Genomic DNA, 70,965 nt, shown 5'->3' on the forward strand with positions numbered 1-70,965 from the left:
ATTTTCTCCATGATTGTAGGGCGGGGGAGTGGCAGGGCTGGTGGCAGGGTCCAGATTCCAGGCCGGGGTACTTTCCACAGCAGAGGAGCCCAGCCCACCTTTATCAACCCCCACCCCATGCCCCAAGTGGCCCAACGCCCCTCTCCCAGCCCTTCTGTGCCTGGAGAGAACTGGTCCACCTGTCCAGTCCTTCCTTCAACCCTCTTGTGTCTCGAGGGGCAGATTTACTGCTGGAGATTCCAGAAGAAGCCCTTGGGCCCCCTCTGTGTGCATCTGTTTAGAACTGTAAATTCCTTTTTCCATGATAAGCTTACAGCCAGTTGATCCTGGGGGTCTCATTTAGGTCATAGACCAGGGCCTTCAAGGAAGAAGATTGTTAAGGTTCCGTCGAACTCCCAAATTCCTGCGATTGGATGACATCAGGATTGTGAATAATCAGGCTGGCCCTAAGCCAGGTCGGGCTGTGCTGCTTCCATCAGAAACTTCCTCCCCCTCTTTACAAAAACAGGCCCGCCCTGTTGGGCTCCCTCCTGGCCCTGTCCACTGGGCATCCTCCTGCTGCAGAGAAACCCGCCCACCCAGGGCCACTGACCCCACCCCCTGCCTTGAAATTTAAAGCAGGCCAGAGCCGTGCAGGGAGATTGGAGCTGAGGTCCTGCAAGAGCCCAGGGCTGAAGAGAAAGCTGTCTCGGAGGGAGGGAAGGAAGGAAGGCAAGCAGGGGCGGTAAGTTGAATTCTGCGCCTCTCTGTCTGTCCAAGTCCTCCTGCCTCTCTTAAAAATCTTTCTGGCAAACGGCGCCAATAGAAGAATGCCTTAATGAGGGACTGACTTTGTAATTCAGGCAAAAAGCGGATTAGCAAGAATCCGAGTCCCAAGGGAGCCTGCTTTTTGTAGCTGCATTTCATTGGGATGGGCTGAAGGCTTTTGGAGGGCTTTCGGGGAAGAGAGAATAGGAGGGATTATTTCTTGGAGAAAAATCTCAGCAGAGTAAAGGAGAAAGTACAAAGAATTAGGGACAAATGCTCTGAAGAGACGATAGGATCCCCTCATGAATAATGGGCAAAAAAAGTGCCATCCGCTGCCTTCGGGACTTGTGGCTAGCAGAGCCTGGAGGGTCCGCGGTGTCTGGCTGCCGACCCCCCTCCTCGGTGAGGCTGTTAAGAAGCTGAGGCTGGGAATGGGGGAGTGAGGCACAGGACTGCCTCAGAGCAGAATTAAGTAGGTGGAAAGTGTTGGGAAAGAGAAGGCCTCTGCTCTCCCTCCGCACATCCCCAGCCTCCATCTCCACTGGTCAGTTTTGGCCCAATGTGCAAGTGTGCGGTCCTCTTTAAGGACTTTGCAATTACGGCGGGGAGAATAAAATGAATGGTTTTGCTTCCTAAGGTGCTCTGCGCGATGCCTATCAGGGCTTTCCAGATTTTCGCTGTTATTATCTTTATTTTCTTAACCTCCCTGGGAGGGAGGGCGGGAGGGAGCCAGAGAAGTAGGAGAACACTCTGAGCTCCCAGGTAACTAGCGACAAACTCAAATGCAAAGAAGTGTGGAAAGGATTTACCTGGTGGTCAGGTCGGATTAATAACGGTGGTCAGGTCGGATTAATAACGGTGATCTCTTGCAGAGGAAAATTGTGTGTGTGTGTGTGTGTGTGTGTGCATTTGCAATTACATGAAGAAATATTGCAAATACAACTAGTAAGCAGAGTCCCTTGAAGGTGACTTCCTCAGCAGTTCCTGCCCATGGGCAAGAAGACACATTCTGGGATGTAGACGCTGACTTGTCCAGAATCAATATATGACGGTCAGCCCGAGGGCTTCCTGTGAGAGCAGAGCCAGGCTCGGGAACCAGCAGGGATTTATGAATGTTGAAATAGAAAGAGCCCCATGCCACCCATTACTTTATTCTACCTAAAGTGTTCTCAGAGATGCTGACCTCAAACCTGGATCTCATCAAGAGTAAAGGGTAGCTCCCCTCTGCCCAGTGGCTTAGTCTCTGTCCAGACTCCCCAGGACCAGCTCAGTTTATTTTGGGATGCCTCCTATTAGATACTCCTGGAGTCTGGGCTACTCTTCAGTGGCTTCCTCCTGCAGAGGGACAGCAGCCAGGGGGTAGCTGAGGGACAGTAGTGACTTGGGTTACAGTAGAACCATGCTCAGTACAGTTCAGACTATAGTAACCAGCGGCCCGGCCGTACTCAGTGACCATACCCATCTAATGCTTTTGTAAATGACTGGCTGGGACCACAGAGCATCGGGGGGAAACTTTCTGTCCAGGGGAGCCCTGGTACTAATCTGCAAACAGCACCTTTTCTGGTTAGGGGGTTTTATAGCAACGGAAGGGGCCCTTTGACTAAGATCATTGTTTAGAAGGAGCAGCATTTCCAAAGCTTCTAAAATGTGTGCCGGTTCTTTTTGATCGGACAGGTAAGGGGGCAACATGGTTCCCAAGAATGGTGGTGAACTTAGCTCCAATCCAAACTCAAAGTCCATGCACTTCTTTGAAATACTGAGTGCCGCTGCTGAGGAAGAATTTAGGTGTTGACGTGGAATGTTCAATCTCACTTGATTATTTGGCACCGTGTGTCTGTGGTTTTAGAGTAAAATGTCTACTTTCTGTGAGGGAATTTCAGCTCTGCTCTGATAAGGTGGCTAAGAGGGACAATGAGTGGCCAGAATATTCTCTTCATTTATTCTTTGGGTCATTAGCTTTGCACGGAGAAAAATTCTGTACAGAGTTTCAGGCTATAAGCCAATAAGCTCACAAAACTGGTAGTCTCAAATCAAACCAGATAAAAGAATGAGGACAATTTAGACTCACGGGAAGTCAGAGCCAGAAAAAATCTTAGCAATCCTTCACTCTGGTCCAACCCCAGGTCCATCCACATGGTCTCCCAATACTGGCTTCGTTGTCTACTTACACATAAGAATAGCCTATTTTTTTGACGATCTTTTGTCCATTCTCCTCCTTGAGAAATTGACTTCTGCGGAAGAGGGTAGAGTGACAGACAAGGCTCTCGATCGCCTGAAAAGTAACATGAGTGCCAGAAGGGAAAATGAACAAGGTGTTAGCCACACAACAGGCATTTCATAAACATTTTTAAAAGGGATGACTTGGGCAAGTTTGAGTGCCTATTACCATTATCCAAGAAATACCAACTAGCTGTTCTGCCTATAAAACTTAATGCAATTGCATGTTCTTCGCAGCTACCCAGCACCATTTGTGTCAACAGTCACAGTCTTCAGGGTGACTCTTGGCTAGTGGGCCTATGCGCAGGTGAGCACGGCTTGCCATCAGCGGCTTGGAGAGGTTGTCTGGGGCCTGATCTAGAAAACCTGATTCTACCTTGAGCCTCTGAAGTAACCCACTTCAAGGTCAGGCTGAACCTAGACACTGGGATACCTTCATATGCCAAGCCTTTTCTGTTTATTACATGGTCACAGATAGTCCATTAATTTGTAACCAGACGTTAGGGAATCGACACCGAACTCAGGCCACAAAGGCTCCTGCATCCTTAGAACTCTCGGGCTTTCCAAACCATACTTCCTCCTAGGAAAGCCCTCGAAGGGAGAGCCTGGTATGTGTGAATCGAATTCCTTTGTCCAGTGGAAGGTGTTTGCTGAAGAGGAAGGGGCTCTGGCTGCTGGCTGCTATTACCCAGACCACAAGGCTTTGTAAACGACTGATCATTTACAAAATGACCAGTTTACAGCATTTATTGACCATTTACAGCAACGGTCACCTCTTGGCCCTATGCTCTGAGGAGCACTTCTTTATTTTGTTTAACCAGCGGCTTATATAATAATATCAATTCCAGGAAACCTACCTTGACCAGCTCCTCACCTCACCAAGAGGAAGTAGATCTCGCTCCTCTACGTTCTACTAAGACCCCTTCTTCCTCTGCATTTCCGCCTTCTACCCCGACCTCCCTGCGTATACCGCAGCGCTGATCTCACTGTACTATGAGGACCTAATTACCTGTCTGTCCCATGCCTAAGCTATGAGTTTTTGCGGACAGAGCATATATGTCCTTATACCATGGAGCCTGTGCATGGGCCGTGGTGGGTGCTCTGCAAACATTTGATGGTGAATACATAGAGGTGTTAGATCTTTGCCCATGAATCCAAGAAAGGAGGAAATTAGACTGAGCTGGGGCTTGAAGGAGAGGGGCTGGGGTCACGGATCTGACAGATGTCGCCCAAGGAGGACACGCAAAGCGGCCCTAGAGCCCCTTCGAGAAAGAGAGCATTGCATGAACAGCTTGATGTCAGCTGAAGCCTCTGCAGGTAGGGGACAGGACAGTCAGCAGGGAAGCTGAGCCCAGTAACCTGCTATGAGTAATCTAAAAGGGAAAGGCTGCCCGCTGGTCAGCTGGATTCCTGCTGGCTTTTCATATTTTGTCCTGTTCATAGAAAAGAGAAACTTGCTTTAGTTTGCCTCATCGGAGCAAGAGCCAGTGTCTGCCCCCTGGGCTGCAGAGAGAAAGGGAAGTTTTTTTTTCTTCTTCTTTTTCTGGGAAGCTCCGATTTCCTTATTTTTCTAGCCTCCTGTCTCTGGTTTTTAAACATCCATGTGGTCTGCTTCGGACGGGCCTTATCAGTAGCAGCAGCCTGATTTCCCAGTGGTCTCAGGCACTAATTCCAGTTTCCTCGGAGAGTCCGGCATAATCCTGATGTAAATAGGTCCCGGAGAGGCAAATTAAAAAAAGAAAGAAAGAAAGAAAGAAAACATTAAAAATGAGGTGAAAGACACCACCTCATATATCCAGAAAATAATGATTCCTGTTCATGTAGATGAAAGGCACGAACTTTTAGATCAGTTGTGAAGAATCTGGTTGCGGGTTATCACAAGATGTCCACATGATCGAGGAAGGAGCATTTGGGTATTAATGCTTGACCACAGTGGGGAACCCCGTAGATGTTAGCATCTTTCTGTCTTGGTAGCTTTAGGTTGTTTTTCCAGGGAGAAGCTGTTCATGCCGGTGCCCCTGTTATTGAAGGACGCTCGTGACTGCCAGTACGGTTGACCTTACCGTGCACTGGCCATTGTGTCATAGGGCCTTTGCCTGCTTCTTCTCTAATTCAGCAAGGTGGGAGTGATTGGCCCATTAAAAAATCCAGGAAACCATACACAACCTGTGTGTCATGGTTGTGTCATGGAACTTGAACTTAAGACTATGCCCCTTGCACTGTAACATGCTGTCCTTCCCAAATAGCAACTCTGAGTGCATGGAAAACATAACGGTCTAGCATCGGGACGCAGGAAGGAGGGTTGGAAACCGTGTCGGTTTGAGTCTTGACACCACCTCTCACCACGTATCTCGCCTTAGGGCCAAGGTCCTGATGCTTTTTGGAAGTTTGATTCTCTCATTCGTAAAAACAAGAGAATACTATTATTCTATTATATATTATAGAGTGCTATTCTATAGTATTACATATATTATATATATATTAAGGTTCTGTAGACTCTGCCTGGCGAGTGGTAGGTGCTCCAATGCCCATGGAGCAAGGGGCATTAACCCACACACAGTTCTTGCAAACACATCGTAACATTGCTTTCCTATGAGCCCAAGAAAAACGTGTACGCATTCAGTAACGATACAAGGAAAGCTTCTGATCAGTTTTCTGACTCATGGGTGTTGAAATCTGGAGGTAAACTAAAGAATTACCAAAGGATTGTGTATTTCATTGCTTTGCAATGATGTTGACTTTAGGGAGTGGGAGGATCATGAGGAACTACCTTCATGCTTAAGATGAGACATTGTTTTACATCAACCTCAGATTGAGGGGTTTGTTTAAATTCAGACTTTGGGATTAACATTTTATCGCACTAATTGCATTAGCATTTGTCAGCTAAACCTTGTTTTTTCTTCTCCGGGTAAAAAGTTTATTAGGAAAGGGTTTCTTTTGTTTTTATCCTAAAAGGAGGCAGGATGGACTTCTGGTTTCCTAGACCCACAAAGAGCTCTCCCCTACTTCCTCCAAGCAACCAGCGTTACCTGGCAAACTATGGACAGCGAGTAGACGACAGAGCTCAGTGCCAAGATTTGGAGTAGCCTGGTCAGTTTCACATAACTCAAGTCACAAGTCATCCCCCCGCCTATGGTTTGAAGATGTTTTGGAGAGAATTCTGCCCTGAGTAACTCATGAGATGGGTGGGAGCTAGCAGAGGATTCTGTTCTATTCACCTCATTGGAATGGATCATATTAGATAAGAAACAGGCTCTTCCTCTCTTGTCCGTTATGAAACAGGCTCTTCAAGAAGAGAGAAAATAAACTTTGACACACAGAAAGTTAAGGATTGAGAAGTTAAGAATTGTTCACATGATGGCAGTTTTTGAAAATGGTTTTTATTCTGAGAGCACAGCCTCTATAAAAAGCGGGACCTGTGTAAGTGAGACGGGGCTGCGAGGCTAGTGTGGCTCCCGTCTCGTGTTCCATCTGGAACCTGCAAAGGTGAGCTTTTTTGGTGGGGGAGTCCCCGCATATGGGGGCAGGACTCCTCTTGCCCTCTCACCCCCTCTGTTGTCCCAGTGAGATGCCTTTGCTACTCCAAGGAGTTCTTCCTTGGGCCATTTCTTTTCTAATTTGTTGGCATCCATTCTGGGCCATGGTGGTTGGGGGGGTGGAAGGAAGGTGTTGTTTGTTTTAAAGCTATGAGTCACTTTAAAGTATTGGTATTCTTGGAGACTGACTTTTTCTTACTCAGATTTCCAGAGAGAAGCTTTGCAAAGCAGTAATAATCTGAGAATCTCCTTTACCAAAGATTAAGCTAGCAAACCTTGCACACGGTGTAAAATTTGATCATAGTATCAACTTACTTTTGTCTTTCCCTTGCAATTTCCCTGCTCCTCTAGCTCACTCATATTGCTGTCTTCTTCCTGCTGGCAAGAGTGAAAACAGTCCCTGAGTTCTATACCAGCAGGGGCATTTGCATTGTTTGTACCTAGAACCACAGAACTTGGTCGAGTGACTGTATTTGCACAGTTCTTCTATTGCAGATCAATTTCACACATGTGGTCATGTTTAAATAAAATAAAAAAACACATTTTTAAGTGTTTCACAGTTTATACCCATTATATCATTTCTTCTCATAATAGCAGAAACCACAGTGTGCCAACCCTGGAGGAAACCTCAAGAGTCCATCCAACTTGGTTTTGCATCCCTGGGAGCTGATTTTTTTTTTTTTTTTTAAGATTTTATTTATTTATTTAAGAGACAGAGATCACAAGCAGGCAGAGAAGCAGGCAGAGAGAGGAGAGAGCAGGCTCCCCACTGAGCAGAGAGCCCGATTCAGGGCTCGATCGCAGGACCCCGGGATCATGACCTGAGCCGAAGGCAAGAGGCTTTAACCCACTGAGCCACCCAAGTGCCCCTGGGAGCTGATTTTTGTGCCTCAAAATATAGATACTTTTGGGAAGGGCGGTGTATCAACTTTTACTGTCAATGTAACCTATGTGAATGAACATACCAGTCCCTTTCTGGAAGGCAGATTTTTAAGGGGGAAGATGGAGAGAAAAGGCCAATCAATGCAAAGGGACACGAGGGGCCCCTGGGTGGCTCAGTCAGTTAAGTGTCTGCCTCCTGACTGCAGTTCGGGTCATTGTCTTAGTTCATTATCTCAGGGTCATGAGATTGAGCCCCTGTCTGGGCTCCATGGGGCATTTGCTTGAGATCCTCTCCCTCTGCCCCTCCCTCATCACTACTCCCCCACCACCTGGGCATGTGCTCTCTCTCTCAAATGAATAGATCTATTAAAAAAAAAAAAAAAAAAAAAAAAAAAAAGGACATGTAAAGGCACTGAGGACAACAGTTCATCTACTTTTTCCCAGGATTTCTAGCTGTCCTGCCGCTGTTCCAGCGGCCTCACCCAATGCAGACCCAACACCTATGAATGGGCGCCCATCAGGCAGCCTTGCCTCATGTTACCGCTGCCAAAATAAATCCCGAGTTCTGGCTAGCGTGACCACTGACTTCTCAGGCACAAGGGCACACTTCCTTGGCTCTGGCAGAGTAACCCCCTCCCTGGTTACCAGTCCATTGTTCCCGTTTTTCCCCTAGAACAGTCATCACTCATGGTTGTTCAGAGGGACCAGGGAACGGAGTCACTGTATTGCTGTTGCCAGCAAGACCCAGCGCAGCTTCCAGACAGAAGGTCAGAGCAGCTCTGGAAGCAGATGAGGCTTTCGCATGCAGACATGCAGACTGTGTCCCTCACCAGGATTTCTGCCCGTGTCTCCTTGAAATCCAGGCCATGCTTAATTTGCCAGGCCCGTATCCTGGGTTTTGTTTTGGTTTTTGTCTTTTTTTGTTTGCTTGCTTTTTGTTTTGTTTTAGTTTTAGTTTTTTTGGTTTTTTTTTTTTTTTGCACAGAGTCTTTGTCCATTTGCCAAGCTCTGTGCCTGCTGAATTCCATCCACCAGAGAGGGTGTCTTTTGCAAATCTGCAGAAATCAATTCACGTGCTAACATGGACCTGACAGGCCTGGGGCCCTGGGACCTTGGGGTCCCCAGGCCTTATGCCATTGCAGAATCCATTACTCTCACACGACGATGTCTTCAGTGATTCAGGGATTTCAGTCTAACAAAAGTGAGACCTCCTGGTGGTTTTCTTTCTCCCTACCTCCCACTCCATCCATTCATTCTTCCTTCTTTCTCTTACTTCCTTGCTTTTTTAGTTCTCTGACTCTGGGAAACTATGAAATAGGCAAAAGGAAGAGAACACGGGAAAAAAAAAAAATAACAAGTCGTCTTTGTATTTGTAAAATGAGCCCAGAAGGATTTCTCACACTTACTCCATACATCTCGCCCCCCACCCTCCTCACCACGAACACAGGGCACTCCAGCCTCTGGGGGCAGCCCCTGTTCACAGTGTAGAAGCCTGTCCTGGCGCTGGCTGGCCCCGTGGTCCCAGAGTCTGAGTCCCTGTTTCTGGTATTCACTTTGTTTTTTGTCCAGGCACTGCCCCCAGACCTCTACACCCACCTCTTTAATGAAGGCAAAACAAGGACACATTTTTTTCCTCCCCTCTTCCTTCTCCCTTGTCTTTGGACAACACTGCTTGTCTGCTGGTGGGATGACTCACTTCTTTGTCATCCCTCACCCCATTCAGCCCGTCCAGATGCTCTCATTGCCTCTGTGCAACGAGATGGAGCTAGTGTCTTGTTTGAGATTATCACTGGATCGGCTCAAGGCCTAGCAAGGTCCCCCCAAAGTGAGGGAAGATAAGGACTGACAGAACAGAGACTGTCTCAGACACTGCCCGGAGCAGAAGGCAAAAATAGACTCCTTGGCCCCTTATGCCCCTGAGTTGTCAAGGGTTTTCCCATGATGCAGCTGTGTGGGAGCCACAATGGAAGTCATACTAAATCATGCTCCGCCTCCCCATCTGGTCCCCCTCCCCCATTTGTCCAGAGAATGCAAATGTGTCAATACTGCACTTCTCACTTGGCAATTTTCCAACATCTAGTTATGTTCCAGTTAGAAGGACCCAGATGTCTTTTTTTTTTTTTTTTTTTTAAAGACCCCGAATTCTTGAAATAATAAAACTGTCTTGGTGGGCATCCAGAGGAAAAAATGAAAATAACCCTCTGGGAAAGGGCTGGTTGGTTTGACAGGCAGTGCTAACGAGGGTTAAGTTCCTTGTTGATGCATGGCTCATGTACTCATTCATTGCTTCAGAATTTCTTCATAAAGCCAAGATAATAAAGGATGAGACAATCTATATGCGTCTGTGAAACAGGATTAACATCCGGAAGAGAGAGAGGGGATGCATTTAACAAGGTCTATTTTTAAAAGTTAATAAGAAATGGGATAAAGGGGTGCCTGGGGGGCTCAGTGGGTTAAGCCTCTGCCTTCGCCTCAGGTCATGATCTTGGGGTCCTAGGATCGAGCCCCGCATCGGGCTCTCTGCTCAGTGGGGAGCCTGCTTCCCTATCTCTTTCTACCTACCTTTCTGCCTACTTGTGATCTCTCTCTCTCTGTCAAATAAATAAATAAAATCTTAAAAAAAGAAAAGAAAAGGGATAAAATTAAGAAGGGAAATTTCCTCTTTCTTATCAAGAAAGAGGAAAGCCAGAGCAGGTCCCATGGCCAGAATCAGAAGATTCCACCAAGGGCTCTTGTTGCCCATGGGCTCAACTCCCTACTGTTCTCTTCTGAAACTCTGAGAAGCCGGTAGTAGTAAGCTTCCTTCTCCCAAGGAGAAAAGGCCCTCAAAGAGCACATCCTATGAGGAGGATCCTTGGCCCTCCAAATTAGAACTAAGGCAGATTAGATCCTGCCTTCTTTCTGTTTCCTTCACCATGGAGGAGGGGGAGGGGGCGGGGGCGGGGGCGGGGGCGGACTTGGTTGGTGAGCCAGGCCTCTGAGCCTCGCCTGCATTTGCTCCTTGGAATCCTGTTGACCAGCCCCCCCCCCCACCCCCGTTGCTCCCTCCCCTCATCCCTGTCCCGGCTCCCTTTGTCCTCCTCTGCCTGTCCCCAGCAGCCCCAGAAGAAGCATTGGGGCATAAAGAATCCTCCCCCCCACCCCCTCTTTTTACCCTTGCTCTGAAGGGGGCCTGTGGCCAGTGAGGGAACGGACACTTCCAACAGGGAAGTTCTTTGCAAAGAAACAAAGGAGCCAGAGACAGACCCGGATGAAAAAGTCTTGGAAGCCTCTGATCTAACAGGGCCCTGAGGATCCTGGCGATGGGGGAGGGGTGGGACCGAAAGTTGTTGTGACTGAAGGGAAAGGAGTCAAGGAAGAAATGCCTGATTTAATTCTTGTGGACAAAGGAGTGAGTGGGCCTGCCAGACCACAAAATAACACCCCGACCAACTAACCTAGTTTAAGCTGTGGAGGGCATGATCACTGGGGAAAGACACATGGAAACTGGGAATTTGGGGTCTAGGAGGATCTGAGTCTTATGACCAAAGGCCAGATGGCTCGGTTCCTTTCTGCCTATCTGTACTTTGCCGGGCCTGCCTGTAAAATAAGAGACAGACCTTCCAAGGGAGCAGCGGGGAGGGCAAGAACCAGAGCAGAAGAGCATTTCTTGTGCTGGGCAAGGAGTTCTAAGTGTGAGAACCGAGGTAATGGGGGTAGGTTGGCTCTGTGAGGTGCTGGCCGTAGAGTCCCTATGGTGTCCTCAGAAAAGGTTTCAGAGCGGACATTTCTATGTTCCACCTAGTTGACCCCAGGGCAGGAATTCACTTTGAGGACACCAAACCGGGACACTATTGCCAGGAAGCGCCAGGTGTGGTCTCACTATTCAGCCAGCCCACAGAGATCTCTGGGCAAGACAATCTCCTAGCCACCTGTGCCCGTTGACGGATGAATGGATAAGCAAGATGTGGTCTATACAGACAACAGAATCTTCCTCGGCTTTAAAAAGGGAGGAGAGTTGGGAGCACCTGGGTAGCTCAATCAGTTCAGTATCCGACTCTTGATTTCAGCTCAGGTCTTGATCTCAGGATCACGAGTTCAAGCCCCATGTTGGGCTCTATGCTGGGTCCAGAGCTTACTTTACACTCAAACACACACACACACGAAAGGGAAGAGATTCTGACACATAGTTCCCCATGGATGAACCCTGAGAACGGTATGTGAAGTGAAATGAGCCAGTCACAAAAGGACCCATAGTCTATGATTCCACCCAGATGAGGAAGCGAGCGAGTTGCCATAGTCATAAAGACAGAAAGTATTGTACTTTCTGGTGGTTGCCAGGGGAATGGGGGTTATTGTTTATTGGGCACAGAGTTTCAGTTTGGGAGGATAATAACGTTCTGCAGAGGGACGGTGATGATGGTTGCCTAACAGTGTGAACACACTTAATGCCACTGACCTGTGCACATAACAGTGGTTAAGATGGTCCATTTTATGTATCTTACCACAGTAAAAACTATATATACAATTGAAAACATCTTCCAGGCACCTGTGGCATTTCCTGCCGTGGGAGTTGATGCTGGAGGGACTGGCCATGATCGAGTCGTAGGTTCTCGACCTTTGCCACACTCCTTGATTTCTCGATCCCACTATGAAGTCTTTTTCTCCCCACTTCTTCTTCCAGAATTCAAGGTTCACTCTGAAGGAACCATAAATACAATGAAGAGAGAGCTGGTGTGCGTTCTGCTGCTTTTTGGAGCAGCCCTCTCCTTGTCCAGCCAGGTAAGAGGTCTGTGCCTCGAGCCCGCCATGTACCCTCGTTGGACTCAGGAGCCCCCCTGGGGGTTATGTCCGAGCACAGGGGTGCAGCAGAAGTCAGTAGGTATGGATCCTCTCTGTCTAGGATGCTCAGCATTCAGGGTCCGTAGGCACCTCTTCGGACTTGGGTAAATAGGCCACGGCCACGGACTGCCTTCTTTGGAGCTGTTTTTAAAGAGTGTGTTTGCATTCATCCATAAGACATCTTTAAAAAGGTGGTGCAGCAGCCATGAAGCTGGAAAGCCGCCCTACGCTGTTCACTATCCACTTGGGATGGACACTATACCCTGGACACACTCTCTAAAAATGCCCAGCAAGCAGGGGCATCATGGAGGGCACAGTGGGTAACACCCGCAGAGTGAGATTTTACAGGAGACAGTTGGGGACGGCGACATGGTGGGGAGGGAGGTGGGCTACCACTGCACTGACCACTTGCGGCTACAGTTAAATGCAATTAAAGATTCAGTTCAGTCGCACTAGCCCCATTTCAAGTGCTCAGTCGCCGCATGCGACTAGTGGTTACGGCACTGCACAGCACAGGAATTAAAGATTTTCATCACTCAGAAAGCTCTTATGACAGCACTGATCTAGAAGGAGAGGACGAATTAGAAAAGAAGGCAAGAAGTGGACATTGCAGCTGGGGCCAGCTATACCTGAGGGGGAATCTTCGGGCCCGGTGGCATCTGATTGGTGGGGGTGTGAGTGGTCTGTGGGTCAACCACGTTTATTCCTAAAACGCCTAGCATGTGCTGATCCTTTTTCCGTCCCTGGTCGCTTTGCAGGAGATCCACACCCGATTCAGAAGAGGAGCCAGATCTTACAGAGGTGAGGTGAAAGGGGAGGTAGAAGGGGGAGTCTGTGGAAGCGGGAGCCAAAATCAGGGCTTAGGAGTTCAGGGTGTTGGAGGCTCTGTCGGGGTTTCTCTTCCACCACGCCCAGCTTACTTGAGCTGCGTGAAGGTGAAATTTTGCAGGTGATTCTGTGAAGATGTCTGTGTCACCCCCATCCCTTACTCATTCACTTAGTTAACTAAGGCCCTGTTTTGAGAGGACAGGAACAGACGTGCCCTCAAGGAGTCAGGCTGTCAGGGAGTCACAGAGCTGGCAGGGTGGGAGGGAGGGGCTGCCAGCTCAGTGGCCCGAAGCCCTGTTACACAGGTGAGAAGACAGAGCCAGAGATTGAATGATGGGCCTGAAGGCCACACCGTGGCCAGGATGCAGCTGCGCAGGTCCTCTGGTTTCCTTTTCTGGGCTGGGAGCTCCATCCTGCTGGCATCTTTGTTAACTGCCATCTCTGTGCATACCTGTCTTCCGGTTGGTAAAACCAGAGTAATGAGCCTGGGTTACCTCACACAAGTTGCACAGTTGTGGAAAGACTTTTCACTCTAGAGTCGACTCTAGAAACCTGAGGAACATCCCCCATGAGCACTAGGTAAGATTCCAAAAATAGAATATGCTCGCAGCCAGATTGTCTAGACTCTGGTTGGAAGAAATCTAGGCCCAGCTTCAAGTCTAAAGCTACCAACGTGGGGCCCTCCTCTCTCGTCCTTCATGACCTAGTTCCTTTGGGTCTGGAAGGCTTTGCAACACCTCTTTTAAAGTGGAAGTTTCCCCAGAGTGAAGTATGCTGTAATTTTTTTTTTTTTTTTTTAAAGAAAAAGTGAGATAGAGAGAGCACAGGCACACACATGGGAGTGGTGAGGTGGGGCAGAGGGAGAGAACGAGAGAGAATCTTCAGCAGGCTCCATGCCCAGTGCAACATAGGGTTTGAACCAAGACCCTGACATCATGACCTGAGCCAAAACCAGGAGTAAGACGCTTAACCGACTGAGCCGCCCTGGTGCCCGAACACCATACTCCAAGCCTTCATTGTTGGATAGCACAGCATTTCCAACAAGGGTATCCTGGCCCCAGCAGAGCCCCAAAAGAAACAATAATGTTATTTACAATGAGCATGTGTCACTGTTTTAGTTAATGAAAAGTTGAAGATTTCCTAAGTTGGCAGTCTGCTTTGCAAACAGAGAGAGACGAAGAGGCCAGGAATATCAATGCGAGGACTCAGACCGTTTTCATTACGTCACAAATACTAGTGAGAGCAGCACATTCCCCCCACACACTATGATGTCAGTTTTCTTTTGGGCTAGCAATGCATCATTTGTGTGGTAATACTCAAATGGGTCAAAAACTCTGGTAGCCAATTATATACATGTACATATTTCTGATGAAAGAAAATGAAAAATTAGGGGCACCTGGATGGCTCAGTCAGTTGGGCATCTGCCTTTGGCTCAGGTCATGATCCTTGGGTCCTGGGATTGAGCCCCACATTGTGCTCCCTGCTGAGCAGGGAGCTTTTGCTGCTCCTCTCCACTCATGCTCTCCCAATCTCTCTTTCTCTCTCTCTGATAAATAAATAAATAAAATATTCTTTAAAAATAAAAATATAAAATAAAATGAAAAATTAAAATATCACTTAGTAAATGCATTTTGATAGGTAAATTCTTCCAAGATGAGGGTCCGTCCAAGGAAGAACGACAAACACAGTCTTTGGTGACTGATTGGTAGATGTGTGTTATCTTCCGGCTGGGATGACAGATGGGTTGTATGACTATGATTGAGGAACTTTCTCAGTAGGACCTGGGGTGGGGCGGTGGCAGCGTTTGGGCAGCTGTGCCATCAAGAGGCCACCTGTCTCTCATTCCAGTGAGCTGCAGAGATGAGAAGACGCAGACACTCTACCTGCAGAACGAGTCATGGCTGCGCCCGGGCCTTCGGGGCAACCGCGTGGAGTACTGTCGCTGCGTGGGTGGCCGCCCACACTGCCACTCTGTGCCTGTCCGAAGTACGTAAGCGCTGGCAGCCCAAGCTTGGAGCTCCAGCTCTCCCACTGCCCCCCCCCCCCCACCACCACCACTGCGCATGCGTGCAGAACTTCAGCCATTGTTTCCCCATGGGCTCTGCCGTAGGCCCATGCGAAGGCACTGAGCCAACAAGTAAGACTGTGACCCGGGGCCCATGCCTTCTCCAGCCTGGCCTCAGCTTCCTCATCTGTCCAATGGGGACAATGGGTGTAACTGCTTCACGGTTTGCAGAGAGGATGAAATGAGCTCCTTTTATAAACTGCTGAGAATAGTGCCTGACACGTGGAGCTCACTCCTATTATCCTTGGAACTGCTTTTTAAGGTGACCAGGGGCTTCCTTGTTTTGTCCCTGACAGGTTGCAGCGAACCCAGGTGCTTCAATGGCGGGGTATGCCGGCAGGCTCTCTACTTCTCAGATTTTGTCTGCCAGTGTCCTGAAGGATTTATGGGGAAGCGCTGCGAAATAGGTGAGTGGTAGGTGGGCGGTGCGGGAAGAGGGACAGAATCCCAAGTCTTCCCAGAAAGGAGAGGCAGTGTGTGGTGATGTGGGGAGGTGGGAGGCGGTGGGGGTGGGGTGGGGAGCGGGGCAGGGAAGGATCCTGCAGGGGTTGGTTAGGAAACCAGAGTGTTGGGCCCAATGGGCGGAGCCTTGGGAGCCAAGCTGGAGTCTCTCTGGTGGACACGGCCAGCCCCGTGTACCACCCGTGCCCCAATAGCTTCAGCAGCAAACCTGCCTTGCTGGTTTGGGGTGACAACAGAGCAGACGTGAAACCCCTTTGGAAAACTAAATGACAGAAGGGGGAACTCACATGGGAGGCATCACGTGTCCTGCTTTCAATCAGATGCCAGTGCCACCTGCTACAAGGACCAGGGTATCACCTATAGGGGCACATGGAGCACAGCAGAAAGTGGGGCCGAGTGTGTTAACTGGAACAGCAGCGTGCTGGCCTCGAAGCCGTACACTGGGAGGCGGCCCAACGCCGTCCAGCTGGGACTTGGCAATCACAATTACTGCAGGTGAGACGGCCGCCTACGCTCCTGAGCTTGCTCCCCTCCCTGGGGAGGAGCTGCTACATCCGGAAGCGACCTGGAGCCGATCTGCCCCGGCTCTCCAGAGGAACAGAACCAATACACTCCCTACCAATATGGTGATTCATAGCAAGGAGTTGGCTCGCTGCGGGGGCTGGCATGTCTGAAATCTGTGGGCAGGCCAGCAGGCTGCAAACTCAGACAGGCTTCTCTGTTGCAGTCTGGAGGCCGAACTTCCACCCCAGCTTTCGCTCCTAAGGCCTTCCACAGATTGGAGGAGGCGACCCACAGGATGGGGGTTAATCTCCTTCACTTCAACAGATTGCTGATATTAGCCACAGCTACAAAATCTCTTCAGCACAGCACCTAGATTAATGTTCGATTAGATAAATGGGCACTTAGAGCCAAGTTAATCCATAAAACCAATCATCCCAGGCCAGCCCTTGTCAACATGGCTTCTGTGCACAAGTCCTTAACCCCCCTTTGGTCTCCAGATGGAGACAGTAGCCAAGTCCTACTTCCACCCAACCTGATCCAGCTCTCCCGGGTACAACTGGAAGTGCACGGACCTTTTCCCCAGAAGAGGATGCAGAGTCCTTGGGTCTGAGAGGGAGGCTTCACTTCTCCCCTCCCACGGCCTTCCCTGGCTGCTTTTTCAGAAACCCCGACCGTGACTCGAGGCCCTGGTGCTACGTCTTCAAGGCAGGGAAGTACAGCAGTGAGTTCTGCAGCACACCAGCCTGCCCCAAGGGTAAGTGCCGCCTCCCCTTTCCCCCCAACCCCAGCGTCCTGGAAGTAGAGTCTCAGAGGATAAAGCAACTGTGTTTCTACAGCTGAGGAGACAAAGGAGTAGGCTGCCGGTTCATCATTTTCATTGCAGAGGCAAGACAAGTCAGGAGATGTAGGTCTTCACCCAGGCCTGGCCTCTAATTAACTGGTTGACCTTGAGCTGGTTTCTTTGCCCCCGACCCTCCATTTCCTCAGGTACAGAGGAGAAGGGGGCCCGCATTGGTGGTTTCCAGGCCTTTTGAGGGGGAATGGAGATTCTCCCCTTCATGATTGAGGGGCGTATTTTCCATTGCTCTCTCTCTTTTTAAGAGAGAGATGTTAAACATATTATATGTTTAATATAAGAAGATTTTCCAAATTTAAAAATACTAAATTATAAAAAAGCACTATGCATTCTGTGGTGCTTTTACAAATAATGATATTGCAATAGTATAAAACATGTGTTTTAAAGTTCTAAATATTCGGGGCACCTGGGTGGCTCGGTGGGTTAAGCCTCTGCCTTTGACTCAGGTCATGATCCCAGTATCCTGGGATCGAGCCCCGCATCAGGCTACCTGCTCAGCAGGGAGCCTGCTTCCCCCTCTCTCTCTGCCTGCCTCTCTGCCTACTTGTGACCTCTCTCTCTCTCTGTCAAATAAATAAATAAAATCTTTAAAAATAAATAAATAAATAAAAATAAAGTTCTAAATATTCATACACAATATTAATGTGCCTTCTGCCAACAGATAAGTCTGACATGTCTGTGAATTTGAGGACCCTTTACAGTAATTCTAAAGCATCTTCTCCCCTCCAAGGATCAGTAAACTGTGACTCACTGGTCTAGGTAGCCTTAAAGATCATGTTCCTTATGTCGTTTAGAGTGGTACACTCTGCCAGTTTCAAGTGGGGAGAAAGGAGGGTAAAATGGGGCAAATAGGCAGCATCTGTAGGTCCATATGCTCTCTTCCTGCTCAAGGCCAACAAACCCTTCAGAGCACTGGCAGACAAAATCTGAGAAACTGGGGTCTGCTGACATGTCACTCCATTGAAGAGCCCCGGTTCACCACAACCTGTCAAGTATAAACAAGGAAACTCCCAATTACCTTCGAAGCAGCTCCAGCAATAATCACTACCAGTTGGGCATAGACCCTTCCTACCCAACATGAACGAACCCTCAAGGATCTCTCCACACAGCAATCTAGGAAGCCACATCCAACTGATGAAAGCTGGCCCACCAACCGAAAGCCATTTACCACTCATGTAGAAGGGCTAGGAGGAGGGGGAGAGGGGAGAGGTGGGATGGTGATCTCCTCCCTCCTATGGGCAGGCTGGCTGCCTTCATCCTGTCAGGCCTGCCGCCCCTCTCAGGACCAGCTGCAAACCCTGACTTACCTGCGGTAGCATTTAAATTACTTTTGTTTCAGTTTGAGATTTCTTTTGTTCCAGAAAAATACGAGGACTGCTACTTTGGAAAGGGGTTAGCATACCGTGGCACGTACAGCCTCACTGCGTCTGGTACCTCCTGCCTCTCCTGGAATTCTGTAGCCCTAGCAGGCAAGGTCTATACAGCGTGGAAGAGCAATTCTCAGGCGCTGGGCCTGGGCAACCACAATTACTGCCGGTATGCAGCAAAGCGTCCGTGGGATTCATGTCTGGGCAGAAGGCAGGACTGGGGCGTGGGATGGGAGAAGATTTCATACCTCAAGTTATAGGAAAGACCCAGTGGGTGGGATATGATCTAGTCACCCCCATTCACTCGCCAGCATAACATCTTTTATAAAGAGTGAAGTTCACCAGTTTGTCAGCCCACATTGCAAGTTCGAGGTGCTGTCCCTTAGCCACTTGGGCCTCATCTGCTCGGTTCTTATATGGCGCCTTTCTCCCAGTGAATCATAAGAGTGTCCTCACAGCATAGCTTACAGTTCCTTCCAACATCCTTGTCAGAGGAGAATGTTGTGATAGAAAATGTGATAGAAAAACAAAACTAAAGTTGTTTTCCTCTGGTGAGATCTCTGACAGAGCCAAGTTCGGAACTCAGGCCCCTCCTTTCCAGCTCATTGTTTGGCTATTGGTTTACTGAGCCTCCTTCCTCTCTCACATGGCTTGTGATGTGATTGAAAACCTTGAACTCTCTTATCATCTAGGAACCCAGATGGGGATGCCAAGCCTTGGTGTCATGTGCTGAAGGACCGCAAGGTGACGTGGGAATACTGCGACGTCCCCCAGTGCTGTAAGGACTGGCCCTTGGCCACCTGCCGCCGCCCAGCCCCCCTCTTGACCATTTCCTCTGTCACTTCCCATGTCCTCACAGCTGTCTGCTTCAGACTGTGTCACTCCCAGATTTTCAGGAAGGCTTTGGTGGGGAGGGGCTTTCCATGATTGAAGCAACGCTCTGGGCAGGTGTTCATTCCCCATGCACGAGGGTGACACAAAGGGGCAAAGCGAAAGAGAACTTGCCAGTTTCTCTTAGAATTCATTAGGCTCTGAACTTCTCTCTCCGGATGCCTTTATTAATGGTTGGTGATGAGGTCGTGGTGAGCATGGAGGAGGAGAGCTCACATTGATGGCTGCCTCCATAACAAAGTGCTCTGGTAGCATTCTCCCGACAGCGTGGTCAGAGGTGGTCTTCCTCTCTTTAGTTTCCAGATGAGGAAACCAGCTCCCAATCATGTGGCTGCCGAAGCTCACTGGGCTCCAGGTGGCAGAGCCCGTGTCTGTCTGTTCCCACGTCCTCTGACCCCACAGCTTGTACTTCTGCTGTGAACTCTTCCAGCTTTTCTCACAGAGCCCGTTTCACACAGGGGAGCTGGGTGGGTGGAGGGAGAGGAAGACTCAGAGGAAATTCAAGCTGGCACATTTTGCTAAAAAACCTTAGTTTAGAAGTTGTCTGAGAATAGATTATTATGACTCCATTCCTGTGAACACACATTTAGCCCGAATGTTGCTCAAGGAACGTATTACATAACTGGGCGGGTAAGTCGCAAACTACCAGCGGACTCACAGCGAAGGCCATGCCTGGAGAGTCCCCTGTGAGCAGCATCAGTAAGCTCGCTCGGAGCCTGGTGGGCTGGGAGTGTTAAGAAAGCTGCATGAGGAGGTAGGATCTCATCTAGGCCCTGACGGAGGGGCAAGGTGGGGGTAGATGAAAGAGAAATGGGGCAGGCATTCTCCAGGAGGGAGCCGCAGGACCACCTTATTAACGAAGCCAGGAGGCGGGTACGGGGAAAAACGGGCTAAGAAAGCATAGCAGAAAGATCCCATTGGGAGTCAGACAAATCTGGGTTCTAATCCAGAGGCCGCTGTGAGCTTGAGCAAAAATTTCCCAGCCTCTCAGGGTTCCAAGAGAAGAAACCAGGGTAGGTGCTCAAGGAACTCACCTGAGGACTGCAGGTCTGATCTCCTTTCTCTGTCCTTTCCTCTCCCAGCCACCTGTGGTCTGAGACAGTACAAGCAGCCGCAGTTCCGCATCAAAGGAGGGCTCTACACAGACATCACCTCTCATCCGTGGCAGGCCGCCATCTTTGTCAAGAACAGGAGGTCACCGGGAGAGAGGTTTTTTTGTGGCGGAATACTGATCAGTTCCTGCTGGGTCTTGTCTGCTGCCCACTGCTTCCAGGAGAGGTAGGGACTTCCAAAAACCCAGTAGGTCTCCGTAGACTTTGAGGCCTTGAAACTGGGGCCTGTTAGAAGCAGCCCCCCAGCAAGCAGCGCATCCTAAGGCTGTTTCTCCATTAGGTACAATCCCCACCACCTCAGGGTGGTTTTGGGCAGGACATACCGCGAGGTCCCCGGAGAAGAGGAGCAGAAATTTGAGGTTGAGAAATACATCATTCATGAGGAATTTGATGATGACACTTACAACAATGATATTGGTGAGAAGTCCTATTGTCCCTGCTCCAGAGGACATGACAGCCACCCGGCCCCACCATGGGCGTCCCCACCTCTGCCTCCTATGCCCTCGCCCTCTCCGTCTTCCTCCCCTCCTATCAGACGGAGCATCCCATGAGGCTTATTCTCTTCCCGATCTCCTTCCAGTCCTGCTAAAACTGCAGTCGGACTCGCTACACTGCGCCCAGGAGAGCGACGCTGTCCGCGCCGTGTGTCTGCCTGAGGCCACCCTGCAGCTGCCCGACTGGACAGAGTGCGAGCTGTCTGGCTACGGCAAGCACGAGGCGTGTAAGTGGAAGGAAGTCTCGGCTCCGTCCTGTCTGTCTGCAGGGCAGCGGGCCATGCAAATATTGAGAGGAAGAAGTCATGAGAATGTTCTAGCCCTGGCCCAGGCACTGGTGCTGTGTAAATGTAGTCATGTTCCCCGCAGACCAAGAAGCCACCGTCTGCCTTCCCCACCTCACAGGGTCACTATGCAGGTCAAGAAAGGAGTGAATAGGGACGCCTGGGTGGCTCAGTTGGTTAAGCAGCTGCCTTCAGCTCAGGTCATGATCCCAGCGTCCTGGGATCAAGTCCCACATCGGGCTCCTTGCTCCGCAGGGAGCCTGCTTCTCCCTCTGACTCTGCCTGCCATTCTGTCTGCCTGTGCTCGCTCTCGCTTGCTCTCTGACAAATAAATAAATAAAATCCTTAAAAAAAAAAAAAAAATTAAAAAAAAAAAAAAAAAAAAGAAAGGAGTGAATAGTACAAGTGCTTGGAAGGGCTTAAGATGGCAGGAAAGTTCCGATGAGAAGGGGAGGCTGGTGATTAGGGTGTGGGGCTCTTGGGACTCTCCGGTCCTGTAGGTCTGAGTCCACACCCTAGATTTGCACCTGGTAGCGGTGGGAGCCAGGACATGGGTTTTCCTGTTACACAGCTCCGAGCCTCGGCCCCCTCACTGGGAACTCGGGGGTAGAATCACCTAGTGCCTTAGAGTATGAGAATTCAATGACAGTAGGTTAAGCCAGTGGTTTTCAGCCAGGGTCTTTGCCCCCCAGAACACAATGGCCCTGCCTGGAGGCATTTTTGATTGTTAGGACTGAGGAAGGAGGTTTATACTAACATTTAGAGTTGAAGCAAAGGGCGCTGCTGAATACTTGCAATGCACAGCCCTCCTCAAAAAAATGATCTGGCCCCAAATGTCAATAGCGCTGCTCCTGAGAAACCATGAGCGAAATAAACTCTATAAAATATCTAGGTTGGGGGATGCCTGGGTGGCTCGGTCAGTCAAGCGGCTGCCTGGGGCTCAGGTCATGATCCTAGGGTCCTGGGATCAAGCCCCGCATCAGGCTTCCTTCTTGGTGGTGAGCCTGCTTCTCCCTCTGCCTGCTGCTTCCCCTGCTTCCACATGCACTCTGTCTGACAAATAAATAAATAAAATCTTTTTTTTTAACATTTTATTCATTTATTTGAGAGAGATCACAAGGAGGCATAGAGGCAGGCAGAGAGAGAGAGAAGCAGACTCCCCACTGAGCAGAGCCTGATATGGGGCTCGATCCCAGGACCCCAAGATCATGACCTGAGCTAAAGGTAGAGTCTTAACCCACTGAGCCACCCAGGTGCCCAACAAATAAAAATCTTTTTAAGAAGTAAAGTATTTGGTTTTGTCAGTCAAAGCAGTATTGATAACATTTCCTAGGCTTCAGCCCCATCCATCTGAAAGCTGGATCCAAACTAGCCATTATTAGAATAGTTGGCTTCCTCCTTCTAAAGGTTTATAAGTAACTTTCCCTAAGACCGTAAGTTATTTTCCCTTCTCTGTTTCAGCTTCTCCTTTCTATTCTGAGCGGCTGAAGGAGGCTCATGTCAGGCTGTACCCATCTCGCCGCTGCACTTCACAGCATCTGTTTAACAAAACCATCACCAACAACATGCTGTGCGCTGGAGACACGCGGAGTGGTGGGAACCAGGCAAACCTGCACGATGCCTGCCAGGTAGATGCAGGGGTCTTGCCTCACTCGGGCCCTCCCAAGGGGAAGAGTGGCTCTTGGCCCACAGGTTCCAAGCAAGGAAAAAGTTAGAGCCAGAACGGTTGAGTTCTTCTTGGTGAGGCACTGGAGATTCTAGATGAGGGCTTCAAAGAAATAACACCATCCGAGTGAGATCAAAGTTACCCAAACCTAAGAAATCTAAATTGCAGGAAATTTCCCCGGTGTCTACCCTGGAAACTCCACCTGATTCAGGGTTTCCTGTAAGCCCAGGCAATTAATCGACTATTGAAGTGATGGGTAAAGCCACATAAATGAGGCGATGCTTGACTTCTGGAGGCTGGAGAGTTGGAGTCCGCTATGTAGGGGTGGGGGAGGAGGAGCTGCTGCTCACCCAGAAGTTCGACCCAGATGAATTGTGAGACAGAAGTTTCAAAAACTCATACCAGCCTTAAGAGGAGGCTGGTCACCTGGAAAAGCAAACTATTTCAGGCTGTGTTGGCATCCTTATCAGAGTTGGTACTTCGGTTTTGTGATAACCAGACACCCGTAAGGGACACACCAGCCTGTGGGATTAGGACCTAGATATAACCAAGGCACCGTTATCAGTGAGCCATTTCAAGCCTACAGTGTGCCAGGCTCTCCATCGAGGGGCTGGGGTGAGAGGGGAAAAAAAAAAGAAGGAAGCAGGGCTCCTGCACTGCAGACTTCGTGGGCTTTGTTCTTATAAGGTAAATCGCATCAGCATTTTCCCCCAGTTCCTTGACAACCTTTGTCTCTTTTCGGATGGTTTCTTTAGAAACCTCAGCTGTACCCCTAGCTCAACAGTCATAAAAGGTTGTATGCAAAGTGAAACCTTGATCTGCAAGCTTCAAGTCAAAAACAAAAAACAAGTGATTTTGATTCAATAAGACAATAACGGCCAACCGTGACCAAGAGTTTTGCAAAATGTCATGCTTTCTCCCAATTAATTCCCAGAACGACCTCTTACAGTAGAGAGTAGGATCCCGATCTTCAAGATAAGAATACCAGAAGCACAGTTAGCCTGAGGCCACACAACTACTGGGTGGTAGAGTTAAAAAAAGGAGCCTTATGGCCTGAAATGGCTGAGCAATTATCTCAATTCCAGTTTGCAATGTAGATACAGCCTAACCGTGGACAGGATCTAGACAGTAGGAGAAGGAAAGGATAAGTGGATTGGGGGAAATGCGAGGGGGAGACGAAGCATGAGAGACTGGATTCTGAGAAACAAACTGAGGGTTTTGGAGGGTGGGGGGTTAGGTGAGCCTGGTGGTGGGTATCAAGGAGGGCACGGATTGCGTGGAGCCTGGGTGCGGCGCATAAACAGTGAATCTTGGAACACTGAAAATTTTTTTAAAAATCTTAAATTTTTTTGGAAAAAAAAAGATCATTGATAAAAATTTCCCTCTCTGAACTAAATACTTTGAAGAAGATGACATTAGGACTACAAATATTAACCCTAACTTCCCCTCAATGAATCTGCATTTTTGGCAAACAACTAACCTGTTCTCTCTACTGCAGGGGGACTCAGGCGGCCCCTTGGTGTGTATGAAGGACAACCGCATGACTTTGGTTGGCATCATCAGTTGGGGCATTGGCTGCGGGCAGAAAGACGTTCCTGGCATATATACCAAGGTTACGAATTACCTAGACTGGATTCAAAACAATATGCGACCGTGACCAAGGACATCCAGTTCCCTGAAATCACAGGGAGACCCTGCTTCCTCTACTTCAGAAGACACACCCAGGCGAAGTGCTTCTTTACAGAGCTGAGCCATCACACAGTACAAGCAGGTGGCGGGGCAGGGGGAACCCAGAGGAGAGGGAGAGGATAGGTTTTCATAGGTACTTCCCATTTTAGAAGTTTTCGGGGGTTAAGATCTGATTTCAGAAGATAGTTTGGCAGCTGAGAAGACAGATAAACGCCAACCCCTCCAGGAATACCATCATTTAAGGCAGAAGAGAGGGAGAAGAGAAGCCCAGCCTCCTGATCTGTCACCACGAGAAGCTTTGGAAATGGGACCACAAAGATAAAAGCATGTCTCAACAGTAAAAAAGTAACGAGATCCTTCAGGAAGGAAGGATTGCATTAGAAATGGAATGTCTATTTATAGTGACAAGGAAGCCCAATGGGGCCTCCTAATAAGGGATGGGCTGGCTGGCCAGATCGTGTTCCTCAACACCACCTTTTAAATCAAGTATTTGGCTTTTCCCTTTCTCCACTTTACAGATCTTGGAAGGAAATCTTATTGTGTATAGTGTAAATCTTTTTTTCTATATAAACTTTATAATAAAACAGACTTGTATCATTTTAGTAACTGATAAACTAGGCTTTAGTATATTTATATCAACCCATTTTAGTTTTTATTTTGTTGCCACGCCCCTGTATTATACTGTGCGGAAATAATAAATTCAGATTATTTTTCACATATTTTCCCCAATCTGAGTGGGATAATTTTGTTATACTTCTGCAGAATCTTACAGGTCTTTTATTCTTGGTACTCACTGTCACATTTTAAAAAATCATCTCAAATATTTCCTTTCATTCATTGGACATACACAGAACACTTGCTGTATACAAGGCAACGTGCTAGGTAAAAAGGGGGAGGAAAGCTGTTCTCAGTTTGACAGGAAAATAGGGTACTTAAAGAAATACCCAGGTACAACACAGATGGGTCATGAAAACTGGGTTTCAGTTGCAGGAAGTATGAGGGAATCTTAAGGAAAAACAGAGTTAGATAGGGCTTTCAAAAACTGGGCGAGCTTTGGACTGGTGGGGAGGTATGGGCAAGGCATCCTTGAGATCAGGAATGTCACTGCATAGAAATAGAAAGATCTGGAGAGCAACGTGAGCTGTGGGAGTATGGGGAAGGATTTTGTACAGGTTGTCGGAAGTGAAGGTCCTGAAGAATGTAGATAGGAACTTTGATTATCGTGCTTCGAAGGCCAAACTGAGTTTTGGACTTAATTCTCTAGGCAACATGGAGCCACTGGGGCTTGTGTGCAACCAAAGTAAAGAAGTGAGCATGCGCTGGGGGAAAATGAACCCCGAAGGGGTTGAATGAAGGCAGGCTGGGTAGGCAGACTCCATGGACAGCACCCAGGGTAGTAGAAAGGGGAATGGGAGCATGACCTTGTCAACACAGCAGCATCCCACCGCGTGTCAGCCGAAAAGCTAGTATTGGCCATTTTCTTTCCAGTCCATTTTCCTTTCCCGTTCATCTGAAAGAATGAACTCTTGGACCATGGGATGCCCGGCAGCCTCAGTTGGAGGAGCACACAACTCTTGATCTCAAGGTTGTGAGTTTGAGCCCTATATGGGGTGTAGAGATCATTTAAATAAATAAAACTTAAAAAAAAAAAAAAAAAAAAAAAAGACCATGCACTCCCAGACCAGTCCATGCTAGTATGTTCCTTAAGGATGCTGCTTTCTGCTCCTCTTAGACTATTTCTTAGCTCAAGCTGTAGCTCCTATTCTTGGCTGCAAGCTGACCGGTTGTATCATCCCTGCCCGTCTGGCTCCAAGAAGAAATCTAAGGGTGCTTGCTGTTGGATATATGCCAGCAGTTTCCCAAAGAGGAGACAAAGTTGCAATTGCCTCTATCTCTTGAAAAGCTGTGAGAACAGCTCACTTTAGAGGTTCTTAGAAGAAGAAAAGTATGTAGTTTTAGCTCACAGAGGAGACTCTCTAAAGCCCAAGAGTTTGATTTAGAGGGGAGTGAAACCCAAACTTCCCTGAAATACTCAAGCCCCCTCCTCCCCCACCCAGGGCAGTTAAGCTCAAGGTCACAGATTCCTCCACCTTAAACCTCTCCCATGCGTTTTCTCACGGAAACAGTACATTTCATGGAAGACAGAAGTGTGCCCCGGCCATTTAGACAATCCCTGCTCAAGGACAATAGGCAGGACTCCCAGAGAGGGCATCTCTGGCAGGAAGTCAGTGGGTTTCTCCCCCTCCCCTTTGCATGACAAGACTTTCTTCAGAGACCCGGATGAATGATATAAACTGAAGCAGCAAGGCCTCCTGGGATAGAAATGCCAAGTTCCAGGCCCCAACATTCCTCCGGGTGAGGTCCTGGCAACCAGAGGCTGGGTGGAGACATTGCTCACAGGCTGCCGCCGACCAAGCTGCAGGGCAGAGTCTCAGCCCCACAAACAGATTCCTGTGAGTTACACTAAAATACATTCAAAGAACAACACATCATTACCTGGTGTGGGTTAGGAAATTTAGGATAAAATGTCCCAGAATTTGGCAGGCACGGGAAAGGTGAAATTAAATAGTTCCTTATTCCCACCTGGTTAATAAAGCAAACAGACACTAATAGATCTGAAGGACAAGAAAGATTCTTAGACAGCTGTGCAATACATTTTAGTGGGTAAAGACTTAGAGGTACACAGATGATGGAAACTGCTATTGTCCTAGAGCCTCAATCTTAGGTCTGGTTATCATAAAGAGTGTTATAAATTTGGGGGTCCACGTTTAACTTCAAAAGTCGAAAACTCACACCATCCCCAGTACTTGGGATCCCCCAGCACTGGAGGAAAGTTTAAGAGTTTCAAATTTGAGGGCGCCTGGGTGGCTCAGTGGTTAAGCCGCTGCCTTCGGCTCAGGTCATGATCTCAGGGTCCTGGGATCGAGTCCCGCATCGGGCTCTCTGCTCAGCAGGGAGCCTGCTTCCTCCTCTCTCTCTCTCTCTCTCGGCCTGCCTCTCTGCCTACTTGTGATTTCTCTCTGTCAAATAAATAAATAAAATCTAAAAAAAAAAAAAAAAAAAAAAAGAGAGTTTCAAATTTGAATCTCTTTTAAAATTCTATGATCAATAAATTAATTTCATTGCTAGCACTGAGTCTCCACCTACTGGTCACAGAGGAAAGTACATGTATTTTTATATAAAATTCACTAGGTCACACCACAGTGCAACCAGAACAGTGCCAGCACTGGCTGGCACTGGGGAAGAGATGTTACCAGCCAGGACAGATGCAATGGAGTATTCATAAACACCAAACACTGTACTTCATAAACAAAAAAAAAGCCCTAATGTCTTTTCATGACCACGAGGGATTTACCAAAGGATATCATTACAGATACGGGCTAACAGCCAGTGTCCATACTTCACAGATTGCCCATGACTTAACTGCATTTCACGCCTGAACTGGCCAACCCAGGATCAAGAGCGTGGTGAAAGCACTAGAATAGCCGTCGGCAGCTTTAATGGGGAAAAACGACTGATCTTCACCTTTGTTCTTACCACTTTATAAATGACATTAACATCAACATCCCCGGGACGCCTGGGTGGCTCAGTTGGTTGGGCAGCTGCCTTCGGCTCAGGTCATGATCCCAGCGTCCTGGGATCGAGTCCCACATTGGGCTCCTTGCTCCACAGGGAGCCTGCTTCTCCCTCTGACTCTTCCTTCCACTCTGTCTACCTGTGCTCGCTCTCACTCACTCTCTCTCTGACAAATAAATAAATAAAATCTTTAAAAAAAAAAAAAAAAAAAAAAAAAACATCAACATCCCCTATTTCCAGAAGTAACAAGAATCCTACCATAACTATGGTGTTAGGTCTACTGGTTTGAAAAGACAAAAGCAGTAAGATCCTCCTGAACTGACTTATTTCTCACTGCTTCTTCTGAGGCCTGCCTGGCATAACACTGCCGTTAGTCCCAGTAACGAGACAGTCAGGACACAGAGAACTGGTAAAACTCAACTTTATTACGATTCAAACACAGGAGATACTTCCACGCATGTTAAACACATATGGAATTGAACAGCTCAACCAAGATGCCCTGCTGGGCAGTTGCAGTAATGCCCTGCTAGGCTCGAGGTCTCCTACACGCAGGATACCTTACTCCATATGCTAAGGCCTGTGGGTCCCATACCCTAGATATTTTACTTCTCCTCAAGTTCTTCCCTTGAAATTAGGATGAACTGTCCTGAAGGAAATATCACAGCTGGATGTATAACCCTAAAAACATCCAGGAACCAAGACTGACTGTTTTCCTATGACCTAGGAAACCTTCAAATCCTCTAGAGCTCTTAGAAGAAGTAATTCTGAGTATTCTGGAATCATAGGCAGAGCTGTTCCCCCTACCCTGCCAGGTGTGTATAAAGGACATAGTCATTTGGGACAAATTCTGGAGTGATGGGAGTATGAAACACACCTGTTTGTATACAACACAATTCATCCCAGAGGAAAACCACAAAGCAACATTACTGTGCAGGAAAAACAAGTTCAGGAAGTAGGGAGATAAAACTCGCAAAACAAAATTGCTGAAGGACTTAGAAACGGCTTCAGAGAAAAATGTAAGGTTTGGAGAGCACAGGTCTTTATTTTTCTCCATGCATGAAGCAGAGCACAATATCACTCTTTTAGCTAGAACAATAATAATTTTTAAAACCTGTCTTTTATATAAATATTTAAACGGGTAATAGGCATATTGAACTTGAATAAAAATTACCCATTGGGAAAGTCTGAGGTACTCCCTCAGCCGCCATGTTTCTTAAACTGGGGTACACATGATCAACATGGCCCATCTTCCTTCAGTAACAGCTTTATTCAAAGGTTTAGAGGATATATATATATCTTGAAACAAAGATGGGCCAGTAGATTTAGATTACTAATAGCTCTATTATAGAATGGAGCACAGAAGACTCCAAGGAGTTAACTTTACTGAGCAGCTTCCAGGATTAACCATGCCTCTCAATGGTAAGCATTCTTTTTACTTAGGGTTACTGATGGAAAAGTGTGAGACAGCAAGGCTTAGGCTCCAGCACTAGCCCAGCACCGACAAGTGTTAACTAAGGAGTGACTGGGTTATAGCTGTGATGCACTTTGTGAGGAAGTTGGTCATCTACACCCAACACTGTTGACACACAAAATCTGGCTGCCCTGGGATTATAGGATTGGCTTTTCTGCAACTGCCCTTGGGTAACAGGAAAAAGGCTGGTGAATTCTGCAGTGTAAAGTGAGTAAACCATTTTGGGTTAGGGAAAGGGGCATTTCAGGCAGCCTCTGCCAGGAAGAGGGCAGACCCCCTTCTCACAGAAGATGACAGACCAAGTGCTAAAGGCAAACAGTAGTTAGTACCTGAAAACTGGTCAGATATCATCATAAGTCTTCAAGGGAAAATCTAAAGCTACTGGGGTTTCCCATGTCATTAGTGGACTCAAATTTAGGAAGCTTCCAGTTCACTTCTAGAAGTACTGATGACTTTATATAAATATATCAAAGTAGAGGGATCAGAAACCAACTCCACTCTTCCTTCCAACCCTCCTCCTTCATGTGGGGCTTGACTGCTTTTTCTGCCCCTTTCACTTGAGCCTGTGTCCTCATACTTCTTCGGTACTGTTTCCTTTCTTCTCCCTAATAGATCAGATTCATTATTAACTGGCCTTTCTGTGACTAGCATTCATTTCCTTCTAAGCTTTCTTTCCTTCATTCTAATCTTTCTACCTGAAAAAACAAAAAGAAGTCATTCACTGGCTTTGTATCATTAAAGCCAAGCAAGTAACAAATCCTACTCTTTTTCTATGGTAACCATGTTTAAAATAGTTAGATGTGGCATCAAGTGTCTCTGCCCCCGTCACACATCTCTTCTTGCAGAACTGAATGGGCACCGATCGTGTTTCAGTTCTGTCCAGTTCTCCCTGGCGACCCTTCGCTCCCTTGATTAGCTCCATGGCACGGAAGGCTAAGGAAAAAAGGGAGTGGGTGGGTCCAGAAGGGGATACTGACCTAGGAGACAGGCTGATATTTTTACTTTTAGACAGTAAGAAATGAAAAAGCGTTCATAACTGTTCTTTTTGCAAAACTCTCCCTTCAGGTTCGAACTTGGAACTTTCCAGCTTTGGTCATGTATTTTATGCCCTTAAAGGGTTTGTACTTTTCTCCGTACATATCCAGACGATTCACCTTGAGTCCTAGAAGGAAGGAAGATAGGCAATTATTCAAAAAGGAGCATGTAGCATGTCTGTTTAAATTCATTGTAATGGGGCGCCTGGGAGGCTCAGTTAAGTGTCTGCCTTCCTGGGATTAGGCCCTGCATCGGGCTCCCTGCTCAGCGGGAAGCCTGCTTCTCCCTCTCCCTCTCCCACTCCCCCTTGCTTGTGTTTCCTCTCTCACTGTCTCTCTCTGTCAAATAAATAAAATCTTAAAAAATAAAACATTTTAATTCAGAGGAATCAGTGCAATAGAGATAGTTCTAACAATGAACCAGAAAAATAATAATAATTGCTCCTTATTTATTTCATTTTCCTGAAGCTCACAGATTTTTCACTCTTGGTTCAACAACTGATAATAAAAACTTCTCCAACAAAAAGGTATCCTATTTGGAAGACCTGTTTGTAAAGTGGCAAGGGCAGAAAGTTAAATGCAGACTGAAATGAGGATAAGGATAAAATAAGACCCTTCTATATTTTTCTCAAGTTACTGGATGGAATACATGAATTAATAATAATAAAATTCATGTATAATGAAATAAAATACAACTTAATTAATGAATGAGTGCTTCCTAGTGTTCTCACTGTACAGTATAAAAGCAAAATACCTTTAATACTGCACAGGGCTTTAAAGTTTGTGAAGTGTTTTATTTACTTATTTATTTATTTATTTATAAAGATTTTATTTATTTATTTGACAGAGAGAGATCACAAGTAGGCAGAGAGGCAGGCAGAGAGAGAGAGAGGAGGAAGCAGGCTCCCTGCTGAGCAGAGAGCCCAATGCGGGACTCGATCCCAGGACCCTGAGATCATGACCTGAGCCGAAGGCAGCGGCTTAACCCACTGAGCCACCCAGGCGCCCCTGTGAAGTGTTTTAAGATGAAAGAGTTTATAATTGAAGTGAATGCTATCCACTTAAATTAGACAAATTCTGTTGGTAAAGAAAAACTTTATATAAAGCTGAAGTCATCTCCTATCTGCCTTACACACTTATTCTAAGGCAAATAATAGCATAGATGGAAAGTGCCTGGCACATAGGAAATGTCCGGTAGGCAGTTTGAGACAGGTGCCGATCGTAGTGGGCTGATGTGGGTTCCACATGGTAATAAAAGCAAATGTGAAAGTCCTTCTGAATCTGGGGGAAAGGAGCTGAAATTGTTCTTCTCGGTTGCCAGCTGAGAGTGCAGAAGCCTCCCATCCTGCAAACCTTGGGAGCCCCACACTGACAAGGCCAGGATGACTCAACTCCTGCTCGTCAACACTCCATCTACCCACACTGCTTCCTTCTCCACTGTGTCTTATACACTGGCAGTCAGATCACTTCAGCCAGCTTCAAAGTAAGGATGATGAACTTTCCCCAGAAATGCTAAAGAAGATTTTACTCAAGATTACCTGCCAGGAAATGAAAACAAACTCCATAAATAGGGACCCAGCAGAAGGCTTTCTGAGATACGTGGACACAGGTCTGGAGGTGTCTCTGGAGAGAGCCACTTCTGTTCTCATGAAGCAACATTAAGCCATGAGTCACTCACCAGAAATGGCCAGCTGCTGGATCTTAAATTGCAGGTTAATTGTGGGGTTTTCATCCGGTTTGGAAGCTCCAGCCTGAAGACTCATGGTCCCCTTCAAACTTGGTAGCTTTTGGGGATTTATTTTTCCTACATCCCATGACAGCATCTTCAAAGAAAAAGAAAGAAGTTACAGTGGAACTCTTCATTTGAGGTGGTTGAGCTCTAACCTCAGGGCATCTGTTCACAGTGTTACAAGCTGCCTCTAAAGTGGTTTTCAATAGAGAAAACTATTTGTTGCCACAAATTATCTCAAGGAGAAAAAGGATGTCCCCTTGATTATGCTTCCCTTTCAACAAGGTATAACGTCTAGGTGGAGGGCTCCTGCAAAAATACTTCCATCTAGTATCAGCAATTCAAAACCTCTTGCTTATTCTCCTCCTACCTTGGTAACTGGGTCAAATGTATGTGTCCCCTGAGATGGAGCGAGGCTCATATTCAGGACCCCTTTGGGCATCTGGCTGGTGACCATCACTCCCTCTATGGTCTTCCCCATAGTCTGCTTCGGTCCCACTGTAATTTCAAAGCGTCCAAGTGAACTACTGTCCCGGAAACTGATGCTATGTTTGACATACACTGGAATTGCCACAAGACTGGAAAAGAGACAAAAAACCCATTTCGTTACTCTACTTGGAAAAATGGCGACATTTTCTTCTTTTATACTAAGCTTCCCCCAGCCCCCCACTGACAGCTTTTCCTTCCTTACCTAATTCTTTACTCATTTAAAAAAAAAAAAAAAAAAGTTCAGAAAAAACCCCCAGTAATCTTTATTTTTTTTTCTTTTTGTAAAACTAAGGCGCTAATAAGTGAACCAACTCTTCTAATGATTGAATAATATTAACAAAAACCAAAGAGTATACTAAATCTACTATGAGAAAGGCATTAGAGATAAAAATTAGGAGTCACCATATCTCTGTGTTTTACTTTATGACATATGACCCATAATTATTTGTATTTGGGAGAGCACTATTTATACCTCATGGACCTTTTATAGTATCTTCAGAGTGTTTTGTTTTTTTTTTTTTTAAAGATTTTATTTATTTATTTGACAGACAGCGATCACAAGTAGGCAGAGAAGCAGGCAGAGAGAGAGGAGGAAGCAGGCTCCCTGCTGAGCAGAGAACCCGATGCGGGACTTGATCCCAGGACCCTGAGATCATGACCTGAGCCGAAGGCAGCGGCTTAACCCACTGAGCCACCCAGGCGCCCCTCTTCAGAGTGCTTTTACCAGACTTCCTCTGATCCTCACAAAAATCTTATGAGGTATGTATGGTAGGTTGTCATGATAGGACAGAACAGGAAATAGAGAAATCACAGAGTACTACCAAAGCAGTAATAGTCCTTAATAGCTATTAAACAGTCCTGTATGCCAGCACTATGCTAAATGTTTTATCTCCATTATCTTGTTTAATCCTCCCAGTAAGTATGAACTAGGTACTCTTCCTGTCCTGATTTTATACATAAATGATACTGTCTTTGTACTTCACTAAGATTAAGTTAACTTGCCCCATGTCAACTGCAGATGGGGTTTATTTATTTTTTTTTTTAAATATTTTATTTATTTATTTGACAGAGAGAAATCACAAGTAGATGGAGAGGCAGGCAGAGAGAGAGAGAGAGAGAGAGAGAGGGAAGCGGGCTCTCTGCTCAGCAGGGAGCCCGATGCGGGACTCGATCCCAGGACCCTGAGATCATGACCTGAGCCGAAGGCAGCGGCTTAACCCACTGAGCCACCCAGGCGCCCCAGATGGGGTTTAAATGTAGGCAGTCTGAGCCCAGAGCCTTTGTTCTCAAGCATGTACATTTTTTTCCTAAATTATTTATTTCAAATTCCAGATTGGTGGCTCTGAGGTATCATGGCTCCCTCCAGTCTGTATACCTTCTACTACACGCCTTCTACTAAGGGCTTCTAAAGTCCTTTGACAAGATATTAAAGAGAACGTTCAAGACCAAAAATGACTGCCTTTGATGGTTTTTCATAGCCTTTTGGGTCAGGGGTCTGAACACAGGTGTACTCAGATTCCAATTTGAGAGAAACGGTCGTCCTGTTTAAACATATAACCACCACAAAAACAGCAACAGAAAACCTAATGAGCACCGACTTTGTATAAAGCACTATTTAGAGACTGTTTTACTTAATCTTCAAACAAGGTCCATTTTTTGTTTTCCACTTACAGATAAGAAAACAGACACAGAAAGGTTAAACAACTCAGCTGAGGTTACCCAATTAGTAAGAACAGAAACTGGAATTTGAACCCAGGTAACTCTAGAGCCTGAGTCCTTAATCACTACAGGTACTGTTTCCACATATACACTTATACACAGATTCTGTTCGTAATTATAAGGGCTGCTTACTTCTGTGCACTGACATGGTAAGAGAGCAGGCGGAAGTTTCCATCAGGAGGGATGAAGGAGAGGATACGCTCAGATTCCCAGCGCTTGAAACGAACACAAGGATGGAAGCTGACATCATCCAGCAACCTGGGATTCTGTAGTCACCGGTCAAGGAAAAGCAAGAAGTAGGAATTAAATACCCATACTTCTTTTGAGAAAGTTATTCAGAGGCTGTCTTTATTTAAACGCACGTGTGTGCGTGCACATACAAACACACACACAAACACACAAATTCTGTATCTACTTAAAGAAAATTCAAGCCTGATATAAGCTTTGTGGCTGTGCTTAATTATTTTTTCTTTTTTTCTTAAGGCTCTGTGCCCAGTGTGGAGTCCAAAGCGGGGCTTAAACTCAACAACCCTGAGATCAAGACTTCAGGTGAGATGGAGAGTTGGCTGCTTAACTGACTAAACCAACCAGGCATCCCATCCTTAAGCATTTCTTTTTTTTAATATTGTATTTATTTATTTGACAGAGAGAGACCCGCTGAGAGAGGGAACGCAAGCAGGGAGAGTGGAGAAGGGAGAAGCGGGCTTCCCACAGAGCGGGAAGCCTGTTGTGGGACTTGATCCCAGGACCCCGGATCATGACCTAAGCTGAAGGCAGACGCTCAATGACTGAGCCCCCCAGACGCCCCATAAGTATTTCTAACTGTTCCATTCCATTCTCACCACTGTCTTTCCAGAAGCAGTTAATTTGTCATCTCGAGATCTCAACCTATGGTTTAAGATTTTACCATGAAGGAAAGTGTAAGGTCTGGCATTCCAGTCAGCTTGACACAGGCATCAATGACCCCCTGGATCTCAGCAGTGATAGTGGAACCTGAGATAGGAACAAGACAAAAAGACTGTAAGAGGTTATTTAACGTTTCTCTGTCTTTCACAACCAACTTATTTCCTCCCTACTACCTTCTCTGACGTTCTGTCTTCCTCCCCAACTTTTGTCTTCTCCCTTCCTTCTTTCCTTCTATCCAATTCATCTACCAAATGCACTGGTCCATCCTTCTAAATATTTATCAACTGCATATCAAGTATGAGACACTTTGATGAAGCAAGGGGGATAAAATATTAATGAGACCTTTATTAGCTTGAAGAAGTCTTCCATCCAGCGTAAGAATCAAACAGGATATCATTGTAACCAACAGTTCAGAAAACATCATGGCAGAAACTGCTCTCCCTACTGTGTCATCGATCAAATGGATACTTTGAGTCTTTATCCTACAGGAGCTCTCTGTAGCATGTCATCGTTGACATCTCATTCTCCCTTCGTAAAATCCTCCTTTCTCCTAACCTCTCCTAGTTTTCTGCTTTTCTAGCTCCTGTTCCTCAGCACTTTCTGCAAGTTTCCCCTCTTTGTACAGCTTTGAAATGCCCATGTTTTTCCACAACTCTGGACTCCTCTTTTCTTTCACTCAACATGGTTTCCTTGAGCTTCTCCCACAGGTTGTCTTTTTACTGTGCTGTTTTTGTTGTGCAGAAACTTTTTAGTTTGATGCAATCCTAACTGTCTTTCTGCTTTTGGTGTCATATTCAAAAAAGCCACTGCGCAGACCAGTGTCAAGAAGCTCTTTCCCGGGGCGCCTGGGTGGCTCAGTGGGTTAAGCTGCTGCCTTCGACTCAGGTCATGATCTCAGAGTCCTGAGATCGAGTCCCGCATCGGGCTCTCTGCTCAGCAGGGAGCCTGCTTCCCTCTCTCTCTGCCTGCCTCTCCATCTACTTGTGATTTCTCTCTGTCAAATAAATAAATAAAATCTTTAAAAAAAAAAAAAAAAAAAAAAAAAAAAAAAAAAAAAAGAAGCTCTTTCCCTATGTCTTCTTCTAGTAGTTTTATGATTTCACATTTTACATTTAAGGCTTTAATCCATTTTGAGTTTTGTTTTTTGTATTTTTTTGATGTGAGATAAAGGTCCAATTTTATTCTTCCACATGTGGATATTCCACTTTCCCAGTATCATTTAATGAAGAGACTATCCTTTCCCCATGATGTAATCTCAGTTCTCAGTTCTCCTGTCAAAGATCAGTTAACTGTAAATGTGTGGTTTTATTTCTGAACTTTCTATTCTATTTCATTGACCTATGTATCTGTTTTTTGGTTTTTTTTTTTTTTTTTAAAGATTTTATTTATTTGACAGAGAGAGATCACAAGTAGGCAGAGAGGCAGGCAGAGAAAGGGGAGACAGCAGGCTCCCTGCGGAGCAGAGAGCCCGATGCGGGGCTCGATCCCAGGATGCTGGGATCATGACCTGAGCCGAAGGCAGAGGCTTTAACCCACTGAGCCACCCAGGCACCCCTATCCCCTATGTACCTGTTTTTATGCTAGTATAATAGTTTTGATTATTGTAGCTCTGTGATATATTTTGATCTCAGGAAGTATGAAGTCTCCAGCTTTGTTGTTCTTGCTCAAGATTGCTTTGGCTAGGGCACCTGGGTGGCTCAGTGGGTTGGGCCTCTGCCTTTGGCTCAGGTCGTGATCTCGGGGTCCTGGAATCCAGCCCCGTGTTAGGCTCTCTGCTCGGCGGGGAGCCTGCTTCCCTCACCCCTCTGCCTGCCTCTTTGCCCACTTGTGATCTCTGTCAGGTAAATATATAAAATCTTTGAAAAAAAAAAAAAAAGATTGCTTTGGCTATTTGGGGTCTTTCGTGGTTCTATATAAATTTCAGAATTATTTTTTCTATTTCTATAAAGAATGCCATTGGGATTTTGATGGGGATTACACTAAATCTATAAATTGTTTTGGATAATATTAACTTTAAAAAAATTTTTTTAAACGTTTATTTTTGTTTAAAAGGGAGGAAGGGGGAGGGGCACAGGGAGAAAGAGAGAATCTTAATTTTAAAAGATTTATTTGAGAGAGAGCGAGCGCAAGTGGGGGGTAGAGGCAGAAGGAGAGGGAGAAGCAGGGACTTCATGCCAAGCAGGGAGTCCTCCATGCCAAGCAGGGAGTCTGCCGTGGGGCTCAATCCCAGGACCCTGCGATTATAACCTGAGCTGAAGGCAGACGCTTAACCGACTGAACCATCCAGGCACCCTTGAACATTTCAGTAATATTAATTCTTCTACTCCATTAACATATTTATTTTCATTTACTTCCATTTATTTGTGTCTTCTTTAATTTCCTTCACCGATGTTTTATAATTTTCTGAGTATGAGTTTGGTTAAGTTTATTCCTGTTTTATTCTTTTTGGTACTATTGTAAATGGGACTGTTTTCTTCATTTTCTTTTAGCATAGTTCACTGTTTATATTTAGAAATGCTACTGTTCTTTATGTTGATTGTGCACCTTGTGACTTTACAGTATTTATTAGTTCTAACAGTTTTTTGTTGAGTCTCTATGGGTTCCCATATATATGATCATGTCATCTGCATCATAATATTTAAGTCTATTCCCAGTACCTAGCACAGTGCCTGACACAAAGCAGGCACTAAATTAAAATGAGTGATCTTGAATGAAAGATAATTCTGATACTAGCAAGTGTTATATGAAGGATACCCTTTCCACTCTCTAGTTCTGAAAAGAGATTAAAAGCACCTACCTGATTTATCAATGATGGCATCAATCTCTTCGATCACATCAAAATAGGCCTCATTGTTGGTGTACTTCACCCCAGTCCTTCGCCAGGGTACCACTGACAGTTGTCCAGTAGGAAGCTGATCACCCACATTGGTGCTTCCTAAGATAATGAATATGACTGTAATTTAATTCCAACTGGATAATTAGATGTAACTAATTATCTAATAATCATAGAACACTTTCCTAGAAGTTTCTATGCTCCCATTATTCATGCACTCAATTGGGAGAATTAAAAAAAAAAAAAAAAAGCTAAGAGTTTTCTCAACTTCTATCTGGGTAACCTAGTCTATTCTAAAAACCTATTATCATCTGGTCTGCTTCTTTGAGCAGAATGAAGGTTAAAAGTTACCTGAGAAACAGATATCATATTTTGGTTTTAAAAGAAACATGAACTTGGTTTCTCAAATTTCACAATAGCTTGTAGCTTAAATAATGTACTGGTTTTCAGCAGGGATGGCGAGTTACATATTAATATAAAATTTTCATGGGTAAAAACAGTATTCTAGTTCAAGGTAGGTTTTTAAGCACATTTATGCTAGTTAAGAAAACATACACTTTTTACTCCTACTAATACTGAATCTTAGGAAAAGAATACAAATTAGGCCTTTCCCTGTCTGTAAGAGTTGTAAATCAATCCTTGTTTCACCCCCAACAAGGATCAAAAATATTTTTTTAAACCAAAAGTTCTATGCTGAAATTCTGAAATATTATAACTAATTTAAAATCTATTTCCTTCTTTTGTAACCTGGATATTTTCAATCTAAAGAAAGAAACATTAAACACACACACATATTCAGCACATTTGCAGAATATTTCAGCTTTTCAAAAATGACTCCCAGGTACCTTTTTCCAGATTTAAGAGAGATACAGGAAAATGACTCTGTAGTATTCAAAAATGATTCAGGCACTAACAAAGAGTTTAAGAGCTCAATGAACCCAAAATATTGAAAAACCCAACAAATGTGTTTTCTTAAAAAGAGGCACCATATATTAAAACATGATATATCAATTTATAGTAATTAAAGCAGAGAATCCACAGTGCCTTAGTACAAGATAAAAATATTTTAAAACAGGGAAAAAGGTTAGGTTGTTTAATAAATGGTGCTGGGAAAGCTGGTAGGCAATGTTGGGAAAATAAATATGGAGTCTTTCTTTACACTGCATACCAACATAATTTCTAAATAGATTAAAGAATTATGTCCAAACATAAATCCATAAAAGAACTAGAAGAAAATACACTTTTTTAAAAAGGAGAACTTACCTTCTCTGAGCTTAAAAAAACATTCCCCTATGTTTTCTTCTAACAATTATAAGATTAGTATTTTAATTCTTTGACCCTGCTGGAATTTATTTTGTGTACAGAATGGGTAGGGGAACTTCATTTTTTTCTATATCAAAACTGACTGTCCTAACACAATATATTTACTGATTGGCCCCTGGCCCACTGATCTGATATATGACATCTATATATACCAAATTCCTACAAAAGCAAGGGTTTCTGAACTTTTTCTTCTTTTTAAAGATCTTATTTATTTTTTGACAGAGAGAGAGAGAAAGAAAGCACAGCAGAGGGAGAAGCAGACTCCTGGAGCTGAGCAGGGGAGCCTGATGTGGGCTCAATCCCAGGACCCTGGAATCATGACCTAAGCCGAAGGCAGACGCTTAACCAACTGAGCCATCCAGGCACCCTGTTTCTGAACTTTCTACCTCATCCTAATCATCTATTTGTCTATTACTGGGCCAATACTACATTTTTAAAATTGCCAAAATTTTGTAATATATCTTGTACCCATCTGATTTTCTCTACTGCTCTTGATCTTTTAAAAAAATATTTATTTTCAGGGCACCTAGGTGGTTCTGTGGGGTCAGGCTCTCTGCTTGGCAGGGAGCCTGCTTCTCCCCTCACCCCCCTCCCCCCCAGCCTGCCTCTCTGCCTACTTGTGATCTCTCTGTCAAATAAATAAATAAAATCTTTAAAAAAAAAATTATTTTCAGATCTCCTGGGTGGCTCAGTTGGTTAAGCATCTGTCTTTGGTTTGGGTCACGATCTCAGGGGCCTGGGAGCAAGCCCTATATCAGGCTTCTTGCTCAGTGGGGAGCCTGCTGCTCCCCTTGCTTGTGCTCTGTCAAATGAATAAATAAAATCTTTTTTAAAAATGAAATAAATATATTTATTTCATAATATTCATATTTATTTCATAGAATTTCATAATATTTCAAATAAATAAATAAATAAATTTATTTTTCAAAACTGTCTTGGCTTTTATAGCTTATCTATGAGTTTTTGTCTCCTGTACCATATGAACTTAATATAGCTTGATACTTGACAAGGCAAATCTGTCCAGGCTTTGTAATTCTTTTTCAAACTATTCCCAGGTTTTCTTGCATATTTATACTTCTTAAAAATTATGGGACGCCTGGGTGGCTCAGTTGGTTGGACGACTGCCTTCAGCTCAGGTCATGATCCCGGAGTCCCGGGATCGAGTCCCACATCGGTCTCCCAGCTCCACGGGGAGTCTGCTTCTCTCTCTGACCTTCTCCTCGCTCATGTTCTCTCTCACTGTCTCTCTCTCAAATAAATAAATAAAATCTTTAAATAAAAAAAAAAAAAAAAAAAAAAAAAAAAAAAAAAAAAATTATCTTTCGTTTGTCAAATGCCATGCAAGCCCTTGTTTATATATTAAGCAAGACTCAAAATATAAAAGCTGAACAAAGCAGAATGACTAGTTTGGCTAAGTCAGAATTAAATGTGGCTAAACAAACACACCATAAACAATGTTAAATGACAAGTGATAGACTGCGAAAAAATATCTACAAAAGAAAGGATCAAAAATACACAGAACTACAAACTACCATGTATATTTCCAAATTTTCTACATATATGATAGTTTAATGTCCTTAAATAAAAGGAATTCTTTTTCTTTTTTTTTTTTAAAGTAGGCTCCACACCCAGCATGGAACCCAAATCAGGGTTGAACTCACAACCCTGAGATCAAGACCTAATCTGAGATCAAGAGTCAGATGCTTAATGAACTAGGCCACCCAGGTGCCCCGAAAGGAATTCTTTTAATTTAGTAGGAAAAAAGAACCACATTCCAACAACAAAAGAAAAATTGGGCAAAGGACACACAACTAGGTAATTCAGAATAGAAGAATAGGTAATTCAGAATAGAAGAACAGTCAATAAATACTCAAAGGGTTTTAACTTCCTTAGTAATAAAAAATGAGGGTGTACATAAGATATGACTAAACTGGGGCGCCTGGGTGGCTCAGTTAGTTAAGCATCTGCGTTTGGCTCAGGTCACGATTCCAGAATCCTGGAATCAAGCCCCACAACAGATTCCTACTCAGTGGGGAGCCTGCTTCTCCTTCTCCTGCTCCCCCTGCTTGTGTGCTCACTCTCTCTGTTAAATAAATAAATAAAATATATTTTTAAAAAACATATGACTAAAAAAAAAGATATGACTAAGCCAACTGCCAAAGTTTTGAAAAAACTAAGAACAGTAGAGTTGTCTAGGATGCACAGAAACTGCTACTGAAAGCATGAATTTTCGGAGCAATTTGGCACAATGCATTAAAGTTCTTAAAATGTGAACAACCTTTGATCTAGTACCTCCATTGCTAGTACTGAAAACAAATAACCCTACATGTACACAAAGATTTAAGTACAAGAATGTTAATTCCTTGTTATTTAAAAGAACAAAAAATCAGAAACATCAAAAACATAGACTGAGTAAATACCTTAAGGTCTATTCTATATGAAAGAAAATTACATATTTTTTAAGATTTTATTTATTTATTTGACAGAGAGAGATCACAAGTAGGCCAAGAGGCAGGCAGAGGGCAAGAGGGAAGCAGTCTCTGCGCTGAGCAAGGAGCCCAATGCAGAACTCGATCCCAGGACCCTGAGACCATGACCTGAGCCAAAGGCAGAGGTTTAACCCACTGAGCCACCCAGGCGCCCCTGAAAGAAAATTATAAAGTCACTAAAAATCATGTAGAATGTATCAAAATGGGATAATGTTCACAAAATATTGATAAGTCATAAAAAATATAGAAGAGTTATTTTTAAAACATTCTATGCATCTATTCATTATTCATCTATCTAGAAAAGATAAAAAATATGTCAAAACTGTGGCGGGATTAAGAGTTATTTCTGGAATGCGTGGGTGTCCCAGTCAGTTAAGCCTCTGCCTTTGGCTCAGGTCGTGATACCAGGTTCCTGGGACTGAGCCCCAACTACTACTCCTTGCTCAGCGGGGAGCCTACTTCTCCCTCTGTCTGCTGCGCCCGCTGCTCATGCTCTCTTTCTGACAAATAAATAAATAAAATCTTTTAAAAAAAAGTTATTTTCAAGTTCTTTGTGCTTTCCTGTATCTCTGACATTTCTGTAATTAGAAAAAAAGCCTCTTTTTAAAGAGCACACTTTATTCTGTCACTGAAATCAGGGTACTTTTTACCTAACAAAGACATTATTTTACATCATAATCAGACTATCAAGAGCAAAATTAAAGCATCTGGACATCTAAGAGCCCCAAAGACAAGCACTCAAAAACAGTGCACAACACTGGAGGGAGCCACACCCAGGACGGCAGCTCTGTGGGTTTCCCCTTTCTCCATACCTGTTATTGTGTTGACGACCGTCCGAAGGATCGTGGGAGGCTTTATCAGCTCTTTGAGGATGTTTGACTCAGTGGCCAATGGAAACCCATTATCAAGCATCTCCTCTAGTACCTCATAAACCACAACCACATTATCTTTGATCACGGGCTCTGAACAGACTCCAAAATAATCCTGATGAAAAGATCATACATATATCAAATAAATCATTCAGAGACTGTGATAAGGAGAAAGAATCTTCCTAGAGAATAAGGATCTAGTACTATGTATGTGTTTACACAGTGCTTCTGGCATATTCTACGTTAGGGGAATGAAGCATAACTTATTTCTCTTAAGCAGCCCAATTTGGTAGAAAGAACACTGGACTGGCTTATAGTAGCAGTGTCATAACTAACTTCTTTTAAAAATTAAGAGTAAGTCATTTAACCTTTTCGTAAATTAGTTTCTTCAACTAGACAAAACATATAGAATACAAAACTGAATCTAGACTATCATACATGCTTAGGAAGAAGAATCTGAAAGAACTAGACAAAACAGTAATACTTGATATGACACAGATTGGACCCCAAAATCTTTTTAACCCTTTCCATTGTGCTATTCCTTAACATTCATGCAGCAAATACAAACTGAGAGGGGAAATAAAATGAAATGAGGGAGATGAACTAGCACACTAGAAAATCTCTTTGAATCATCTCTACACTAAGATGCTAGGATTCTAAAAATGCTTTGTCCTTTTACTAACAAAGACTTCGATACTCAATGATCCAGGTTGTGGAAAAAATGCTGGATTCTAAATCAGAAGACCTGTGTGGTAACCTTATTGTCACTTACTAGAAAAGTTACGCTAATTCGGGTCTTGATTTCTCTTAATAGTATAAATAGTATAATACCACTGGACGCACAGGGGTGTTTTAAGAACTATGCATGATTGATTAAATGATAGTATTTGCGAAAGTGCTTTGTAAACTATAAAGTACTTTGAAAAATGTGATGCATGATGATAAAAAGAAATGCTTGTAGTCATTTGATATGCCCCTTCTAGCAACATCAGTCACATCTTTTCAGGACCTCTGAGATTGTCATATAACCCTCCTTGAATTCATCCACTGAATGGAAATTCACCCTTTTGAAAAAGCCCACTCTATTCATGGAAAGCTCTGATTATTAGAAAGTTCTTTCTTTTGCTAAGCTGAAATGTGCTTCCTAGATCTGCCTTACAGAACAAATTTTCATAACAGCCCCACAGTCACTTGAAGACACCTATAAACTTTCACTCCAATTTTTTTTTCTCCCAGCCAGCCAGTTTGATCCTTCCACTATTCATGCTGTGATATGATTTCTAGATCATTCCACCACTTGCCATTTCTTTGAATATGCTCTAGTTTTCCAATATGGTCCTAAAATCATGACATCCATAACGGAATGGACTACAGATGTGATCTAATTTACATCAGATAACAGCAAATATCAGAGACATTCCAATATTCAAGAACACTTAAAAGCCAGGAATGTGTTTCTAAGACAAGATTTCTTCTTTAAAAACGAGAATTTAAGAGGATGGGGGAAGTAACACATTCCCTTCCCAAGAGTGCTTTCCTTTTGAAAAATAAATAAAACACCTCACGAGGTTTTATAAATCAGACATAATTGAACTGAGTCATTGGAAAGAAGACCTGTAAGTATGACAAACTGCTATAGCAACAGTGTTTGCAATTCTACAGTTGGAATTCTTCCAACATATTCTAGTACTAAAAAGAAGTAATGCAGCCAGAGAGAAAAGACATTAAAATCAGGAGATGTCCACTTACTTTTAACAAATCTCTCAAAAATGACAAGCTATGAAGTTCCAGACTTCCAAACTAGTGACTTTACAGTTATCCCCAATTCCTCTGTGGTTTCCACTAGATTAAGCAACTTTTCTCATTTCCTGTCTCATAATAAATTACCTAATATTGCTATGGCAGTATGAAGCAAATGCTGGGTTTCACCAATGGGACTATTCATCTCAGAATGGGGTAAAGTATCATATGTGGAAATCATAATAGGCCCCAAGGAGAGTAGTTTATAAGGTCATAATACTGGGTTCTTCTACTTCTAGTTCCTCTACATATTGGGATTTATAATTCTCAAGTTTTTACTGTGGGAAGGAACCAGTATGCCACATGAGAACTAGAAACCCAGAATCGGGCTACCACCAGGTATTGGTGGGAAAAAAAATTATGAAATGTATTTTAACTTTCTTGGGACGAAAGCTGTTCTAGACATGTGATACAGATATGACTGCAAATGAAAGGGCTCTTTGACTTGTTTTTTAATTTCATCATCATATCAGAGTCATCATTCTCTTCTTCTTCTCTAATTCCACAATTTCTGCATTCATATGATCAATTCCAGACTTCACATGACACAGAAGTTCAACCAAGGAGCCCTTGCTTCGCACATATTGTCTGAGTTATGCAAATAACTGTAACAGAATTTGAACAATTATTTTAGGGGGAAGGATCCCACTGTTTGCATTCACAGTCTGGGCAGCCTAAAATCCTGTGCTGTAAATGGTGCTGACATCCTGGTATAATTCACTTATACTTCCCCTACACCCTGCTCCCCCAAGATCTTCAAATCTATTCCTGAAAGAAAAACAAAGCGAAAACACTTTCTCGTAAAATATCACTTAAATTCTTAAAGGAACAGAAGATTTTCTGATCTTTGTTTTCAATGAGAGTAGTTTCTTATACAACAGGTTCAAAAGTATTCAATTTGTCATTTCAGATGCAGCCAATTCAATAAACAGAAACAAGAATCTTACCAGATGGGAGAGGAAGTGAGCAATGCCAGTTTTGATTTTTTTAAGAAGTTCCTTAATTGAAGCTGAATACAATGGAAAAAGAACCATAAAGACACTTTATAATTTACATGTACGAGCCTCCTCACATTCACGCACCTGAAATGTGTCCACTACTCGGTGAAGGAACTCAATAACAAATAGAGGTGGAACCTCTGTCTGGATCACAGCCACAAAAAAGATCTTGTGACGGTAAACACTTAAGAGATAGTGGTGAGGGGTAGGGATAACTGGAGGTACATTTTCTGCCTCAGTCGCTCTCTCTTGAGCCTCAAAAAAGTAATCACAAACAGAACGGCTGACCACACTTTTCCAGTGTTTTTCCAGGAAAATATCTCCAGAGGAGTTGATCAAGAAGAGGCTATGAATCATGGTGGAGATTGTCAGTGAGATAGAAAAGTCTTCTTCGGTCTGCAAGTCTCAGAACTGCCAATTTTCAACCCTAAAAATAAAAGAAGGTATGGTCAATTCCACTCAATCAAAACACTGTATGGGGCGCCTGGGTGACTCAGTGGGTTAAGCCTCTGCCTGCGGCTCAGATCATGATCTCAGGGTCCTGGGATCGAGTCCTGAATCGGGTTCTCTGCTCAGCGGGAAGTCTGCTTCCCCCTCTCCCTCTGCCTGTCTCTCTGCCTACTTGTGATCTCGCGCTCTCTCTCTGTCAAATAAATAAATAATCTTAAAAAACAAAACAAAACAAAACACTGTGCCAACTTTCAAGAGCAGACTCCAGTCTTCTACTGTAAGAGCCTGAAGTATCCCTCCCTAGAATTCTTTTTTTTTTTTTTTTTTGGTAAGATTTTATTTATTTGATATATAGAGAGACAGCAAGAGAGGGAATACAAGCAGGGGGAGAAAGAGAGGGAGAAACAGGCTTCTTGCTCAGCAGAGACCCGAAGTGGGGCTCAATCCCAGGACCCTGGGATCATGACCTGAGGAAGGCAGATGCTTAACCAACTGAGCCACCCAGGTGCCCCTCTCCCTAGAATTTCTAAGGATAATTATCAGCCATCCTGTTTGCCAATCATCTACTGCCTCGTTATCTTTACTACTGCCTTAATTATAACCAACTAAAATTCAACTTAATTTTTGGATGTTTGTTTTCTCAACTAGACTGTAAGCTCCTTGAAAGACCAGGCCTTAACGTTTTTTTGTTGCCTCATTGCAGTGCTCCCAACACAGAAGAAAAGTTTCAAAGAATACTGGTAAGTTTTATATCTTTAGCCACAACTCACACATACATAAGAAATGCTTATAGCTGTCCAGTCTCATATGGTAGCCATTTAGCTAAATGCTGCCACTGAGCTCTTGAATTATGTCTGGTCTGATCAAAGATGTGCTATAAGTACACACCAGACTTTTTGAAGGTCTTGTATGAAAAATGGAATTTTAGATACCAATAATTTAATATTAACTATTAATATTGATTAAATATTGATTAGTATTGGTTAAATAAATATTAATATTGATATTTTGATATATCAGGTTAAATAAAATAAAAATAAAATTAATTTAAGTTTTTTGGGGGTATTTTTGTATTTTTAAAGATTTTATTTATTTATTTGACAGAGAGAGAGAGAGAGAGATCACAAGCAGGCAGAGAGAGAAGGGGAAGCAGGCTCCCTGCTGACCAGAGAGCCGGTTGCCTTACTGGATCCCAGGACCTTAGATCATGACCTGAGCCCAAGGCAGAGGCTTTAACCCACTGAGCCACCCAAGTGCCCCATAACCTTTTTTGTTTTTGTTTAAAGATTTTATTTATTTGACAGAGAGCGAGCGAGTGAACACAAGCCGGGGAACCGCAGGCAGAGGAAGAAGTGGACTCTCTGCTGAGCAAGGAGCCCTATGTGGGACTCAATCCCAGGACCCTGGGATCATGACCTGAACTGAAGGCAGAGGCTTAACTCACTGAGACACCCAGATGCCCCTAATTTAACCTTTTTTTTAAAAGTGTGGCTACTAGAAAAATGTCAAATTACACAGCTGGTTTGCTTTTCATGTCTATTGGACAGCGCTGGCCCAGGGACGGAAAACCATCACCACGGTCTTCATTCAGTCGGTCAGACCCCGTTCTCGAGGACTTGCTATGAACAAGGTTCTGCATTGAATGCCCTAAAAAAATCCACCTGGGGGATACCCAAGGTCTCTCAGGCGGCAGCATATCTACGGCGCCCGGCCCCAGTATGTGGCGGCCGCGCTGGACCGCAGCTGTGGCCATTCCACCAGCTGGCTGCGGACTGGCCCAGGTGGTCAAACGGCAAAGGCCTGCTGTACCCAGTGCCCCAGGGCAAGCTTAATCCTCTGCCCGCCGATGAGGCAGCAGGAGGGAGGGGAGAGAGGAGTAACTAGGCCGGGAAGGAGGAGAGGCGGCCGCTAAAGTGGGTTATTTTTGCGCTGGCCTCAGCCCAGCTGCCTTCGAGCAAAAGATGATGGAGACCGTTTAGGGCGGGGGTAGCCAGGGGGGCGGATTTAAGGTGTGCACACGTTCAAGCGAGGAGAGGGGTCGCCGGACTGCACAAGTGCGTTGCCGTGGCAACAGTGTCCCCTACTCCCCCAGCCACCGGGGCGGAGCGGGTCCCCTCCCCAGGCCGGTACTCGGTCCCTCAGCGGGCCGCATCCCGTATCTCGAAGGGTCAATCCCACAGCAACCCCTAACTCCGAGCCTGCCCCGCGCGCCCCGCCCGAACCCTCGCGAGTCCCCGTCCCCGTCCCCAGCCCCCAGACCCCAGCCGGGTACGTGCACGCGCTGCCCCCAATCCCAACCCGGGTCGCCAGCTCTCCTCACCAAGCCTCATTCTTCGCAGCGCCCACCGTTTCGACGCGCAGACAGGCCCCGCCCCTCGGCGGCCTCCCGCACGCGCGCCGGAGGCCGCTCACCTGCTGATTGGCTGGCCCGTGGGCCTCACGCCAGCACCACCCACGACCGAGATCTTAAAGCCTCTGATTGGAGGTCGGTGATCTGCTCCTCCCTTCTGATTGATTGCTGTCCTCCAGTCACATTCTTCTCGACTTTGAGCCACCAATTGGCTCTTGTTGAGGCTTCGATAATCTCCAATTGGTGCAGCTCTGTGGCTCCGAGCCCTGATTGGCTGCGTGAACAGTCTGAGGGCCCTTCGTCACCCAGTCACAAAGGGGTGGCTGCTGCTGCCACCTGCGTAACCCTGGAATGCACCTGGAGGGGGATGCTAAAAAGTGGGATTTCCAGGACGCAATTTGTCAAATAGCGTATCATGGATACTAAATCATGAGCAGTGGGGCGCCTGGGTGGCTCAGTCGTTAAACATCTGCCTTCGGCTCCGGTCATGGTCCCAGGATCCTGGGATGGAGCCCTGCATGGGGCTCCCTATTGGGGGGTGGGGGGGCGGAGTCTGCTTCTCCCTCTCCCACTCCCTCTGCTTGTGTTCCCCTCTCTTGCTGTGTTTCTTTCAAATAATTTTTTTTTAATCTCTTTAAAAAAAATAAATCATGAGCAATAATAACTACTTTCCATTAGGTAAATGCATTTAAAAAGAGACACGATGCCTTTTCATTGATGTGCATTGGGGGGAGTAAAGGTGACTGGCTGTATAGCCCCTTATTGTAAGCTCTGGACTTGGATTCAAGGAGGCCTCTTCCAGCCCGGACTAGACCACCACCTGCTTGACCTTGGACAAGGCACTTAACCTTTCAGAATCTCAGTTCCCAGATCTGAAAATAAGGTAGTTGGGCAGGTCTCTGGAAAAAGAAAAAAAAAAAAAAAAAAAAAAAGGTGTTTTAACGACTTTGATAATAAATTTTAAGTGATTCAAATCGTGATCCAGAGAGTCACAAAGTAGAAGTTAGACAAGGTTCCCCTTTAGCTAAACTAAAAATTTATTATTAAATAAGATGAGGTGTGGGAAGGTGCCTGGCACATTGTTTGTGTTCGATAAAATGGCAAACTGGTGTTAATGGTAATAATGCTGATCTTGACCCTGCTCAGGCTTTGGTTTTGCTTTGCTGAAAGGGAAGTATGAGTGGCGGCTCCTCCATAAGGAAGGCCCTGATAAACGTACATTAAAGGTGGTATGGATTGTTCTTTGACATACTTGCTAAGGACAGACAGTTGACTAATTTTTGAATAAGAAAAAGGACAAGTCCAAAATTAAAATGGCTGAATGATGTGGGATCGTATAAGCTTAGGAGTTCTGGTGCCAGACTGCCTAGGTTTTAATCCTGATCCAACACTTGCCAGCTCTGTGATCTTGCGAAAGTACCTTGAGTTCTCTACATTTCAAGTTTCTCCCTTCTCAAATAAGAGCACTCAGAGTACGGGCTACACAGAGTTGTGAGGATTGAGTTAGGAAAGTGTTAGTGATTGTTATTACCTAAGAAGCAGCACAAGATGCAATTGCACATGGTTACTAAGCAATGCGTGTGGAAGGTGCAGCAATGCAGGCACTGCTGTGGGCCTTTCTCATTCACCGCATTAATGTTTACTGAAAGACTCCTATGTATCAAGCCCGGGGCTGGGTACTGGGGATGCTGCAATGACTACCATCACAGGCATAGTGTCTGTTGTCACAGATGCTAGCTGAAAAGACAAATGAGAAGCAAGTAATTACAAAGCAGGGTGATGAGCAAGGAGCACATGGTGGTGGGGTGGGGGGGCAGTTTGCTGGTGGAGGGGGCTGACCTAGAGTCAGGGAAGTCCTAAATTGAAACTTGAGATGAACGTAGATTCTGCAAACATAAGGGTGGAAGGACAGAGAGAAGATTACATTTGGAAAGCTCTAGAGATGAGAGAATTATGTATAGCTGAGCTAGAACTAGAGAAAGAGTGCAGGGAGATGAGAGTAAGAAGATACATGGGAGCCAGGTAGTTGTGAGCTTAATAACTGTATATATTGCTTATAAAATGATATATAATAATGTATACTATAATTATTATTATGTAATTATAATGTATAAGAATAATTATATACAAAGCATATATATATGCATATACACATAAAAACACTGTGTTGCATGGACTGTCCATCTATTCCATAAATATTTCGTGAGCTCTACTATGTACCATCACTGTTCTGGTGTTTGGATGCAAAACACCAGTGAACATAAAACAAGAATCCTTGCTCTAGGGGAGCTTGCATTATAGTGGGAGAAGACAAATAATGATCAATAAATGTAATAAGTAAAGTATATAGTATGTTAGAGGGTGGTATGTGCCGTGTGTGCCGTGGAAAAAAACTAGAAGGGAGATCAGGAGTGTCAGAGAACTGAGGAAAGTTGTAGATTTTAAAAGGGTAGTGAGAGTATCTCTCACTGAGAATAGACATTTGAGCAAGGACTTGAATAATGAGTTAGCTATAGGGATATCTGGGGGAAGAGCATTCCAGTAAAGGGAATAGGCAGTGCAAAGGCCTTAAGACCAGAGCATGGTTGAGGAGTCCCAGAGGAGCAAGGATGATCCTGGAGTAGAATGAGCAAGGGGTAAAGTAGGAGATGAGATTACAAAATGGAGGCTGAGGACTGACTACATAGGATCTTAAAATCCATCATAAAGATTTTGGCTTATAGTGGTCATGAAATGGGAAGCCAATGGAGGTTCTGAGAAAGGAGTGACAGCATCTGATTTATCAATCTGTTGGCCTGAGAAGAGACTGTGAACAGGCCAAGGTGGAAGGAAATCAGTCAGGAGGTTCCTGTAATAATCTAGGTGAGAGATGATGGGGTTTGGTCCAGGATGCAACCACAAATGTTGGTTGGAGGAGTCTGATTCTGTCTACAACTCAAAAGAGGAGCCAGCTGGATTTCCAGGTGGATGGGATGTGAGGAGCGAGAACAAGAGAAAAGTGAAGGGTGACTGAGTCTGAGCATCTGGAAGGACAGTTTCAGGAACAGAGATTAAAAGGACTTTGGGCAAAGGTTTGAATGAACCTTAGGAGTTCAGCCTTGGACATAATTAAAGTTAAGATATCTATTAGCCGTCAAGTGGCCATGTTGAGAAGGCAGCTGATTCTGGGCTTCAGGAGAGAGGTCTGAGCTGGAGATGCACATTTGGGAGTTAGCAGATATGGATATTAAAGCCATGACTCCAGCTGAGATGACTAAGGGAGTGAGCATGAGGAAGAGGACTAGAATTCAGAGGCACTCCAAATTTAAAGATTTACAGAGAAAGATCCAGATTCATACAGTCTTCCCAACTACCCTAAAATAAATCACTGTTATGATCCCCTTTTTATAGATGAAAAAACTGCAGTGAGTGCTTAAGTAACCTGCCAAAGGTCAAGTAAGTAGGTAAGTAACACAGTTGGAGTTCAGGCACACAGGAAGATCTAAGCGGTCTGGTCTGGCACAGACTGCATAACTCTTCCCTCTTTTAGAAGCTGGGGCCCGGAGACCCAGTGAAGAAATGTTAAGCTGGAGAGTGAATGGGTTTCAGATTTGCATTTTGGAGAGACCAGGGATGGGGGATGGGTTGAAGAAGGCCAAGCTTGTGCATAGGGAGATAATGTCGACTACTGCAGTAATCCACATGAGAGCTGCTAGTGACTACAACCAGCTTGGGGCATTGGAGAAATTAGTGGACAAATTCCAGAGGTGTTTTGGTGGTAAAATGAAGGGAATTAATTAGAAAGTAAGTAGTAAGGAAGAAAGGGGGTTCCAGGATTATTCATAGGGTTCTGATTTGGGCAGCTGTATGGATGGAAGTATCATTTGTTGAGATGGGGATCCCTGGCAGAGAACCAACCACATTGACAGGAGGGAGAGGCGACATGAATTCATTCCTAGCAATGCCAATGGCCATAACCAAAGTCAATACTCAAATATTTTTTAATTTAATCAAACATCATAGAATTTGGGAGCTCACAGGGTGCCTTTTCATGATGTTAAGAGAGGCCACAGGAAACCACTACCAAATGTCAAGTCCATTTTATGCATAAAAATCTCTGGGAAAAGATTTTCTAAACCTTCCACTGACAAACCATTCTAGTGTTTAATAGCTCTCACTGCTGAGAAGTTTGTCTTTTTCTTTTTCTTTTTAAGATTTTATTCATTTAGGGACACCTGAGTGGCTCAGGTGGTTAAGCGGCTGCCTTCAGCTCAGGTCATGATCCCAGCGTCTTGGGATCAAGTCCCAGCCACTTCGGGCTCCTTGCTCGGCGGGGAGCCTGCTTCTCCCTCTGCCTCTGCCTGCCGCTCTGTCTGCCTGTGCTTGCCCTCTCCCTCTCTCTCTCTGACAAATAAATAAAATAAAATCTTTTTCTTTTTAAAAAAAGATTTTATCTTTTTTAAAAAAAGATTTTATTCATTTATTTGAGAGAGAGAGCATGAGTGGGGAGTGAGGGCAGAGGGAGTGGAGAAGCAGACCCCTGGCTGAACAACCTCCCCAGTGAGGGACTTGATGTGGGACTCTATGCTGGGCTCGATCCCAGGGCCCAGCAATCATGACCTGAATTGAAGGCAAATGCTTAGCCAACTGAGCCACCGAGGAGCCCCTAAGTAGTTTCTCTACTGTGAGAAGCCAATCTCAGCTATCAGGGTTCCCTGAAAATTATTTACTTATTAGTAATATTTTAGTCCAGGACAAGAGAGGCTTTGCTCCCTGAGAAAGACATTTTTAAGGGCTCTGCAGTGAGGCCCCAAAGCCCCTCTCTAGCTTTGCCACTCCTTCCTCCTATCCATGAATGCTCCCCTTGGCTCAAACCTCACTACTGGTCATGCATGGAAGAAACAAAATGCCTTCTCTCTGTGTCTTTGTTCTCACTGATCCCTCTTCTTGGCATGTATTTGTCTCTTACTCATCCTATTTGCAGAAATTCTCTCCAGCCCTCAAGGCCCCAGCCATATGTTTTCTCCTCTATGAAGTCTGTCCTAAGCTGGATGCCCCCACACTAGAAGTAATTTCTCCCTCTTCTGTGACTAAATAGCATTTCACAGCTCCTTTAGGTAACCTATAGTGCTTTTAACACTGTGCCACACATTCATGTATGCAATCTGATCACCGCAACTGGATTGTAAACTGTTTGAAAAGCAGTGTGTATATCCAACGCCTAATATATATTCATTCATCTATTTAACTAATATTTATGGGTGCCTACCATATCCTGGACACTAAGGGTACAAAGAATTAAAACATGTCTTCAAGGAGCTTATAATCCAATGTGGGAAAAAACTCTAAAGAAAAATTCAGGTGCTTTTAAAAAATTAAAAACAGCTCCTTTAAGCCTGGTCATTAAGGATGAAGGAGCCTGTCCTTCTGGAGAGGAGAGCCTAAAGTTAAGACCCCTAACCCTCAAACAAGAGACTCACCTTCCCCTTAGGGACTCCTGCTACTGGCTGTCCCCACCATGCTGGACTTGGGAGATTATTAGTATTCCTATAGCTCTTTAACACCAGTGTAGACACACTAGTTTTTGTTGAATTTCCCATAGCAGAGCAAAGACCAGGGTGGACACTTATACAAAGCTTATTTAAAGATTTGGGGATAATAAAGGGAAAATGAATAGACAGCATCATACACAAATAAAAACATAACTTAAAAGATGTGATGTGTTGAAGGTATCCTGGATGTATACCTGCTTCTAGGTGGCAGAACTTCTCTGTAACTCCTCTTAAATAGGAACCCAAGCAAAGTCATCCTAAGTTCCTGAAATCCAAACCCTGCTTGATAAGAAGACAGCAGCATCCCTCTTCCAGCATCCTCAGTTCTAGTCTCCTGAAGGAAGTAATCATTGAACCAAATGGCTTCTTCCCTAGATGCTATACCCAGGGCATAGCATTATTCTGTGGCTAGATGCTAGCCATAAGAGCTAGCCATAGGATCTATCAGGAGCTAGATTCTCCTTCATTCTCTCTCTACACTCCTTGTCTAGATCACCTCATGACTGTAAGTACTCTTTCAATTATTTAATTTGGATTTTGTATCTCCAACTTCAACCTCTTCATAAACCTCCAGACCCACATATCCAATCACCCACTTGACATCTCCACTCAGGTGCCTCACAGACATCTTAACAGAGGAACTCTTGAGTTTTCTTCCCAAATCTGTTCCTTCTTCTAGCCCTACTCCACCTCCAGCTTTCCCCACCTCAGTAAACGACATCACTATCCATTCAACTACTCACACCAACACCCACAAGTCATCCTGAGGTCCTCCATTACCCTCATCCCTGCATCTGATCCAGAAACAAACCCTGTTGATTCCCTCACCAAGTATATCAGGAACCCATCCTCTCTCCAACTCTACTGCCACAGCCCTAATTCTAGGCCACCAATGCCTCCTGCCTGAAAGACTATAAACCACCTGCACACTGGCCTCCCAGTTCCACTCTCACCCCTTTCAGTTCATTTTATATACAACAGCAAAAGTAAATTTAAAAAAATTATTAATGGTTATGTGCAGCTCAGATCCTTCAATGCTTTTTTATAGCATTTAATTCAAATGCCTTTATCATCTTGCCATAGACTGTTTGTGTCCCCTCAAAATTCATATGTTAAGTCCTAATGCCTGATGGGATGGTATTTGGAAGTGGGACCTGTGGGATGTGACTAGGTCATGAGAGTAAAGTCCTCATGAATGGGTCTCTTATAATAGGCCTCATGGAGGAACCCCAGATTCCTCACCAAGTAGGGATACAGAAAAGATGGCGGTCTATGAACCATAAGGAACGTCCTCACCAGGCACCGAATCTGCTTGTGCCTTGATCTTGCATATACATCCTGGGATGGTGTATGTATAGACTACTACAGACGGAACTAGTAAGGGTTCAAAAAAAAAAAAAAGTTCAAAAAAAATTTAAAAAGTTCATTCAGTAAAACTGAGTTCCTAGTCTACGACGTTCTTATTCTCTATTAGAGCCAGTGGGGATTGTTGGGTCGGTGGTTCCGGGAATGCAGGAGGAACAATAGAAATGACCGCCAGGCCGCCATCTTCCAGTCCCCTCCCCACCCCCTTCCTTAACCCTAGACTCTCCCACCAAAAGGGTGTACGCATAGGTAACCTGATACCTATGCAGGAAACAGGAGTATCAGGAGCCCTCACCCTATACCTTCAGATCACCAAATATGGATGTGAACCCATGCCCTGACTTGGCCCAATAAAAGACCCCCCCCCCAATTCCCTCCCAGTGCAACTTCCCCCACTCCCCTTTCTGGAGGCAAGGAACCTCACCCAAGGGTGCCCACCACCTCCCAGCACGACTTTCCTGGCTCCCCTTCTCCTGAGCCCTGAAACTTTGCCAGAGAGTAGCCTTTAATAAATCTTGCCTTGCGCCTACCTCGCCTGGTGTCATGTTTATCTAGCCTATAAAACTTTACAGGGATCACATTCAAGAGCTGGAATGTCAGCTTCATGTCAAGGATTCAGGCTTCTCTTAGTTTGTGATTCCTCCATTCCTAGGGTGGGGCTTTCACCTTCATGCTCACAACATTGTCGTCGTGGCTCCAAGCATCGGGCTATATTCCAGGAGCAAAGGAAGAGAAAGACAAAAAGCAAATGTCCGTGAACCAATGAGGAGTCAGTTGCCTTTGATGAGCTTTCCCAGGAGATCCTGCTTTTGCTCTATTGTTCAGTATTGAGCTAAAGGAGGTCCCGGGAATACTTTTAACTGGGCATGTTACTACCCCAACTCCATTAAGATGGGGACTCTGTTAATAAGGAAGACAGGAGAATGGAAAATGAGTAGACAACTAACAGGCTGTCCACTGCCAGTGGGAGTGAATAGAGTAGCTACAGTCCTTGAATAGGTTGGATATTTTAAAGTCTGGAACTCAAAGACTTAGGGAAGATCGACTAGAAAACAGGAAAGCTCCGCAAGGTAACTTTTATGTAATCTCCACAAGATAGATTAAAATAAGAAATGACAAAACATGTCCATAGTAACAAGAAGGTCTGGTAAATGATGGCCAGGAAAGGGGCAATGTGGTCAGCTCTGATCTGAAAGGACTATAGGATGGCAACAGGTCACAGCGTAAATAGCCACAAACTGACCATATGACCTTGTGCAGGTTATCTAGATAAATTCCTCAGGTCAAAATGTTACCTATAGGGGCACCTGGGTGGCTCAGTGGGTTAGGCCTCTGCCTTCGGCTCAGGTCATGATCTCAGGGTCCTGGGATCGAGTCCCACATCAGGCTCTCTGCTCAGCAGGAGTCTGCTTCCCCCTCTCTCTGGTCTGCCTCTCTGCCTGCTTGTGATCTCTGTCTGTCAAATAAATAAATAAAATCTTTAAAAAAAATGTTACCTCTAAAATGAGATGATTGAACTAAATTGTCTTCAATATCTTTTCCAAGTCAGGGTCCCTGGTGGTTCAGTGGGTTATGCATCTTCCTTCAGCTCAGGTCATGATCTCAGGGTCCTGGGATCAAGCCCTGCATCAGCCTCCCTGCCCAGTCCCACTTCTACTTCTGCTTCTTCCCCTACTTGTGCTCTCTCTCTCTCTCTCAAATGAATAAAATCTTAAAAAAAAAAAATTCTCCAAATTTCTACTAGTAATGGTCTTTTTTTCTTTCTTTCTTTAGCAGTGAAATATTTTAGACAAATGAAAGCTTACACAGAAAAGACAGAATGACACAGGGATCAAAATCTTGGGAGTTCGACTTGGCCTTGTCTTAATTCCCATGATGACCACTAAACTCTAGAGAGTATATTTCTACATAGTTCCCTGTGTGATTCTAAGAAAATAAAATGATGTATTCATTGGTATAAGTCAGCCTACAGATACAGCCATGAGTATTCTTTCCTGAAAAGGAAAACTGCTTTTATTTCTTAATAACAATTTTCAACACTTTAAAAAACCTCATTAAGTTACATAACGAGGTTTCAAATCATGACTCTCATTTGAAATCACTAGGGAAATAATCAAATCTCACAGGAAAATTGGCAGAATTTCCTCCAAAATTTATTCAGTCATGTTGGGGAAAAAAAGAAGCCTGGATTGTAAAGAGAAGTTTACAGAGTAACATACTTATTATTTTCTAGGTAGTTATTTAGATAAAAATAATTCTCAGAGGGGGGGGAAAAAAACCCTTCACTTTGCAAATACTTGTTTCCTGTGTGCCAGACTTGGCTGCTTCCTGTTTACCAAAAGTAATTGTTGATAATTCAAAGCAAAGACCAGAAAACTGTACTTCTTGTCAGTCACCTGCTGAACTTCCTTCCCTTTCACTTGTTATACTTTTAACATTCCCAAAGTTTTTAAAAATACTCTTTATAGAACTTTAATTTTTCGAAAAGTAACAGTAGAAAGACACTGTGAACTCTGAAGCAGGTATCCTCAAATTTCCTCCTCTCCTTTCTACCCTTCGCAGGATAAGATTTTATGAAAAGTGACTATTCTTCTGATCCACATTGACTCCTAAGCTTATCTTTGTCTCCAAAATAGCCCAAGCATCCCGGTTTTTTCCTTTCCGTGGAGATTCCCCACACTGGTGTCTGTAAGCTGCTGCATTTTTCTCTCCACTGCTTCCATCCTCCTTCTTGATCCTGTTTCTCTCTCTCACCAGTGGAACCTTTCCCATTCCCAGCAAGGGCTCGAAAACACCATCTGTTCCAAGAACCCCCGGAGCAGAGGACACGTTCGGGGGCACTATTCCTTGAACCCCAAATCCCAGGCGCATGGTCAGCCAGACTTTTTCTTTCTTTTTTTTTTTTTTTCTCATTTTTTAATTTTTTATAAAGCTCCTCCACAGAAAAAAATAAAGGCAATTGTATTTAGGGCTTCATGAAAGGTGATGCAGATCTTTAAAACGTATTTTAATCATACGTTTCATTAAGAAACTTGAGGGAAAAAAATACAGGCTATTGTCTCCATCACCGTGTCGCCCTGATATCGGCCGGAAGGGTGTCCCGCTGCCTGCGTCCGACGTCCCCAAACCGAAGCCCTCGTCGAACGAAGCGACTAGTCTCTGTTCTGGTGAACAGGCCGAATTGGTCAACTTTTCGGCGCTAACGACGGGGACGGACCCGGCAATGAGCTCCTCGCTACAGAAGGTGGTGCTATTGGGTCTGAGGGGAGAAGCGGCCGGCCGGGGAGCTCCGCGAGCGGCGTCGCGGAGCAGAAGCCCGGGATTTCTGAAGTGAATTCCCCGACTTTGAACCCTCCGCTGGAGAGCGAGACTCCTGCGGCCTCAGAGAGTCAGAGGTAAAGGCAGCGACGCTCCGGCAGGAGGGAGCCCGGGAGGAAAGAGACACCAGAGCTAAGCGGGGGCGGGGGTGCGACTCGAGGCCGGACTCTCGCATCCAGGGGCGCCTTCTGGGGACCGGGCGCGGAGAAAAGTTGTCGGGCGGAGAGAAAGGGTGGCGAGGAAAACCAAATGTCTTTCATCCCCCGGAGACAAAGAGGTGCCTTCTTTTGACAACAGCTGCCAGTGCCCCACACACCATACGGCGGGGCCGGCGGGGGAGGGGAGCCGGCGACAAGAGCGGCCGAGGCGGGGACCGGCTCGGACTTTCAATAACGGGGTGGTTGTCATGGTGACGAGCCCTCCGTCTGAAGGGGGCGGCTGAAAGGACCCATTGTTCTGGAGCGGGGCTGCCCGGCCGGTGCCTGTTTCTCAGGGACACCTTTGAACACCTCCCCGCGTTCCCGGGAGGCCGGCGGCCCGGTAGGCGGCAGGGTCTCCCCGCGGAGCTTGCGCGCGCGGCCCGCCGCATACCACAGAGGACGACGCCGCCGCGGCTGCACGCGCGCCGCGACAGGAGCAAGCAGCCGCTTGCACGCCGCCTCGCTGCCGCCCACGCGGGTCCGCCCCAGAAGTCGGCGTGGGACCGGCGCGCTCGCCGCCGCCCGGCCGCACAGGACCCGACACTCCGGGGGTGACGCGGTCGGCTCCCGCCGGGGGCCCGCGGAGCCCGACGGACGCGAGGCTTCCCAGCGGTGCGGGAGGACGCACCCGCGGCTCCGCAGACACTTGTCGCGGCCTGGGGCCGGAGCCGGGGGCGGGGCCGGGGGGCGCGGGAAGGCTCCCCTTCCTCCCCCAGGATCACTTTTCAGTTGTGCTCGAGGAAAACAAAATCACTGCAACGACGGAGTTACCGGCAGCCGCGCAATCTTCCTTATTCGGGCAAACAGAAAGAAACCTGAAGTCCATGTCGGGGGCGGGTTAAATTGTGGGGGGCGCGCTCCCTCTGATGAGATGTTAAGCTGCCTTTAAAAAATATAAGTCAACTGTGTGTGCAGAGATACGGGAATTTTCGGGAATCCTCTAACCAAGCAAGGGGCCGAGCAGCGTGTGTCCGCACGCAGACGCACGTGCTGGTGTGTACGTGTGTGCTTGCGTCCGTCCGAGCGGTTGCTGCTTAGGACGGCAGCTGTGGGACCAGCGGTCGTAGTGCGGAGATGAAGAAAACTTCCTTTTCAGAAAGCCATATTGTCTTTGGTACGTTTTGCAATTTGTCCCATATACCATGTATTACCTCTTAAAGCGCGTGCGCGCGCGCGCGCGCGCGCACACACACACACACACTTTCAAGGAGAGCTGTAAAATTGTATCTGCTTGAATACTGTCTAATGCGGTTTGGAACTCTTCATAAGTCCTCTGAATACCTTTATCCAATGCTTTAACAAATGCTAATTTTCAAAGTATATATATACAAACAATACAGGTATATACCATTAACTCGCAGAGATGTAAAGGAAGTCCCAGTGGCCAAGTCCAATATAAAAACATACACCGAGGGTCAACTGATACTGGAGGATCCTGCTGTGTAATTCATCTATTATATCGAATTAATCACAGGGCTTCCAAATTAATGACATTACATTAGGGTGATTTTCCTAACTACAACGTGATTCATAATCAGTGAAATGGACTACTGATAGTCTTCCCACACAGATAAAAATAAAAATTACTTAGCAGTGACTTCACCCAACAATGAAAACCAGGTAACATCTATTGAGCCTGTACCGTGTGCCTGACTAACACTGTGTTAGGGGTTTGATAGGTATTATATCTTTTAATCGTCCAAACAAACCATTTGCTTCTTTTACAAATGAAGAAACGTGTAAAATGTTTTGTTTCTCCATTTTCTCTAATATCATACACCTAAGAAGACTGCAGAACCTCAGTCCTTGTGATCTCTCTGTCAAATAAATAAATAAAAATCTTTAAAAAAAAAACAAAACACTCAGACTGCAGAACCTTGAATTTACATCTTACTCTAAAGCCTATGTTCTTAGCATTTACTTCACGTTTCTTCTTAAATTATTGTGACAATAATATAGGCTCAATATGACCTTCTAATCCTGTGGTTTCATAAATTGAATAAACAGTATCTAAATATTAAGAGTTAGACTGTGTTTGAGGGAAATTTGTTGTAAACGGAGTTGTGGGCCAGTAAATTTTTAACTCATGCTATGGTTTGGTTGTACCGTGTAAATAGGAAGACTTTGTTTTGTGAGTAATGTCTTTATATGGGTGCCCATAAATAAAGTTTAATTGGAATAAAGCCACCTTCGTTCGTTCATGTATTTGTGGCTGCTTTTGCACTGCCATGCAGAGTTGAATACTTGTAAGATAGACTGTATGGCCCACAAAGACTAATTGATCTATAGTTTGGCCCCTTACAGAAACTGTATACTGATTCTTGATCTGGAGTTAAGATCATGCACTTAGAAAGGCAAAAAGGAGTTTTATAATTTAAAAATGCCATCTCCATTCTAAAAGTGTTCTTTTTATATTTGCCCAAGTATTCTTCTCCTGTTCCAAACTGTATATTCAGGGCTGTCTGAAAGGGCTTCAGAATTGAGAAATTTCTTTCCGTTCTTACAAGATAAAGATGATATATGTATGGCCTTGGGTTTTAGTCAGCCAGGATGCCTTTTTTCCCTTGTGATAGGTAGCTCACAGATGAGCACACCTCGCTTTGCTTTGGAGCCTGTTCTTAACTGAAGACCTTCCAGGAAGAGAAAAAAAGCCAAGGCTATATGATACTTTGCCAAAATGAAGCAATTATTAGGAGTTGAAATACATAGCTTGTGATATCATGTACAGTAGTTGGAGCCAGCTTAGAGGGATGATTGCCACCCTCTTCCTTAGATTTCAAAGACCTGTGTTCCCTTTCCTCTTTTAAAGCTTTAGTGATTTCCAAAAGTCAGGGAGAAGGTTGTATAAATTTGGAGGAGAGAGCGCGAGGGAGAAGAGCACTGTACCGTCCACGGGGACAAGTGCCACTAATCATAAAATATAACTTTTAGGAAAATTGGTTTGGGAGGATATGAATCCCAGTTACCCCTTCCTCTCCATTACTGTTCCCATCACCTTCTAGCGCAGTGCACTTGGCAGTTTCTCCCTTGTTGCACAACCAGCAAGTCCTAGATTTATGCCTCTGGACAACACCTGCTTTTAAGAGCCAAAAGCTGTAGGTGTATTTAGGCAGCAACCTGGAGAACTTTTTTGAGTTTGAAATTTTGTTTCTTTAAGCTGGGAAGAACTCTAAGCTCCTCCACCCAGTTAACAACTGACCTGTGTTGGCTTGTTTAAAGCGCTCATGGAGTTGGCCATAGTACAGAACTCTTATGAAGCACCAGACTTACCAGTAGGAACAGAACCTTTCCTATGTAATTATGGTAGAACTATCACCCTACTCAACATCACTGAGAGGCAGGCAAACACTAATTCCAGCTAATAAAAAGTAAATCCTGACTATAGAATCTACGCTAAGGGTGCATGGGTTTTCATTGTACATTTATTTCAAATTTTCTATATATTTGGAAGTTTTTCTAATCAGATGTTGGGAAAAATCAGGTTCTAACTTGAAGGCTCCAATTTCTCTAAGCTTCTGAGGAACAAAACAAGACCAATATTTGAGAAAATACTAGAATTTTTCATTTAAAAACACCCGCAGCCCCATAAAAGTAAAACAAAAACACCTTAAGATCATAAGACTACTATGAATAATAAGAACACAGAATGGAATCCAGAGTCTAAATAATTTCAGTGGTCTTTTCTTAAGCTTGAAAACACTTTAGGGAAAATATTTGGACATTTTCTATGAAATGATTCTCAGTATTATTCTTAAATTATTAGAGAATGGTAATAACACTAGCTGTGTGTAAGAGTGGAATGTTCTTTTTTTCCCTTTATATTAAATTTTACATTGGCATTACTTGTTTCTGACTCCCAGATTGCCCTCTTTGTAGGCATCCCTCTACCAAAAGTTCCTAAAAGGCCTTGACCCAATGTATATGTCAAAGTCTCAAAGTCTTCTTTTCCCTTTTCTCTCATCTCAGTAAGCATCTGTGGGCATCTCTTACCACAGCTGCCAAACTACCCACCAACTTCTACTTAGTCCGTCCTTAGCCCTCTCAGCACCTCCCCTATCCTAAAAGAAGTCTTTTGATTAAGTGCATAAGGAGTTAAGCTTATCTTACCAAATTAGGAAAAAAGAGGGGGGAAACTATGAAGAGAAACTGAAAAGAACAGTAAAAATTGAAATTAATAAAGTTGAAAACTGACCAAGAAAAAAGAGAGAGCAAAAATGGAAAAGAATAAGAAAGAGATAATTATGGATGTAGAAGAGTTTTTTTAATGTTTTCTTCATAGAATTATGAATCATGTAGCAGCATATTTGAAGATTTATATGGCATGTATAATTTCTAGGTAGAATACAAATGACAAAGAGTGACCCAAGAAAAGACGGAAATTCGAATGAAATTGGAAAGATAATTAAACATCTTTCTGTTAGAAGAAGACGAAAACAAAAACTATTCTTAATATCTTCAGAGACATGAGATGGATCTATGGGAATGAGAACAGAACAATATGAGAAAAGAGAAGAAAAGAAGAAAAGCCAAGAAAGAACTCTTAGGAACTCAAATTATGGCTATCTTAACTTGAAAATTCAATAAAACATTTAGGAGAGTAAGTCTAGAAATCTCCCAGAAAGTATAGAAAAAAGACAGAAGTTAAGAAAGCAGACAAAAAATATAAGAAAAACACTAGACCAATGCAGAAAGTCTACTTTATTAACAAGAATACTATAGAGAATTGTGAAAATGGAGAGAAGGAAAAGTTTTGTTTTGTTTTGTTTTGTTTTTAAATCTAGTGAAATTCCTGGTTCTGAAGGGCCTGAGTACCTAAATTTAAAGGACTGACTGCGTACCCAGGTCAAAGAATGAAGCCACCCACAGAAGGAAAAAGAAATATCTAAAACCTGTATGGATTTAAATAAAATGGAGGAAGACAAGGAGGAGGGGGAGAGGAGAAGGAGGAAGAGAGGAAGAACAGGAAGAAGAGGGAGAAGAAGAAGAAAAGAAAAAAGGGAGAGGTAAAAGAAGAGAAGTGATAGATAACCTGGTACATTTGACCAGAGGGATATAATGGAGAGGGCCTATATAGTTCTACTGGAGAGTGAAAAGAAGAATGATTTGGGTACATAGGAACCTGAGCAAAAAACCAAAAAGTAACCAGAAAAAACCAGAATGTTGTGTAAGAAAAGAAATCTCATCACATTATATTATTCAGTTTATTAGTGATAAAGGGTTAATATCCAGATATATAAGAAACTTCTATAACTCAACAACCAAAAAACAACCTAATTAAAAAATGGAGGGGTTGGGGTGCCTGGGTGGCTCAGTTGTTAAGCGTCTGACTTTGGCTCAGGTCACGATCCCAGGATCCTGTGATTGAGCTTTGCATCAGGCTCCCTGCTTGGCTGGAGACCTGCTTCTCCCTCTCCCACTCTCCTGCTTGTGTTCCCCTCTTGCTGTGTCTCTCTCTGTCAAGTAAATAAATAAACTCTTTATAAAAATAAAGTAATTAGATAAAATCTCTTTTTTAAAAAAGGGAGGGGTGCCTGAGTATTTCACTTGGTTTAGCATACAACTTTTTTCTCCTTTTTTAAGATTTTATTTATTTATTTGGTAGAGAGAGAACAAGCAGGGAGAGCTTCAGGCAGAGGGAAGGGAGAAACAGGCTCCGCGACGAGCAGGGAGCCCAATGTAGGGCTCAATCCCAAGACCCCGAGATCATGACCCAAGCCAAAGACAGATGCCCAACCAACTGAGTCGCCCAGGCGCCCCAGGCATCCAACTCTTGATCTCAGCTTGGGTCTTGGCCTCAGGATGATGAGTATAAGCCCTGTGTTTAAAACCAATTTGTTTTTAAGGCGCAAGAGACTTAAATAGACATTTCTCCAAAGATGACATAAAACTGGACAACAAGCATATGAAAGATGCTCAATGTTCCTAATCATTTGGCAAATGCAAATTGAAACCACAGTGATGTACCCCCTCACACCCTTTAAGATGGCTACTACAAAAAACAACAATCTAGAATAAGTGTTGGTAAGGATATAGGGCAATTAGAACAGTTTTGCACAATTGGTGGGAATGCAAAATGGTGTGGCCATTATGGAAAACAGCATAGTAATTCCTCAAAAAAATTAAAAATATAGAAATATCTTATGATCCAACAATTTCACTTCTCGGTTATATTGAAAAGAATTGGAATCAGAGACTTCAAGAGATATTTGTACACCCAAGCTTATAGCAATGTTACTCATGCAATAGCAGAAAGGTGGAAGCAATCTAAGTGTCCATAAACAAATAAATAGACGAATAAAATGTGGTACAGACAAATAATGGAATATTAGCCTTAAAAAGGAAGGTTTTTTTTTTTTTTAAAGATTTTATTTATTTATTTGACTGAGAGAGACACAGCAAGAGAGGGAACACCAGCAGGGGGCGTGGGAGAGGGAGAAGCATGCTCCCCGCCAAGCAGGGAGCCCAGCATGGGATTTGATCCCAGGACCCCAGGATCATGACCTGAGCCAAAGGCAGATGCTTAAAAACTAAGCCACCCAGACACCCCAAAAAGGAAGATTCTCTTGACATAAGTGACAGCATGGGTGAAAATCAGTCACAAAAGGATAAATACCATATGATTCCAATGAAGCAGGTGTCTAGAGTAGTCAAATTTATAGAGACAGAAAGTAGAATGGCAGTTCAGGGGCTAGAGGAAGAGGAAAATGAAGAACTATTGTTTAATGGATATAGAGTTTCAGTTTTGCAAGAAGAAAAAGTTCTGAAGAATGATTACACAACGATGTGAGTATACTTAACATTATTAAACTGTACACTTAAGGAGTAGGATGGTAAATTTCACATTATGTGTATTTTATGACAATTTAAAAATGTTTAATTCAAAATAGATCAAAGACCTTAATGTAAGAACTAAAACTATCAAACTCATAGAAGGAAACAGGTGTAAATCTGTGTGACCTTGGATTATACAATAGTTTCTTAGGTATGACACCAAAAATACAATCAAAGAAAAAATAGATAAATTAAACTTCATCCAAATTAAAAAGACACTATCAAGAAAGTGAAAAGACAGCTGACAAAATGGAAGAAAATATTTGCAAATCTTATATCAGATGAGGATTCAATATCTAGAATATATAAAGAACACTACAATTCTTCAAGAAAAAAGACAAGGGGCGCCTGAGTGGCTCAGTGGGTTAAGCCTCTGCCTTCAGCTTGGGTCATGATCTCAGGGTTCTGGGATCGAGCCCAACATTGGGCTCTCTGTTCGGTGGGGAGCCTGCTTCCCCTCTCTCTCTGCCTGCCTCTCTGCCTACTTGCGATCTCTCTCTTTCTCTCTCACTGTCAAATAAATAAATAAAATCTTAAAAAAAAAAAAAAGAAGAAAGACAAGTAACCAACTTTAAAATATGCAAAGGATTTGAATAGACATCTCTCCAAAGAAAATATATAAATGGCCAATAAATAGATGAGAACACACTTAAGATCTTTGGTCAAAAGGAAAATACCAATCAAAACCACAAAGAGATACTACTTCATACTCACCAGGAAGGCTATAATAAACAAACAAACAAAAAATAACAAATGTTGGGGTGAATGTGGAGAACTCAGAAACTTCATATATTGCTGTTGAGAATGTAAAATGGTGAAACTGCTGTGGAAAACAGCTGGGTGATTCCTTAATAAGCTAAGCATGGAATTACCCTGTAATCCAGATGTTTCTCTCCTAAACATACATACCTTATATAGTGAAGAGAATTGAAAACAAGTTCACACAAAAACTTGTAAATGAATGTTCATAGCAGCATTATTCATAATTGCCCAAAAGTAAGAACAACTCAAATGTCCCATCAACTGATAGATAAACAAAATGTAGTTTATCCACACAATGGCATAAAAGGACAAGTAATGATACATTCTACAACAGGATGAACCTTGAAAGCATATGCTAAGTCAAAGAAGCCAGCAACAAAAATCACATATATGATTCAATTTATGGAAGTGTCCAGAAGAGGTAAGGTAAGGTAAATTATAGAGACAGAAAGTATATTAACCTGGGATTGTGGTAAGGGAGAGTGGGAATGAGGAGTGATAGCTAATGCGTATGGAGTTTCTTTTTGGGTTGGTACAAAAGATTTAATATTAGATTGTGATGATGCGTAATATATTACGCATCTTTGCACACCTTTGTGAATATATTAAAACCCATTGAATTGTATACTTTATCTGAGTGAATGATATGTATGAAATGTAAGTTGTAAAGTACATCTCAATAAAGCTATAAAAAATGAATCTCACAAAAAGGAACTATTATTTCTCCCTCATCCTTCTTCTTTTCATTGCTATCATGATATTTGGATTCCTTTCCATTTTCCGTAATCTTAGACTGCATTCTCTACATATTCTATTTTCTGTAATACAGAGTGAGTGTCTTTCTGCCTTTCCACTTTCTCCCTCCAACATCCATATGTGAGAACTGGTCGCTTGCTGTTTCCTCCTTTCTTAATCACCTGTGAACAGCAGGAGGGCAAGAAGGTTGAAAAGAGGCAAGGGCTAAAGCAGGAATACCGGGAAAAAACCTACTATGATAAGTAAGGTGAGAAATGACAAGGGTAGCCTCAGTAGAGATAGTGGAAGTAGTTAGATTCTCCATATAATTGAAGATGGGGCCAACGAGATTTCCCAACAGATTGGTTATGATGTGTGAGAGAAACAGGAGTCAAGAATGACTTTAAAGTTATTGACTTGAGTACTTGGAAAGAATGAAATTATAGCTGCTTACTAAAATGAAGAGTCTAGAGGAGCAGGTTTGGGTTGAGATATCAGGAAGTCCATTTGAGATGTTTAAGCTTGAGATGTCTCCAAGTAGAGCTGTTGGGTAGTGTGATATAATAAAGAATATATCTAGTTTTTGTCCTGGCACAGAGCTTCAAAACTTCTGAGGAAGTCCTGGAGTGGTAGAAATGTCTTGTTATGCTAATGAGGTGACTCCTGGTGGGCCCCTAGGTAACTTCAGGATGGGGGCTGGTCACCAGAAAATCCAACCTCGTGACTAGAGGGCTGGGACTCTGGGCCAGCATGACCTCAGGAAAGGGGAGGTGGGTTGGAGATTGATTTTAGTCTACCAGCCAGTGTGATTTAATCAACCATGCTTACATAATAAATCCCTAATGAAAACTCCGGACACTGAGACTTGGAGGAGTTTCCTGGCTGGTGAACAAATCAATGGGCCTGGAGGGCGATGCGCCCTGACTGCATAAGGAGTGGACATAGAAACTCCCCACTGTCCCCAAGGCTGTACTCTATGTGTATCCTTTAGAATAAAACTAATTGTAAGCATAGCACTTTCAGGGGGTTCTGCGAGCCATTCTAGTGAATTATTGAACGTAGGGGGATCATTAGGAATCCCCAAATTTGTAGCCAGTCAGTCAGTAGTGTGGTGGTCTGTAGACACTGGTGGTTAGCATCAGAATTGAATTGTATTACAGTACACCCAATTGATGTCAGACCAGGAAGGGTGGAAACAGTAAACTGGTAGTTTGATATTCAACTCTGAGGATTCAGGGGAAGTCAGGGCCAGAGGGAAAACACTGTGAGCTTTGAGCAAATAGATCTCATTTTTAAAGGCTCAAGACTGGATGAAGTTATCTAAAGAGTGAGAGTGGATAGAAAAGAAAAGAGAAGACTTCTGAAGCCATGCCAACAAGGGAGGAAGATGTGGAGGAACCAGAATAGAAGACCGAGAAGTGCCCAGACAGGAAAACCAGACAAGTATGATCCTGAAGAAAAGAAATTGTGTTTAACATTGCTGATAAGTTGATAAGACAGAATTTTTCATTAGACTTAACCATGTGGAGGTTATGAGAGGACAACATCAGAGAAACTTCAATGGAGTGATGGGGTTCAAGAAGGAATGGGAGGTGAGAAATTAGGATAACTCATTTAAATAATTTTATTGTAAAAAGAGGAAGAGAAATGAGGCCATATTTGGAGGAGGAGGTAGTGGAATTAAGGAGACACTGGGTTGTTTTTAAATGGGTGAAGTAGCAGTAGGTTTACATGCTGATGGAAATGATCCTGTAGAAAGGGAAAAAAATTATAGAGAACAATCACTGGAGGGCCAAGTAACAGGTGAGTTGGGACAGAACTTAGTACACACATGAAGAAGATTATCCATAGTAATCACATGTTTAGGTGACCCATCGTAACAGGAGAAAAAGTACAGTGCACAGATGGCAGTAAGTATGTAGGTCTGCTGTTAGAAGCTTATGGAAACTTCTCTAACTGCTGTTGTCTCAGATTGGTTTGTTTAGAACAAGCACTGAGACAAAGATGTTCATTGGGAATCAACACCTATGAATAGAAGTGGAGGGAGTGGAATCGGACAGAGGAAAAACGTGAACTGGGAGAAGAACCCAACAAGACCTTGGCCAACTCAGTGGGGTGCTATTGAGGAAGTATTGCCCTCCAAAGTTGTTCTGCATTGGGCTGTCCTCTAGATACCAATCTCCCCCAACTCACTCTAGAGCCTAGTATAGTAGATTCTCCTGCTTCTCCTAGTAAAAGACTGTCATACAGATGGGGGCATGATTGATGGGGCTCGAGCCCCCAAGGATGTTCTGAAACTACCTCTTCTAGACCACTAGGTATTGTAACTGGTTTCAGGGAACTGTAAGCGCAGCTTGTAATGTATATACTGATTCAGTAGCGCTTATCTGTGGAAAGGAAGGATATGTGGGGTGCAGAGTGGGGTTGTGGCAGCCTATGTATAGGGAGAGCCAAAGGAAGATTGAGAAGATAAATAGTAGGTAGACCAAGCTGAGTTGATAATTCAGATCAATTCAGATGTCAAGAATGGGCTCAAGAATCCATGCTTTGCTACTGGGTATTTACCCTAAAGATAAAAATGTACTGATCTGAAGGGGCATGTGCACCTGAATGTTTATAGCAGCAATGTACACAATAGCCAAATAACTATGGAAAGAACCTAGATGTCCATCAACAGATGAATGGATGAAGAAGATGCAGTATTAATATACAATGGAATACTATGTAGCCATCAAAAGAAATGAAATCTTGCCTTTTGCAACAACATGGATGGAACTAGAGGGTATTATGCTGAGCAAAATAAGTCAATCAGAGAAAGACAATTATCATATGATCTCCCTGATATGAAGAATTTGAAAGGCAACATGGGGATTTGGGGATAGGGAAGGAAAAAATGAAAAAAGATGGGATCAGGAGGGAGACAAACCACAAGAGACTATTAATCTCACAAAACAAACTGAGGGTTGCTGGGGGAAAGGGATACGGAGAGGGTGGTTGGGTTATGGACATTGGGGAGGGTATGTGCTATGGTGAGTGCTGTGAAGTGTATTAACCTGGCAATTCACAGACCTGTACTCCTGGGGCTAATCATACATTATATGTTAATTAAAAAAAAAAAAAAAAAGAACCCATGCTTTGGCCAAGGTTAGGTCATTCCCGTTTCTCCATTGGTATGTCCTCCTCTTGTGTAAATTTGGCTTACCATTCACAGCCATGAACTGCTCATTAGGTCACTTGGGGGCCCTTTGATGTGGAGAATAATTCCTGTGTGCTGTGTATCCTCTGTTTGGCCCCAGAAATCTACTCTCCACATCCCTCTGCCCTGCTGTCTACCACGGGAGGTTGACCTGCATAATTTAGCCTCTTTCTTCCTTCTTCTGGGTTGAGTAGAGTCAATAGGTAATACCATCAAAAAACAGAAACAGGAAGGAGAAGGTCAGAGTTTTTTCCCCCCTCATTCTCTGTGATGTAGCCTTGGGCTGACTGTGTCCTTTGACAAAAGGTCACTGGTTCTCTCAAGGCACCTTCATCTACATGACTCTCTTTCAGGTTACAGTCAGACTTTTCCTCCTCTCATCCCTTTAGGCTGCATGCTTCGGGTTCCTGTCTAGTTTCTCATGTGGGTGTCCTATACCCTAGCCACATTTAGGAAATTAATTCCTTTGTAAATAAACCCTTTAAATATTTAAGTATTAAGTGTTTCTTATCCCTAGCTGACCCACCCTCCAAGTCCTGACCTGCTGCAGGAGCAGCTAGGAGTGAAGGA

General features: G+C 44.2%; 2 protein-coding genes and 1 long non-coding RNA gene across 5 annotated transcripts; 1 reads left to right on the forward strand and 2 right to left on the reverse strand.

Annotated features, from left to right (window-relative positions):
• The first annotated feature begins 589 nt into the window (after window positions 1-589).
• Window positions 590-25,140, forward strand: PLAT (plasminogen activator, tissue type). The gene is made up of 14 exons (XM_059156116.1): window positions 590-724; window positions 12,046-12,143; window positions 12,962-13,004; window positions 14,880-15,017; window positions 15,393-15,503; window positions 15,879-16,053; window positions 16,725-16,816; window positions 18,280-18,454; window positions 18,978-19,063; window positions 20,259-20,454; window positions 20,569-20,705; window positions 20,869-21,009; window positions 22,528-22,694; window positions 24,231-25,140. Exons 2-14 carry the CDS (start codon window positions 12,081-12,083, stop codon window positions 24,387-24,389), a joined length of 1,683 nt encoding a protein of 560 aa, XP_059012099.1. The 5' UTR covers window positions 590-724; window positions 12,046-12,080; the 3' UTR covers window positions 24,390-25,140.
• Window positions 15,921-20,325, reverse strand: LOC131820480 (uncharacterized). The gene is made up of 2 exons (XR_009349659.1): window positions 20,211-20,325; window positions 15,921-19,639 (listed from the first exon to the last, which is right to left on the reverse strand). It is a non-coding gene; the product is annotated as an uncharacterized LOC131820480 (long non-coding RNA).
• Window positions 25,141-28,402: 3,262 nt separating the features above from the next.
• On the reverse strand, window positions 28,403-48,534 carry AP3M2 (adaptor related protein complex 3 subunit mu 2). 3 transcript variants are annotated; one of them, XM_059156220.1, is made up of 9 exons: window positions 48,428-48,534; window positions 45,742-46,084; window positions 42,803-42,974; window positions 38,143-38,280; window positions 35,347-35,432; window positions 34,572-34,705; window positions 32,602-32,809; window positions 32,181-32,325; window positions 28,403-30,630 (listed from the first exon to the last, which is right to left on the reverse strand). In XM_059156220.1, exons 2-9 carry the CDS (start codon window positions 46,012-46,014, stop codon window positions 30,530-30,532), a joined length of 1,257 nt encoding a protein of 418 aa, XP_059012203.1. In that variant the 5' UTR covers window positions 46,015-46,084; window positions 48,428-48,534; the 3' UTR covers window positions 28,403-30,529. The 3 variants fall into 3 exon arrangements, with proteins under 3 accessions (XP_059012203.1, XP_059012204.1, XP_059012205.1); XM_059156221.1 differs by having other exon boundaries at window positions 48,454-48,474; XM_059156222.1 differs by lacking the exons at window positions 45,742-46,084; window positions 48,428-48,534 and adding an exon at window positions 45,607-45,735.
• Window positions 48,535-70,965: the final 22,431 nt, after the last annotated feature.

Source organism: Mustela lutreola, chromosome 18 (assembly GCF_030435805.1).
Source record: "Mustela lutreola isolate mMusLut2 chromosome 18, mMusLut2.pri, whole genome shotgun sequence".
NCBI lineage: Eukaryota > Metazoa > Chordata > Mammalia > Carnivora > Mustelidae > Mustela > Mustela lutreola.

Excerpts from the sequence above, each read along its gene's own strand:
- PLAT (XM_059156116.1), top strand. The coding sequence starts at position 12,081 with ATGAAGAGAGAGCTGGTGTGCGTTCTGCTGCTTTTTGGAGCAGCCCTC. Across the intron at positions 15,018-15,392 it reads CCACTCTGTGCCTGTCCGAA|GTTGCAGCGAACCCAGGTGC; the intron begins GTACGTAAGCGC and ends TGTCCCTGACAG. Across the intron at positions 21,010-22,527 it reads CTACGGCAAGCACGAGGCGT|CTTCTCCTTTCTATTCTGAG; the intron begins GTAAGTGGAAGG and ends TCTCTGTTTCAG.
- AP3M2 (XM_059156220.1), bottom strand. The coding sequence starts at position 46,014 with ATGATTCATAGCCTCTTCTTGATCAACTCCTCTGGAGATATTTTCCTG. Across the intron at positions 42,975-45,741 it reads GAGTAGTGGACACATTTCAG|GATTATTTTGGAGTCTGTTC; the intron begins GTGCGTGAATGT and ends TCTTTTCATCAG. Across the intron at positions 32,326-32,601 it reads CATTTGACCCAGTTACCAAG|ATGCTGTCATGGGATGTAGG; the intron begins GTAGGAGGAGAA and ends TTTTCTTTGAAG.